Below are 69,285 nucleotides of genomic sequence, written 5' to 3'. Positions count from 1 at the left end.
AATAATGAAAGGGTAAAAGATTAATGCAAATATGAGGCAATCAAATGCTTAAAATTTCTTTCCAGAAGTGATAAGATAGAGACAAGTCTTTTAAGGAATCAATGTTCATTTGATGAATCATTACATGCAAATACTAGATTAATTGTGTTTTGAGTAATTATGTAATTATTTGAAAGTAGACAAAATTTCTCTGTAGTCTTTACATGTATATAAAATATGGGTATAGTTTCTTTTGACTTTATTTGAATTCCATATTTCCTAGGAGTGTTTTCTGTAAATTATTAAATTTAGAATGTTGTTGTACATTATTATGCAATTCAATAGATATACTTGAATATTCATATGTTATTATGAAAATGTACATTCTTTGTGAAAATCTCTTTGTCTCATCTGACAAAGCAAAATTATTGTTTCAACTTCTTGATAGTAGAAATGACTCAACATGTAGATGTGCAGTCACAGAAATTTTGTTATTTAACATTTAAAAAAAAAAGCATTATGAACTTGTCATGTTTACAATAATATGAAGCTACATTTTGTATACTGAGTTTATATCAAATGGAAGAGGAAAGCAAGAGTTAAATCAGTCGTTTCAATTTTTAATTAATTTGTAAAGTATGTTTTCAAATTTCTCAGCTAAAAGTTACATTAAGGAAAAATAGAAATTGATGTATCTCATGGTGTTGTGTTTAGGGTAAATAGGTTTTTCAAAGATTTGTATCTGTATCAGTTACATGTATATTTTTTCTTAAAGTTCATTGTTTAAGCACAGCAACTTGTTTTAATGCACTTTATACTTCAATATCTACAAACAACAGAACTGTGTTTTATTTATTGTTTAAATGAATACTGTAAAACGAGAAAATTTGGGGTATACATATTTTAGCGCAAACGCAAGTGGGAATGCTTTGGCGCAGATAAATATTAGTGCTTGCACTTGTCATTAAAATATATAAATGAGATATTTTGTTTTTTTATATCCTCACCCGTATTTGACTTCTTGGTTTTTCAAGCATGGAAGTGCACTTCCGTATTTCAGTAAACATTTGTCAACTTTACCGTTGTATTGCAATCTCATGGACGTGGCACAATGTTAAAATTCATTTTATTTTTATTTTAAATTTAAAAAATGGAGTATTTACGCATTTTATTCATATCAAAACAATGCATACATTGAAAGAATGTTACTTGGATAAACGGTAATCATAATCAGGTATTGTTTGCAAGCTCTATCGCCATGCTTGATTGCATTGTTTACCTCGAGGAGATAGATGATTGACACGCCGAGAAGCCAAACTTTGAAGGTGCTAATGATCAGAATCGGGTAACAACTACCAGGGTAACAATAGTTTAATTGAATTATAATTTGGCAGATCAATCCTACCAAATTGAGTGTGCAGTGCTAGTGTATATAAAATTCAATGACCCTTCGAAAGTACGTAATTGCGCGTTCCGGTTTACATGTACTTATATGTAAAAGCTTTGAACACACACAAAAAATAATATTTAGAAATCTGTTAGCGCACAATAGATTTTAGCGTTCAGAGGATCTTGCGCCAAAGGCGCTAAAATTAGTAGTGCTCCAAATATTCTCGTTTTACAGTATTTTATATGGGAAAGTTTACATCACCATGTATTGAAGTGATGCATAAATTTAATAATACACTGTACTGTGATTAGATTACTTTATTATGTGGCTATTGCATGAGAAGGTATGAAATAGAAAATTTCATACATAGTGAACATTGTGTCTCTCTGTATATAAATACAAAATAACTATTGTTGCAAAAATTTTATTTTCTCTATGAGTTTGTTATAAATGTTTCTTTATTAATCAGTGCATTTATTATTTGTGTTCTTAAGCTTGTATTATATAACTTATATAAGTGATACAAATAATGTCTTGCTGATATATCAGTTATGAGGTGATATGGCACAGCTGATATATTTATGAACAGTTACTGTATGTTTTAGTAATATATATTGATATTGTTGTTAGAATCATATTATAAGAATTTTTGCTCTATTTGTGATAAACCAAGCTAAATAAAACTACATATGGATAGTTTTCTAAAATTGCTTTATTTCTTATTATACACCATGTTATACATGTAGAACAGAGGTTTTTACAAATCATTTGAAATTATGAACATACTGTGAAATCACAGTGACAAATTGTTGTGGGATTAACAATTCTTTTGTTGGCATGGAGAGATGAACGAATTCATGACCACCACGAAATTTAAAATGCATTTCTACATTCTTCAGTCATGAAATCAAAATCAAACTTTTCCTCAAACCTCGAAAATTTGATCTCGCAAAAATATGTGATTTTACAGAGCTAACTTTGAGAAAAAACAGTATCAAATGGAGAATATTGGATGCACAACTATCTTATTCATTGTTTTGTACAATCATTCTGAACAAGAACACAACGTGACACTATACCAAGTTACATGCAGTGTTGATTCAATGATGGCTCAAAATGGTTATAATGAAAATGTAATTTCAGGGAAATTGCAAAAAAAAAAAAAATTCTATAGAAAACGAAAAGCTTGATTGCACAGAGTGCCTTCCCTTAAAATGTAACTGGAGTTGACAGAGAAATAGATTCTTTATAGTTTGATCAAAATTTGGGAAGGGGTGTACATGTATCTGAAGATGTGTACATTATGTACACATTTCAGGTGCTTTTTTATATTGTTTAGCAAAATTATGGTACCTTTGTGGACTTCCTTTGTCTGTGGACCCAAAGATAGACCTGATTTTTTTTTTGGGGGGGATCTCTTTATTTTCCATATTAATACATGAATGTACATTGTATAGTTATATTTATATGTACGGAAGCATATAAGTGCCACACAATATTTTTTCTAAAGTTGGTAATTCCAACTTTGAAGTTGGTAATTCCAACTTAATCTTGGCTTTTCCAACTTTAATCTTGGTAATTCCAACTTTAATCTTGACTTTTCCAACTTTAATCTTGGTAATTCCAACTTTAAAGTTGGTAATTCCAATTTTAAAGTTGGTAATTCCAACTTGAATCTTGGCTTTTCCAACTTTAAAGTTGGTAATTCCAACTTTAATCTGGACTTTTCCAACTTTAATCTTGGTAATTCCAACTTTAAAGTTGGTAATTCCAACTTAATCTTGGCTTTTCCAACTTTAATCTTGGTAATTCCAACTTTAATCTTGGCTTTTCCAACTTTTTTCGGCTTTATGTAGTATATTGTCTGAGATACTTTTTAGCTTAAATCGTGTTACGTTTTATACATGTAATTGAAATGGAAAGATACAATTTTATAATGAAATGATGATTATAGAAGGAATTATTTTATTATAGTGCATGGCCGTAGGGGATGCATGGGGGCGTGCCGACCCCACCCCCTCCCCCACCAATAATACAATAAATTGCAGACATATAATATTTGTAGTTGGTTGTTGACAGCTAGTGCCCCAAACTGAGAATATTATGTTCCATATACAGAATTGACATGGTCTCTTTTTTTTAAAATGTCTGAGGTTGAAATCCTGTCATGTACGGAGTTGACTGAAAGTCTCTTTATACGAGGGTTATGTACTTTTTTTACCTGCAACAGCTGCGCCATTAATTCCCGTACTATCAACCAAAGAAAGCATTTTATCATTTAATATAACATAAGAAATTGATATTAACATAAAATAGGATCATAGCTACGGTAGCCTTACATACATTTATTTTTAATTAATAAAAATAAAAACACTGAACAAATAAACTGACACAGACAAAAAGTGCTGACCAATTTATTTCAATGTACTTGTATATATTAACTTTATTAAGCATAATTCAAGTTTTATACCATAACTCCCTATGGGCCCGTCCGCCCTTCTAAAAGAGCCTCTCTTCTGTAACCCCCCCCCCCCCCTTCATCTATGTTGCGAAAATCTATTGTTAACCAGTCTATTCCAGTGTATTACATTTACATTAATAAAGTTGATAATGGTTTAAAATAAAGGGAAAACTAAAATAAAAAGGGGGAGATCAAAAGTTGGAAAAGCCAAGACTAAAGTTGGAATTTCCAACTTTAAAGTTGGAAAAGCCAAGAATAAAGTTGGAATTACCAACTTTAAAGTTGGAATTACCAACTTTAAAGTTGGAATTACCAAGATTAAAGTTGGAATTACCAACTTTAAAGTTGGAATTACCATTTTTAACGTTGGAATTATCAACTTTAAAGTTGATAAAGCCAAGATTAAAGTTGGAATTACCAACTTTAAAGTTGGAAAAGCCAAGATTAAAGTTGGAATTTCGATCCAACTTTAAAGTTGAAATTACCAACTTTTAAAAAAATATTGCGTGGCACTAATACGCTTCCGTATATATGATATAAGTACTAAGCAATAGATTAAGTATATCATTTATTGAGCTGTGGAGTTGAAAAGGAACTCTTAGGACCACGATTTATTTTTTTTTTCCAACCTCACAGCTTAATAATTTCAGACTAATCTCGTAATGTAGGCTATAAAGCATTTCAAGAAAGTGTCTTCCCTAAAATTCTTCTTGGAAGGTCCTCATTTAAATAAAAAAAAATGTGCTAAAAATATGCATGTTTTTAAAAAAAAATGTATTCTGTATAACTGAACTGAAAAGAGATAAAATATGCCCTATATGAAAAGTTGCGCCCCCCTATGTATAATTTATAAAGTCGGGTTCGGAATTCCAATGCAAAATTCAAGCATGGCGGACGATGTGGACGAAATTGAGAAGAAAGACGAAGAACAGGCAGAGAAGGAACATTTCATCAGAATTCTCAACGCCTTCAAGTTTTACAGGTAACACGGTTTTTCTGTTCTCCAAAAACACGCTATCATCTTTTCTGTTTTTAACTGAATTTTTGAAATATCTAAGATTATCTTTCCTTTTGTACAGAAGCCACTCAATGCGGCGAGTTTACACGGCAGAAAAGTCTTTCAACGGTCTTCCCCAGCATCACCAGGAATTTATCCCACAATTCCTGGACAATCTAAAAACTATACAAACGTGCATCACCCATAATTATGAAATAATTCGCCTGATTATTAAAGATGCCGAATGTATGTTTGAGAACAAAACACATGAAGCTGATGACAAGGTTTGTAATTTTAAGATGAAATCAAGATTGCTTTCAAGATTGTAGCAACTAACATAAACATTGTTTTCTTGTACCTTTTAAAACTGATACTTATAATATGTTTTATGGCAGTGTAGTGGTCCTGGAGGTGCAGAGCACAGATTGCCCTGCTACCTCTGATCACATGGTATATATGCTGTGAGGTGTACCTATCCTTGCTCTCTTTTGTTGTTACCCACTGCAGAGTACAGACATGTCTCTGTCAGCTACGTTATTCTTGTATGTCATATGTTGTAATTGCGGGCACTAATACACAGCAGATCATTTTATCATATTGTTGTCTCTATTACCCCATCACCGCACTTGGGTATTATAGTCAATATAGGGAGAAATTCTAGAGTGCTACTATTGGGGTGACTGCAGTCATATACCATATGAAACCTTTATATTGCTTATGCTGAAAAATTCAAACTTCAAACTGCTTGATTAGTTGATACATTCTAGACTGCATCTTTCCAAGTCAAGAGTTTCTGATCCGCTCCGCTCCACATAAACCCTTGACCAAAAAGGCTAAGTTTGACGGGGTTAGAAATGCGTTCTCTGAGTGGCTTCATGCAAGTTTGCATGAACCAATGAAAATCATTGTTTTATTTAAACTGAAACTAAATTGTAAACATAAAAACACGTCAGTTTTAGTCCCAAGGATAACGTCTTTATCATTAAATAGCCCAGTTAAAGGTTTGTCTCAGCTTTTTAGTTGAGTTATATTGAATTTATTACCGACTACCAATATTATCTCGAATTCTTTGTTGAATTCGTTTACTCTGATTGGCTAAAAGCAGAGGTCAGTAAAGTTCAAAATGTGTAATCTCACTAGATGGCGTGACAGTAAACCCCGTCAAACTTAGCCTATTCGGTCAAGGGTTTATGTGGAGCGGAGCAGATCAGAAACTCTTGACTTGGGAAAATGTCTAGACTGTGACATCATAGAAGTCTAGATACAGGTAGACCAATTTTATAATGAAAGGCATTTAAAAAAGATGCAGTTATATTTTGTTTTAATTAAGCTCTCTACAAGAATAAAATCTTACTGCATGATAACTTGGGGACTGTATCTTGACTATTATTGCATGGAATCCTGGTAAAGAAAAAATTTTGGAAAGGTTTCACAAAATAAAAATACAGACGCTGTTCTTAGATTTAAGTCTATTGAGCTCGCTTTGTTTGCAGCTTGAAACTGAGCATGTAAATAATAAGTGTTATTCTTATTACTCAAAATAGCCAGAAGAAAACCTCAAGCAAATGCCCCCCACCAACTTTGACATGGACAAGGTCAAGACGACCTTAAAGCAGATTGTAAGAGACTGGAGCTCAACAGGGGAAGAGGAGAGAAAGATGTGTTATGACCCAGTTATAGCTGAGGTCAAGGACATATTTGCTGACAGGTGTGTATCTATAATTAGATTCAGTAATTTAAATTTTAATGCAATTATTTATTTAGGTAGAAGAGAAAATGAAAACAAGAATGGTTCATTAAAAAAAATCTTTAATTTAAAAAATATTTTATTCACAGATGTTAAGGTGAATAGTATTTGGCAGCAGGCTCAGCCTATTTTAGCCCTCTCCCTTAAAAAAAATAAATCTTTCTTAACATCCACCATTTAATAAGGACAAAACTTCATGTGAAATAATCCAAAATGACTGTAGACACAAGTTTGCTTAAATCATGACCTCTGCAGCTAGGACAGCTTTTACAGATCTTCACAATACTGTTAATCGTTTTCCATTCACAAGATCATTAATTTCCCAAAAAAATGCGAGACAATGTTCTAGTCAGAAATGATAATATCATTCTCATATATAATAGTATCCCTCAAGCTTATGTAGAGTATTATGGTCAACTCGTAAAAAAATTGTCTCGCTGATAATTTAAAGAGTAAATGTTTAGAGTGTCTTCACTTTATGAGGAGTTAAACTATGCATCTTCATATAAATCAAAAAATATGGTATAATTGCAAAAATTTAGTGATCTACAGTATTTTTAAATTTAATACTGATGAAGATTTTGAGGGGCATTTAATGGGGCATTTCTTTCTAATGCAATGACTGATTTTATATTACAGAGATCCTTCGACAGTGGGGATTTTGGTGCCAGGAGCAGGACTTGGGAGACTGGCCTTCGAGTTTGCCAAGAGTGGATATCGGTGTCAGGGAAACGAGTGGAGTCTTTTTATGTTGCTGGCCTCAAACTTTGTTTTAAACAAGTAAGGGTCAAAGAGAAATTGTGAAAGATTGTTGACATAGCAAATGGTATACTTAGTGTCTTCTTAAGCCAATGTCTCTGCAGCATAGATTTTGCTGAATTCTCAAAACTTCCTGTCATAAAGTTATATGAATTCTCCCACATTTCAATATTTCATCTAAGGAGTTAAAGAATCACTCACATTTTTAAAACAATGCTGTTGAATTTACACACTTTTGTATGTACCAAATCTTTTTTTATTGCTAAAGTGCCCCAAAATAGAAAATATCATAATTTATTGATATCTTCCAAAATTTTTTTTTGGGGGGGGGGGGGCTTGAATAAATTTATCTCAGAATTTTTATTAAGATCATTGTGGAATGTGAAGACAGGTTATGATGAATTTTTCCAATTGAAAGATGTTGTTCATCTTATGAGAATTGTTGTAAAGTTTTTCCATTTTTCTTTGGGAATTCAAACTTTTACAATGAGTATTGAATCTAAATATAATGTAACTTTGTGTAATTCTTCTTCCCTTTAGATGCTCTGAAGTTGACTGTTTTACCTTGTATCCTTGGATACACCAATGGACAAACAACAAAATGTCAGCTGATCAGATCCAGCCAGTCAAATTTCCAGATGTTAACCCTAGTGACCTTCCACCTACCTCTGATTTTTCCATGGCAGCAGGAGACTTTCTAGAGGTGTACCAAACTCCCGGTAATTGACAATCCATGTTTTTAGTTTTGTGTTGCAGTGAATACTGTGAAATCATTAATTTTTATGAGGGTTTAATTTTAGTTGTTTTTGAAAGACTCACAAATTCATGATCACCTCGAAATTTAAATTTTCATATGCATTACTGCTAAACATTTTCCAACCATGAAATCAAATCCTCAGTCCCCACAAACCAATAGTTGTTCCTCAAACTTCCAAAATTTGACCCCACAAGAATATGTGATTTACAGCAGATTTTAAAGTAAGAGAATTAAAATATATTCTTTAAATTCACTTAAAATGAATGAAAATCATATTTTTGAATGCTTTGAATGTTGTTGCATTTTGATAATTTCTTAAAAATATAATTTCACAGTGTTTAGGAAGTGATAGTTTTATTTCTGACCCAATTACAGCCTACTCCGGATATATTGAAATTCAGGGGACCATGCAAATTATTTCAATATATCCGTAATTCAATATAAGCGAAATCGTGAAGCCGCCATTTTTACAAGTTCAATCCCGATCTAAAATAAAGAAGAACAAACCCGAACAAATTAATTTTGTCATCGTTTATCTATATAACAGTGAACAGATTACATAGAATATGAGTCCTTGCAAGTTTAGATTTTTTTTTTTATTTCTGTTTCATTGAAACTATAGACAATCTTCAACCTCATTATTATTCTCCGATCGCATTTATTTACGTTTTGGAAAAAATTCACTGGACTTAAGAGGTAGTCCGCCGAAAAACCAGGCAGGGTTGTATTATTAGGCGGCACATCGAATGTGACGAATATTTGATATTTTATTGAAAACAATATCAATGTAGTCCAAATGGAATCATGTAATCGAAAATTTGTTTTAAAATTGCTTATTTAGTAAAATATCCTTTTGTTTCGTGTTTTTGAATTCCCCTATATAAACCATTGAATTTAGGTCAGAAACAACGAAGTGTAATTTCCAATACTTATTTAACAGGACTATAATTCATGCTGAACTAAATCTAGAAATATTTCGTCTTTCAGTTTCAAAAATAAAATTGGTGGGCAAAACACTTTTGATAGTAGTTTTGTGTCAAAATACAGAGACGTTTTTATGAAATTTTGCGATGTAAGAGTTATCTCCCGTGGCATCGGTAAATCTGCTAAACACCTTACTATCGAAATCCTAGTGAAATATTTAGAATATATACACAAAATAAATTTATTTAACAAAAAATTACTACTTTATTTTCAAAATAGAATTCATTTTCGCCTCCAAACGTAATATTTAGATTAAGATTGGCAGTATTATTCAGGTTGAATCCACGTTTCCATTGATGTATCAGTGACGTCATATACCTAACTAATATTGCGTCACAATTAAATAGTTACAAGTTTTCCAAAGAAGTTTGTATTCTTTGCATAAAAGCGCAAATAAAACGATTAAAAATAAATAATTTCTCTTTTTCTGTTCAATTACTTTTAAGAGTGCATCATCCTACTTGTTAAATAATCATATATTTTTATATAAAATGTATTTTTTTCACGGGCGACGTCTCAGCTAGAAGTCCCTTTTGAAAAGTAATTTTGTACATGTCCGAGAACAAATTTTTAAAACTGATTTACTAGGCTATGCGTACAAATAATTAATTGTTTATATTGAATATTTCTTATAAAATTGGGATGTGAAGAGATTTTATTTTCTTCTGATTATCAAGGAAAGATGAATATTTTAGATTTACGCAACATTTAATTCAAGTCAACGGAGTTGAGATGTTTATTTCATGATATTTGTACACACACACACGCACACAAAAAAACAAACAAACAAAAAAAAAACAAAAAAAAAAAAACTTTTGATTATATTTATCTATGCAGTCAAACCAAAGTAAACGATCCGCGGTACGATTAAAAATATTTTATTAAAAAAGTGAAAAATAAGATTTAAAAAATATTTATTGAGGAAAATTACTGTTGAACTCCCCACTTCAATTTGCCGCTAAAACGGAAGATTTTGTGGGCGTATTTTTTGTTTTGTATTGTTTTTGTTTGTTTGTTTGTTTTTTTTTTGTTTTTTTTTTTTGGTTAAATTTGGTGATTGAAACAATCACATACTCACATTCGATATGAAGTTAAAAAATGTGACCATGTTGGCCAATTCTAAAATGTTTTCCCATTGATGAAAGTTTTTTTTTAATATGCCGCTTTGCCCCCCCCCCACCCCGTCCCGGCTTTTTGCTTGCGATTTCTAGGCTCTTAAATAATGATACTATATATATGAAATAACTTATTTTCTTATTAATATAAAATTAAATTTTATAAGATGAAAATATAGGGGAAACGGCTTTTATAGTTGACAGGTTTAAAAAAAAATTGGATAAAGCCGAGACTGTGCACATTTAAATATTTTCTGCATTTAGGTACGTGCAAGTATATTTTCGCCAATGATAGAATTGAACTCTTTAATTCACAAGAGAATTAAAAAAACTTTAGTTGGAAATAAGATATTTAATAAAGATAAGCTGTTTACTCTCAGTTGTTGCATAATGCATGCACAAATACTTGTTTTTTTAATACCGAGTATCAAGAAATCAAACAGATGTTATACATGATTGTAATCTTCATGTACGTAAAAGACATTAGTATTTTAAATAAATTGTATAAAAATTTGAATCCATGGATAAAATAATTTTAAAACAGTTGACTAACTGAACAGAAATAAAAGACAAGCATATTTTTTCTGATACATTAAATGCAGAATATTTCTAGTTTTACGGTAAAAACCGATCCCGATTGAAATAAAACCGATCCCGATTGAAAATAATGCAAAATGTGTAAAGTTATAAAACTAAAGACAACTGCCACCCATAAGACATGTACAAAAATAAATCAAGTAATTTTTTGGCCATATTACAACAAAAGAGCCAAATTTAACATTACAATTATAGTATTTCCTTCTTTATATAATTCCGGTCGGGATCGGTTTAATTGTGAAAAATTGTAAAACATAGGTAAATTTGACTCCTTTTAATTCTCTCAATATAAGGGTGCCCACTGATTTTATTGAGTGACTCAATAGTTTGTACTTTGTATTCATAATAACATGAGAAAAAAAATCTGTCATTGAAATGTATTGGTTTTTATAACGTAATGAAAATTGGGTAATGAATTCAAAAGTTACTTCCTAAACTCAATTTTGGACCACATATTTTTTTCTAAAGAAATATAAATTGGAGTCTTATTCATTACTAAAATTAAAGATAAGAGTCTATGGTATAAATAATATTGATAGACACATCCAGGTTTTGCGTATCTGGTACATATAAAACAAAATAAAAACGTAGTAATTTTTTTTACCCCCATGTTGACCTTTTTGCACTTAAAATTGAACAATTAACAAAAATAGGACTAGTGGAGCACTAAAATTTTTTTTGATGTTGTCATGTGTAAACACTTGCTTTAATAAGTCTACATGCAAAAAATAATAAAAATCCATGACATGCGATGTGCCACCCATTGCCTGATTTTCAGTGGACTACCTCTTAAACGGTTGAGTACTGCTGAACGCTGCTTGTATTTCATCGTAAGTGTACTCGGGTTAATCTCGTAGTAATTTCGAATTTAGGCATATCAATAGTCATTAAAATAACGTATTTCATTTCCAAGTTATGTTTTTTTTTCTAGATCTATGGGGGTTACTATATTACGTTTAGCTGTTTAGCTTCAATATGTCTGTATTATATACGTGGACGCAAAGAATTTAACAGTGAAAAATTTTATTTCGTAAGAGCATGCAGTATAAAAACACATAAGGTGAAAACTTAATTATTCACACCTTTGTATATCAACTGGTCAATCAGGCATAATTACTGTCACCAACCGTAACGACAGCCGCCAGGAAGTGCTTCAATATAACCGTATTGAAAACAACTCATTATCACCTGTGGGGACCGATCAGTGGCTTCAATATAAGCAAAATTTCAACATGTTCAATATATCCGATTTCAATATAACCGTTATTTTAATGCAAAGAATATGAAAGGCAAAAACTGGGGATTTATTTCTATTTCAAAATAAGCGGAATTTCAAAATTAGCGAGTTCAATATAAGTGGAGTAAGCTGTAGTTAGTTTTGAAATTTTGTTATGTCAAGATGTTTTGAGACAGAAATAGATGAAGCAGAATTTGACATGAATGGCAAATAAACTTTGTTTAAAATTATATCTTATTTTTGCTTTCAGATGCATATGACTGTGTGGCCACAGTATTTTTCTTGGACACAGCACATAATGTTATAGCCTACATAGAGACGATATATGATATACTCAAACCTGGAGGCTACTGGGTCAATCTAGGTAATATTACAAAATTTCACAAGATCTAATTAATGTATATAAATGTTGTAGGATCTAGGTAAATGTAATAAAATCTAGGATCTAGATATTGTAATAATATGTCATACGATCTAAGTAAATGTAATAATATCTAGGATCTAGGGGTATTATGATATTTCTTAGGATCTTGGTAAACGTAATAAAATCTAGGATCTAGGTATTGTAATAATATGTCATAGGATCTAAGTAAATGTAATAAAACCTAGGATCTAGGCATCGTAATAATATATCATAGGATCTAGGTAATATAATAAGTCAGATTAATTAAAAAATTAGGTAGTGATAAAGTGTGCCACTGAATGATATTAAATCAGCATTTAATAAATTTTTGTAGGTCCCTTGCTTTATCACTATGCTGATATTGAAAATGAGACGTCCATTGAACTGAGCTTTGAGGAAGTGAAGAAAGTTATCAAAAAGATTGGATTTGTTATTCAGGTAAGTGTCCGCAGTCTTCTATGAAAAGAAAAACCAGATACTTTTAAATTGCTTGACCTTAGAGTTTGCATGGACTTATGGTTCAACTATTTGCCTGCCATACATGAATGTTAACATGCCCCATCCCTTATTTCTAAAATCAGAGGGACATTTTTTATTTGAGATTGTATAAATATAATGTTTGTGCAAAAGAAATTCAGCGTTCCCAAAAATTTATTGCAGAACTGTAGTATTGAGATTTTATAATTTAATCTTTGACCATATCTATATGGTCGAAAACTAAAATAATGTTTCAGTTACCCAAGAAAAACTGCCTCTCCTTTGCAAAAAGAGGTTTTTAAACTTTATTTTCAAATAACTGAGAAATATGTGACAAGTCCATTATTAAAACCAATGACCTTTTATTCCCATTGTCATTTTTTCTGATATTTTTACAGAAAGAAGAAACGGACATCTCCACAACATACACACAGAACCCTGCCTCCATGCTTCAGTACAGATATAGCAGTGTCATGTTTGTTTGTCAAAAACCAAAGGAACCAAAAACGACCTGACATTCCATCTCCTTTAGTATTATCCATGGTTACAAACAAACATCTCCATGGTTACAGCAAGCTATCTCCATGGATACACACTTCTCCATGGTGACAGCAAAATATCTCCATAGTTATAAATAGACTTTTCCATAGTAATAGCAACCTATCTCCATGGTAACAAACAGATACCCCCATGATTACAGCAAGGTATTTCCATGGTTACAGACAGACTGAATTATGGGATTTTGTTTGACTTTGGAGTGTCTTTGAATTGCAGTCAAATGTATTAACTGGAGTGAAAGGGAGATAATTTTGTATGAATATCAATATTGTGTTTTTTTTCTTAAAAATTTTTGTAGATGAAGCTAGGATATACTAATACTTCCCACATGTTGAAAAGCTAGATTTTTCCTTGAACAGGGAAGAAAACTTGTGAAATGGCATTCTTTAAAATCAATATATTTAAATAAATTCCTTACATGAATTTAGAATATTATATTGACTTTTGATGTATTTTACCAATGATTTTGCAAGTAAATAATTTAAAGATTTTTATTGTTCTTCTTCTTACAGGTATGATGAAACATACTTTATCATTATAATGTGGTTTTCCTAATAAGAAACTAAATTGTTTGTACAATATGATAAATATTTATAGCAAGTTAAAATGAAAGAGCAATCTGACTGAATTTCAGATCCTATGATCTACTCACTTAAAGCGCTACACAAGGATCTGAAGAAAACTTGTAAATGTACTGTTCAATCTGATTAAGCCAAACATTTGTCTACATAAAATGTCACATCCTCGTTTTAGAGTGCAGAGATGTTTGCAACTTTTCTTTCCATTTCTCCAACAAGCATTTAAGCTATAATAGGTCAACAAAATATACATACAGTTGAACTTGTATAGCTTGAATGCTGATATTTCAAATGTCATGGATTTATCAATTTGAAAGTGATTTGAAATTCATCACTTTTTAAAAAAGAAATTATACCCCTGATGCCAAAAATACACTGCATTTAAATGCAGTGTAACGGAGAGAAAACCCGTGGGTTCCGACGATGTTTTAAAACTGAAAAAAAAAATCCTTAGGAAATAAAATATTAAAAAATTTGATATCAAATATTACAGATATTTTGCTTCTATATATGCTCTTCTTGTTTTTGATTGTAATAAATTACAAACATGATAGATATCGTTTTTTTGTTTGAATTATTGATTTAATTGATCTTCAATCTTAGCAATGACAATTTGGTATATATATTACACAACACTTGTCATATGCTTTATATAAATAATATAATCATACACAATAAATTACTTTTTTTTCAAGTTCAAGTTCTTTAAATATCATTACCAAACAGTCACATATCAATTTCCATGTGAAGTCATAGTGCTATTGTTCACATTATTTTTTAATGGTTGGCTTTGGGGGCTTGAAAATTCCGACCTTCCGAAGCTTGCGAACGATAATGGGGGCGCAGGTCAAAGTGATCCCAATACGTGGAACAGCAAACATCTTGTGCACTGCATAAGCAATAACAAACGTACTGGCCCCTGCTGCAAGGGCCGATTCCAAAATCTCCTCAGAGACACCCAATTTTCTGAGAATTCCTACGACATCAACGCCGACAGACACCAAGGAATAGAAGAATCCCAGGGACATCAACGCAATGCATATGTGGAAAATGATGACCACTGGGCCATATTCTTTCACCGCCCTCTTAAGTTTCTGTCGTTGTGTAAGTTGAGCTTCGACATTTTCAGAGTTCGTGCCGGTCTCCTGGTTTGAGACATCTTCTTTAGTTAAGTTCTCTGAACTCTTCTCTTCGGTTAATTTTTTCTCAGACAACAAGAGCACTGAAGTTGTAAATTGTCTTCTGTTAATGTTGACAGTATGGGTATTTATTCTATCCAAGAATGATGAAAATGGATTGTTGCAGGCAACAGTGTCTTGGGATGTGTAAGCACCATTTATGACATGTAAACATCTTACACTATGAAGTGTGCAAGGTCTAATGTTTAGAATGGGACTTTGATTAAATAGTCGAGATGCACAGCCCTTCAACGATGCACTGGCGGTACTTGTCCCAAAATTTGACCCACATACCCGCGCAGTCATTTGTATTTTCTGACTGAAAATGTCATGGTGACTCCCTTTTCTCAAGACAGTATTTAAAAGGCAGATATTTCTCCTAAACTGTTGCATATTTATTGATTTTCACCAACTTCTCTGAAGCTTCTGTTTCCATATGTCTTAATTTTTTCATCATGGTTAATAAAGCTCAACAAACCTTATAGAGTTTTTCTCGTATCCTTAAGCGTTTGAAGGATCCAAATATTTATATAAAATTTTCTGAACCGTATGATAGGACAGGATAAATCCGATTTACAATCTACTGTGTGGAACATTTCAGTGAAGGAAATAAACTGCTAAATAAAATGAGATGAGAGATATGTAAGGGATAGCACTTTCAATTTTACAAGATAAAATTTGTGTGAAAATCTCTATACTAAATTTTCATGCTTCTTAAATTAATGGTTTTTTTTTTCACAAATTATATTTATTACACTTATAAAATTCATCATGTGTACAATATGTAAAAAAATCGTCAAAACCCAAAAAAATAGCTCCACAAAAAATACCCCACCATACAAATATAAGAAAGACCTGGTAATCTACTGAATGAAATTTCTTTGTCACATACACGATAGTGCCATTGTGCACCTCCTACATGTATCTTATTTAGGGTCTCTCATAGCAAAACTTGAACTTTGCCGTTATAATACAGTGGAGTCGCCAATTCCGGGTCGTCTCCTTTTCCGGGTCACTCGCGTGTATTTTATGCCTAGTGTTAAAATTTAAGCGCAAAAAACTTAATAAATACGCTGGTCATGAAGAACTGGTCTTTCTGTATGTAATTAATAACAAAATTTTGAATATCAACTTTAAGAGAGCATCTGCGACAATCGAAATTCTGAAACTTGGATGTTTCTGCTGCGGTGACGGGCTACTTTCGTTTTTGTTTTTGTTCGTTTTTGTTCGCTGCAGAAAAACTGATATAAAAGTTCTAGTTAAATAATAAGAGCTCGAAAGTATGGCAAATGCATTTAGTTTTAACTCAGAAATCAATCATAATGATTACTGCTCAAATAAAATTATAATGATTATTAAATCAAACTGTAGTAGTTTCTCCAATTACGGGTCACGCAATCTCGTGGCACGAACATCTCAAAATTTTATGTACAAAACCAATCGACAACCATGTATTTACCTTGATTATCAAAAGTATTCTAATTAGAATTTTTTTTTCTAAAAATTAAAATCGAGTTAACCCTTCAAATGCATCTTTTAAATAAATGAATTTAAATATATTATTTTAAATCCTAATACATTTTTTACATTCTGCATACTGCAATTTGTTTTGTTGTAAAAATAATTTAAACATATTTCTGTGATTGTTTTACTTTTTTTCCAAGCTGCATGAATTGTTTTATGTTTCAACATCATAAACATCGTGTTCCGAAACGTTCCATGAATATTACACGACCGTGAAGTCACATGACCCGGAAATGGAGAAAATGATTCGTAACTGGGGAAGCTAGGCCTTGCTGAAATACCCCTGTAAATATTGTTCCCGTGTAGCTACTTTGAAAACGAAAAGGTGTTTGGATGACTCACTATTTGTTCTTTCAATACATATATTGCATAAAATATAAATTGAAGAGCTTTGCAAAATATCAACGAAACACCCTGACGTGACCCGGAATTGTCGACTTCACCGTATCGGGGAGGCGGCCGGGGTATCATCTGGAAGCTCAGTGCTCATAGTACCTCTAGATATAGCTAAAATATTTTATTCCGATTGCTATAGTAACGTCTTACGTACAGTTCATATGTTAGTCGCGGCAGAGTTAACATGGGAGGTGGGAGTTGTTCTCTGCCGATTAGGCCTGACCAGTAGAATGGCACCCCCCAAAAAAAGGTCATTGGCAGGAAAGGCATCCTGCCATGCAGATAAAGAAGAAAAGGGACAGAAAGAGCTGGTAACCTACTCCATATACATGACTTGTGTGTGTGCAATGATTATTCACCATTGTGGACCCATCCTTCCCACCTGTGTACCGAATAAACAGACAAGATTTAAGACAATCTTTTGCCATACTATAGTATACGATTAACTGTATTTAATTTTACACCGTATTGAGAAAATAACTTTTAGACTATTTCATAAAAGATTCTTTTTTGGCATTGCTTATAAATATTGAATATATTACATATACAGATCGACTGTGGATGGTGTACGTGGTGGCACTTCTACAAAACTAGACTCATCAAGTGACAAACGCTTGGTTAGATTAGTTCTAACATATTTGTGGAATTCCTGGTTTGAGACAGCAATGAGAACATTTTATGCTGGGACATCCAGAACTGCATCTACGTACATGTACAACATGTACAATGCAATATTTCAGACCACACTATAAGCAGCAGTCTTCTTAGAGAATTAAGAACAGAAAACAACTTCAATTCAATATTAACATTTTTTAATCATAAAATCTTGAACACTAAAACATTATCTGGAGTATTTATGAACAGTTGTTTTGTTTTTGAGTTATGAGTCACATAATCAGGGCTCCAAATCTCGTCCTCATCTGTCAAAATAACTCGAGACTCTCGTCCATCGGAACTCACTTGCAGTATCAGATGCTTCCGAAAGTCAGCAACGAGAAGGTAACTACAGAAGGAAATTAATGCCTTTGGTTCATCTCCGATCTCATGATGCCAGAGAGCCTGACCGTCAAATGTAAAACTTACAATGCGGCCATTTTCAGCGTCAGAAATATAAACAACATCCAATGAAGGATCAATTTGCACGAATTTGGACATTTTTATGAGTGCTCCGAACACTCTGCAGCTCTTGATGACGTAGCGCTGTTTCCCTCGCTCATTTAGAATTCTAACATTTCCGCTGGTTTTATGAATATCACAAGTTACAGCGTAGTTCTTATGAGCGAAACAGATTCCAAATCCCTGACCATTGAGCTTAAAACATCGCTGTTGTAACACAAATCTAGTTTTATCCACGAAATAAAAGTGAACCTCATTTCCACATGTGATAGCCACCTCATTACTGTAAACGGAACTGATTCCGATACATTCCTCAGAAACGGATTTCGAGCAAACAAATTCCTGGTTTTCGTCAAATAACTTTAGCGCATTATTGTTCAGGTCTAAAATTAGCACACATCCGTCAGACAGTGTTGTAATTCCGTGGATCCAGCAAGGTATGACGTCATCTGGTGATGACGCCGACCAATGCTTTTCAAATAGGACTGTAACTTGTGGGAGTGTTGATTTCTCTTCCTCGGCACGGTTTCCATTTTGATCTATAAAAGCAATGTCTGTCATTGTGGCTTGTTTTTCCAGTTTAATTATACTGTCACTTCTTTCTATTTCCGGTGTAATTGCGTCATGATGTACATGAACGTCATCTTCTGGAGACGTTGATCTCGTCATGGCGTCATGATCACTGTTCTTACGATATTTTTGGCTTACACGGTCTATACCTGGCGTTATTGCATGACTTGGTGTCACGGAAAGTAAACGTATCTCTTTAGCAACGCTTTCACACCTTGACTCGAAATCTTTACGCACAAACTCCGTTCTGGAAGCGGAAGTGAAATTATCTGACATATCAACACCAGAATCATCCAAGTTGTTGACTTGCTCCTCGGGAATTTTTTCCATAACGCGTGATTTAGACCTATCCGGCTCCTTGATCTCGTTTTCATTTCTATTTGCCTCTTTTTCAGTCTCATTAGAATTTGAGCTGTGTTCGGTGGGGAATTCCTTCACAGCATTTACCTTTATCTGGATAGCTCGAGGGGTTCTTGGTGATGATTTACTGTTTCCCATACTCTACCTCAAAAAAGATGCTTGTTCTGAAAATAACGACTCCTCTTTTTTATTTCAGGTCATCTGATTTAACACAGTCCGAAATTGGAGCCAAAAAATAGGTTCCCAATTTTCCGTGTTGATTCTATAATTTTGAATCACACCGACCTTTAGAACTTTAAACAAATTTCGATTTTATATCCATGAAAATTATGAAAGACTGAAAAACGTCACTTCCACAAAATTATGCACAGTTCAGAAGAAAAAGCTGCATGTTAACGGCAACAAATAATTAAATGCAGTTGAAATGTTAACTAGATTGCATTGTGCAACGTGTTTCAGTAATGATTTCTTGTTCTAATTGGACAACAGCCACCGCAGATTAACACACTGATTAATACGTTTGGATTTTAAACTTTTGATCCACTCTCCCGACTTGACTTTATGAATCACATATGTACATATATTTGTACGTAATCCCTTGGTCTTTAAATAATACATGTATATTAAATTGCCAAGTGTGTCTTAATTTTAGGAAGAAAATCATAATTGTGACACGATTATAAAGCTTTTGTTATGAAACTGAATACTTATAAATTTTTGATCTTTTTGTCCCAAGCTGAAGGTGGGGTATTAATTTCGGCCTGTCTGCCCGTCCGTCTGTACGTCTAGCAGTCTGCCCGTCCGTCAGTCTGTACGTCTAGCTATCTGCCCGTCCGTCAGTCTGTACGTCTAGCTATCTGTCTGTCCGTCTAGCTGTTCCTCTAGCTATCTGCCCGTCCGTCAGTCTTTACGTCTAGCTTTCTGCCCGTCCGTCAGTCTGTACGTATAGCTGTCTGTCTGTACGTCTAGCTGTCTGTCTGTCCGTCAGTCTCTACGTCTAGCTTTCTGCCCGTCCGTCAGTCTGTACGTCTAGCTGTCTGTCTGTCCGTCTAGCTGTACTCTAGCTATCTGCCCGTCCGTCAGTCTGTACGTCTAGCTATCTGTCTGTCCGTCTAGCTGTACCTCTAGCTATCTGCCCGTCCGTCAGTCTGTACGTCTAGCTTTCCGTCTGTCCGTCTGTCTGTACGTCTAGCTGTCTGTCTGTCTAGCTGTCTGTACGTCTAGCTGTCTGTCCGTCCGTCTGTCTGTACGTCTAGCTATCTGTCTGTACGTCTGTCTGTACGTCTAGCTATCTGTCTGTCCGTCTAGCTGTACCTCTAGCTGTCTGCCCGTCCGTCTAGCTGTACGTCTAGCTTTCAGGTCTGTCCGTCTGTCTGTACGTCTAGCTGTCTGTCTGTACGTCTGTCTGTACGTCTAGCTGTCTGTCTGTACGTCTAGCTGTCTGTCCGTCCGTCTGTCTGTACGTCTAGCTATCTGTCCGTCCGTCATTCTGTACGTCTAGCTGTCTGTCTGTCCGTGTTTACGAGAGTGCATTTATTGGGTATTTTTCATGCCAAGATTGTACTTATTGGGTACTTTTTGCTTATTGGGTATACCCAATAAGAAGTGTCGCTGAATATGTTTAGAACACCCTAATTGGGTATTTGCAGGTTAGTACCCAACAAAACTTGGACACGACGATTTGTCCAAAAAAGTGTCCAAAAAAGTTGCTTTCACGGACGCACCGTGTTTTGTTGCTTCAGTTTTACATTCGGAACTCTAAATTCTCGAGAGTTCCGAAAATCAACTTCCGTTGATCCTGATCATAACAACGTTTGTTTTCATGAAAAAAAAATATGGCGACCAAGAAACACTTAATGTCAACAAGATTTTCTGATTGGCAAGAGAAAAGGTAAGTTTATTCGATTAATATTTATCCATTGCTGGTTTCTTGTTTAAGGAAAATAGATTTTAATGTAATTTTGAAAACAATTGTGCACAAAATTAAAATAGTGTAGTATCTGTGCGACTGTCCCGTGGTACGACCTACTGACAAGGTGACGTCAGATGGCGGGACAGTCGCACGGGCCTCTTTCTCCACGACGATGGCCGAGAGACCAGACGTGAGAAGTTGGTGAGTCTATCCCCCGGGCCAGGACCCACTCAACAGAGAGTTGTATATTGTAGTATATATATATAATAAACCGTTGTTACATTACCTTTGGGGTTTACTTTACTGGCGCCCAATTCGCGGGGCCCGGTGCTTTAGATTCCCGTACTTCTGTCAAAGTTAGGGTTTTTTTTGGGCCATCACCCCAGCCGCCATTTTTGTTGCAGAATGCGCGGGTGATTTTTGTGTATTTTTTTTTGCAACCGAATTTTGATTTGAATCAACTGAAATTAATTTGTATCTGTTTTTATAGCAAGTGATTATTATTGCTGTGATTTATTTGACATTTATTTTGTGCATTTTCACATTGTATGGATATGTCTTTGGAGGAAGCCGCGTCGGCCTTGGGTCTGGGAAGTATCCCGGCGGTCACGCGGGCAAATGTCATTCCTCACACCCCGGGTAGGGTGGGGGGATACCCCGGGGAAGGGGGTTATTCACCTTATGTATATAGCGGGAGCTTTCCATCCCGTCACACATCTCCATTTGCTCAGTCAATGTCAGGCCGTGTGGGAGGGGGGTTACCCTGGGGGGGTCCCTCTGTACTTACGCCCGGTCTGAACTCGGGCATTCCCAGGGGGGAGGAGAGTGTGTTACGGAAAGAGGTACGGTTTTCCCAGCCCCAATTTAGCTCACCAGGGATGATGTCCACTGATTCTCTGGAGTCCTCTTTAGGTAGCCTGTGTAGGTGCAGCTCACCTGGCAGCACTGTGGGTAGTACCCCACCTAAGTACGAATGCAGTGAGGTTCCCCGGACTTCCGGCATTGAACCGTATTCTTTAGGTTATGTGCGGCCGGCTAGTAGCCAGCCTGTCCTTGTAGGAGACACAGCTAACCTGAGGGGTCCTGCCACTAGGGGATTCCAACCAAGCCGCTTAAGTGGGGGTGTATACCCCACTCCTGACCCCGCCCTTCCACCCTACACACCTTTTGAGGATCGACAGCCTGAGAGGCCCATGTGGCCTGAACCGCTCACCTACAAATGCGATTGGACGACAGAGAGGCCTATGAGGCCTACACCACTTACCTCCAAACTCGACCAACAGTCTCAGAGGCCTATGAGGCCTGAACAGCTCATTTCTGAATTTGACCCTGTTCGTGCTACAGAGCTCACCTGGAACCCTACGCCTGTACAGACTCAGCCTAAACTCGCAGACTTCAGTGTGCCCTTTTTCCCCGGGGATGATTTGCAACCCCGGACCTCCATGTCTCACACTATGCCTGCTCCAGTCCCTATAAATGCGGGAGTGTCCCCTGTATTGATGCAGTCGGAATCGCCAAGCAACCTAGCCTCGTGGCCTTTTGATACTGGCATGACTGCTGCCAGACCCCAGCCTGCACCAGTGTATGCAACCTCTACAAGCACACCTTACCACGCGCCACCATCTACTTATGTCAACCATGGGGGTGGGCATGCCCAACCCCCAATCCTGGATACACCCCAGTCTGTGCTGTACCGTGGTGAGAATACCCCGGCCACACCCCAGAGTATGCCTTTGCCCAGTGCCTTGCATCACCAGGGTATCCCTGCATCTATGACATGTAGCCCCGCCCATACTGATGCCCCACCCTGCCATTTTGGAAGGGAGGGGGAGAGGATAGCGCATGTGCAGCCAAACATGTACGCTGCAGCCCGGCCGGGATACTCAGTCAATCAGACAGTCCCGGCAAACCCAGCCCGTAACTTAAGTGCACTTATGCAGTATGGCTCACCTGGATACCACAGTACCACGCCATACACAGGAAGGACAGCCTTGGGAAGCAAGCCTAGGTACAAGGACCTCCGGTATGATGGCAAAACTAGTTGGAAGGCATTTTTGCACAAGTTTATCAGGTTGTCTCGCAGTCAGCTGTGGACTGAGGAGGAGCAACATGACCAGTTCTGTTTTTCCCTTGAAGGGGTGGCAAGTGAATACTACACCTTGCTGCTAGAAACAACTACACTGCTCCCTCTAAGCGAGATTCTGCAGAGGTTTGAGAAGCGTTTTGGCTCCTCTGCTCCTGATTTGACGCACCAACTCAACTTCCAGTCAGCGAGCCAGAATCCTGGGGAGGCCCTTCGACAGTGGGCAGACCGGGTGCTGACCTTGGCAACCCGGGCCTTCCCAAGCGTGCCCGACGTGCACACTCACGCTATCCCCAAGTTGTGTTATGGAACCGAGGACAGGGACGCAGGCCTTTATGCCCTCGATGGGCACCCTCGGACTGTAGAGGAAGCTGTAGAGAGGATGCAATATTTCCAGCACTCCCGGTTACATAGGCCTAAGACCAAGAAAGAGGTGCGGAAATTGATCTCAGGTGATGTCCCTGAACAGGACAATCAGGAAAAAGTGAGTGTTGCTACTGCGGGGGAGGAGCTGGAAGCCCTCCGCAGCAGGATGGAAAAGTTGGAGCAAGCTGTTAAGCAGAAAGGATCTGCCCCCCTCCCCAGGCCGGAGAGGACTGGTACCCCGCCACCCCGATCGGCAGAGCGTGACCAGAAACCCCCGGTTTGTTTTAAGTGCGGAGAGGTGGGGCATTTCCGTAGGAATTGCCCCACCCTGGCTGCAGGGAAGTCAGTAGCCATTGATGGGCAGCGGGGTGGCGATCAGAAGAAGGGACTCATGAGTGAGAGATCTCAGAGGTCCGAGTCTAAGGATAGGGGACAAAGGAGTGGAAAGCCCGGATCACAGGGAGCGGCTTCCCAGGCAGTCCGATTGGTGACCCCGGAGCAGTCCCCGGAGAGGGCAGACTCGGAACAGCAGGAGCAGGGGGCCAGTTTACCGCCCTCGTGTGTTCGACGTGGACGCAAGCGACGCAAGTTGAGGGTCAGCTTTGAGTTGCCGCCCTCACCGGAGCTGTTCTCGGCTGAGGAGGAAGAGGTCGAGGAAGTGGGGATACATGTGACCCCCCACTCAACGTCGGAGCCTCTTGAACCAGCCCAGGAGAGGACAGGAAAGTTAAAGGGTTTTGGGCGAACTAACCCAGGTAATCTTAAGTTGGAGACGCCATTGGATGAGGGGGTCGAGCCGACGGTGCCCATAGGACAGTTGCGCCCATCTACAGGCTTTTCAGTCAGTCTATATGTGCAAGGCTTGCGGGTAAATGCTGTGGTGGATACGGGGGCAGAGGTTAGTGTCCTGTCGACGAAGGTGTACGACCGCTTGGATCCAAAGCCCCCCATCCGGAGACATGTAACTATGACGCAGGCCGGTGAAGATACCAAGCTCAAGGGTTTCATAGTGGGGCCCGTGGCCTTGAGTTTGGGGAGTCGAACTCACGGGGTTGACCTTTGCGTAGCCCCCTTGCAAGACCCTATGTTGCTGGGCATGGAGTTCCTTCATGCCAGGAAAGCCCGTCTAGATTTAGAGCATGGGACCTTGACCTTGGGAGGGGAGGCCATTAAGATGAATTTTGGCAGAGCTGAGGAGATTCCGGAGGCGGGGGTGACCTTGGCCCGGAAGGTACGGGTCCCGGCTGGCTCTGTTGTTTTATGCCCCAGTCATCTGGACCGGAAGCTGAAGGATTTTGTGGTGGTCCCTGGCATTGATATGCAGTCGGATGTGCTCCTTATGCCCCATACATATCACGAGGGAGGGGACAGTGCAATAGTTTGCATAGTGAATGCTTCAGATCGAGGAGTGACATTGACTGAGGGCAGTTACATAGGTATGGCAGTGGAAGCTGATCCACACCAGCCAGTGCCATACCTGGTTAGGACCGTGGGCAGCGAAGATGTAGGGGACCTGGGGGCGTCTGCCCCAACCCAAGAGGTGCCAGAATTCCTACAGGACTTGCTGGAGCGCTCCTCTGTAGAGCTCAGCCCAGAGGAGAGGGCTGTGTTGGCCGGTCTGCTGACAGAGTTTCGGGATGTCTTTGCTCGCAGTGAGTTTGATTTTGGGAACTTCACCGCACTAGAACACGAGATAGACACTGGAGACGCACCCCCAGTGAAGGAGCGGATGAGACGCACCCCTGTGTTCTTTGCTGGTGAGGAGGAATCCCACCTTAAGAAAATGCTGGAGGCCGGAGTGATACAGCCCTCCATGTCGGAGTGGGCCTCTGCCCCCGTCCTGATCCGGAAAAAAGATGGCCGGGTGGGGTGGTGCCTGGACTGCCGCCGCCTAAGCAGGGTGACCCGGAGGGATGTTTTCCCCTTGCCCCTGGTGGACGGGTGCCTGGACACCCTCGCGGGGAATGTTTGGTTTTCCGGGCTCGACGCCAGTTCCGCCTTTCACCAGATTAAGATCCGCCCCCAGGACGGGAAAAAGACTGCCTTTTTGACTAAGTATGGTCTGTTTGAGTTTGTGCGCATGGGGTTTGGTCTATGTAATGCCCCAGCTACCTTCTCCAGGGCGATGAACCTTGTACTCAGAGGCCTTACTTGGAGTATTGTTCTGGCCTTCTTAGATGATGCCCTGGTTTTAGGCCGAGATTTCCAGGATCACCTTGAGAACTTGCGTGCTGTGTTCATGCGCTTCCGGGAGTTTGACTTGAAGTTTAAGCCAAAAAAGTGTGAGCTTTTCCAGACCAAGGTGGAATTCCTGGGGCGCCTTGTGAGCAAGGAGGGCATTGAGATGGGGGATGACTACATCGCCGCAGTCCGGAACTGGGCTGTTCCTAGAAACACTAAGGAGGTGGAGAGGTTCCTAGGGTTCTCTAACTATCATCGAGGGTTCATTGCGGGTTATGCGGAGTGGGCACTGCCCCTCTATAAGATAACAGGCAAGAAACCATTCATATGGGGTCCAGATCAACAGTCTGCTTTCGATGGTTTAAAGAGGGCCCTCACATCTCCACCAGTCTTGGCCCTGCCGATTCCCGATGGAGAGTTCATACTTGACACTGACGCTTCCAATGAGGCCATAGGGGCAGAGCTCTCACAGATACAGGATGGTCAGGAGAGACCCATATCTTATGGAAGCCTCAGTCTATCCCCAGAGCAGCGCAAATACTGCACGACCCGGAAGGAGCTGTTAGCAGTTATCCGTTTCACTCGACTGTTCCGCCATTACTTGCTGGGGAGGAGATTTATTGTCAGGACTGACCATCATAGCCTTATTTGGTTGTTGAACTTTAGGAACCCGCAGGACCAGCTCGCCAGATGGATGGAGGAACTTAGTCAGTACGACATGGAGATACAGCACCGCCCTGGGCGACGCCATGTTAATGCAGACGCCTTGTCTAGGTTACCTCCTCAGGCCCTCTGTGCCGGATCAGATGTCACCATACATCCTAGTGACCTGCCTTGTGGAGGATGCCCAAAATGTGTTAAGGCCCACCAATCTTGGAACGCCTTTGCCGAGGAAGTTGACAATGTTGCACCCTTAGCTAGTCCCGGAAGTTGGACGTATACCCCCAGTTCGGGAGTGGAAACTGTAGAGGAGTCAGTTTTAGACCCAGAGGGCAACACCAGTGATTTGCCCTCTCCCCTAGGACTAGCACAGCCTTCGGTTAGTGAGGTGGCCTTCGGTTATGTTTCTGGGGGACTGCTAGGACGTATTGGTCACTTTGTTCCCCCAGAAGTGGACTTCGATGATGATGAGTCAGTGGATGGCCCCCTCCGGACCCAGGTTCGTCTCACAAAACATCCCCACTTTGTGGCAGTGGTGGGGGTATCCCCCGAGGATTCAGGTGGTTCTTTGTCGTTAGTGGGTCTAACACCAGAGGAAATGAGCTTATGCCAGTTAAGGGACTCGGAGATCAGTCAGTTTCTTGATTGGGTAGAGGGTGATGCAGGTCCAGAGGAGGGAGTGATCTTCCTCGCCAGCCCAGCAGTGAAGAACTATTGGTTGAATAGGGCGGCCTTCACCTTAGACCAGGACAAAGTCCTTTGGAAGGAGGTGGGGGAGGGGAATGTAAAGAACAGACTATTGGTTGTCCCCGAGGAGCTGAGGAAAGAAGTGCTACGCCTGTGCCATGATGTCCCAGCAGCTGGCCACCAGGGCATTGATAGAACCAAGGCTCGCTTGCGGGATAGATATTTCTGGTATGGGATGATGAGGGAGGCTGAACAGTTCGTTAGCACTTGCGGTCAATGCAGTAGAAACAAGCACCCCCAGCGCCATGCAAGAGCAGAGATGATCAAGTACCATGCAGGTTCCCCTATGGAGAGAGTCCATCTTGATTTTCTGGGGCCCTTGCCCCGGACCAAACAGGGTAACGAGTATGTCCTTGTCATGGTGGACCAGTTCACCAAATGGGTGGAATGTATCCCCCTGCCAACCCAGACTGCGGAGGTCACTGCTACCGCAGCGGTTGACGGATTCTTCGCTCGCTTTGGCTGCCCCTTCCAGATCTTCACAGACCAGGGTAGGAACTTTGAGAGTAAGCTCTTCACCGCAGTGTGCGACCTGTTGCAGATCCACAAGGCCCGTACAACCCCTTATCGTCCCTCGGCTAATGGCCAGGTAGAAAGGTATAACAGAACCTTGATGGATGCTGTGCGCTGTTACATAGACAAGGCTCAGAACTGCTGGGATGAACATCTTGCCCAGATAGCAGGTGCTTTGCGCTCAGCTGTTAACAGGAACACTGGATTTACGGCCAACAAGCTTATGTTGGGCAGGGAGGTGAATATCCCTGCTGACCTGATGTTTGCCCCACCCCAGAAGGATCCAGCTGTTGACCTTGAGGGCTACGTGGTCAATCTTGAGAAATCTATCCAATCCGCCCACGAGACAGCCAGACGTCGCCTCCAGACCTCTGAGGAGCGTATGAAGAGAGATTATGACCTCAGGGTTTCCGCTCGCTCTTATAACGAGGGAGACCTGGTTTATGTCCTTGACACAGCCACGGTAAAGGGGAAGTGCAGAAAGTTGAGCCCCTCATGGAAGGGACCAGGTATAATCTTAAAGAAGTTAAGCTCCCACCTCTACCGAGTTAAGACCAAGCTCACTGTGATGGTTGTCAACCACGATCGCCTGAAGAAGTGTGTGGACCGGGATATACCCTTGTGGTTGTCCCGGTATCAAGAAAAGTTCAGAGCCCAGTCCCAGGAAGGTGGTGATGTGAGTGGTGCCCCATCGTTAGAGGGGGATGCTTCCTTGAGTGAGGCCCCTGGGCCTTCCTACCCGAGTTCGTCCTCTGACAGCCCTCCTCGTGCACCAAGGAAACGGGGGCGCCCGCGCAAGGTACGGTCGCCCTCCTCCGAGTCCGCCAAGTCCTCAGATGGGGAGCTAACTGACTCAGAACTGTACTGTTTCTGTCGTAAACCAGATGATGGGGGACTCATGATCCAGTGTGATCAGTGTGACAGTTGGTTTCATGGGGTTTGTGTGGGGGTTACTTCCCAGGAGGCTTCCTCCCTGGATCAGTATATATGCCCAGATTGTATGGGGGGGCCCAGGGTAGCTAATGTGGGGTCTGCTTTCTTTTGCAGTTCACCTGTGGAAGGTCAGTTTTCTGACCTTTCATCTGACGAAGAAGAGTCGCCTGTGAGAGGCTGGAGGAGGGAGCGTTCGCCCTCCCAGTACATCCAAAGGGTCCCAGAATGGGAGATGAGGCCCCCAGAGTCGTCCCCTGAGAGGAGGGTACCTTCACCCCCAGAGCGCCAGGAGAGTCCTAGAGACACCCCTTGGCCCACATCGCCACCACCATCCGGAGGGACTGATGGATCCAACTGGGCCCCGGACAGGATTCCCGGACCCCAACCTACTTCCCGTAGGAGCAGATCTAGAGGAGCTAGGAGGGAGCATCCTCCCTCTCCCTGCCCCCTTCTGTGTGGGGCAATGACTAGAAAACTTAGAGACCACATGTTGCGGCACCACCTCCCCGCTGTATTCCGACGCGGGGTGCCCCCTACCCCGGAAGTCTCTGCCCTGCGTATGGAAGCCCTTGGATGGTTAGCCCGCCAGGTCCTGGGCGAGGATGGGGACGTACAAACTCTGGCGGATGGTATTCGGGGGGAGGCCGTTTTTCCGGACCGGAACAGCCTTGTTACCCAGGACTTGGTGCAGGCCATGGATGCGCTATGTCATCATGTTGGGGAATCCCCCCCGGCTGTGTACCACATGACAGGGCCGTTACATCCCGCCTTGCTCCTTCACTGGAGGGTCCACGCCTACGTCTTACAGCGCCTGTCCCCCCGGCTCCGATGGGCCTATCTTACTGCCTTCAACGGACGTAGGATTGGTAGCCGGCGGGTGACGAGTTTTAGCATGAGTCTGCCCCCCGGTGTTCCTGGAGGACCATCAGACAGATGCGTGTGGCGTCAGCCCACCCCCTCAGGAGCCCTCGTCCCGGTCCGCCGTCTTGAGGACACCGGCAGCGAGGAGACCTCTTCCGTTGAAGATATTCCCCGTCCCGAGGAAGACTCTGCCCCCGGCCGACCTCCACCTGGAACCATCACTGGGGGCATTATCACCGCGGAGTTGCCGTGGCCTGGAGCTAGGAGGGTGACTCTCGCCGTGGTGCAGGAGTGGTGAGCAGGTCAGAGGCCTGGACTCACCCCTGTATTCAGTGTTCTCAGTATCCGGGAATTATCCCGGACTTAGGGCTTTGAGTGTAACTGGGAGCAATCCCGGACCCCCTTTACTCAGGGATCTTCCTGAGTTTCCATTATCTGGGGCTTGCCCCGGCCTTATTGTTCCTGGGCAGCCTGCCCGGGCGGGCGTTAATAGCGCCCCATCGCTGGAGATGGTACCGGACCCTCCCCCCAGTGAGGACCTACGCCCATTAGAGAAAACGGGGGGGAGTGTAGTATCTGTGCGACTGTCCCGTGGTACGACCTACTGACAAGGTGACGTCAGATGGCGGGACAGTCGCACGGGCCTCTTTCTCCACGACGATGGCCGAGAGACCAGACGTGAGAAGTTGGTGAGTCTATCCCCCGGGCCAGGACCCACTCAACAGAGAGTTGTATATTGTAGTATATATATATAATAAACCGTTGTCACATTACCATGGGGTTTACTTTAATAGATATATCGGAACAATTAATCCTAAGTTGCACTTGTTTGTATTTTGAATTTTCTCTGTCTTTTTAACTCTTTTGAGGGCGAGAAGTATTAGTAAATGATCGTATATTGTTAGATAATCTTTAATAAATCGAAAGTGTTTATCATTTAATTTTATATCATAACCAACTAAGTATGTTCTGACAATGTATATTGGAAAGGGAAATGAAAATTTTAACAATCGTGTGTTCATAAATCAGCTGTGAATTATCGGTTCATGTAGACAGTATTACAATCGCAAAGTGAGCTGAGATGATGATAAATTGGATAATTGACAACAACTAAATAATTGTATGTAAGTTTATCTCATCTGATATGTAACTTAAGAGATTCATTGTATTACTGAAAAACTTTCAGTAAAAAAAGTGCTTCTTTCTGTATTTGATTTTGTCTCAAAATCAAATTAATAAATATGCCCAGTTTAGGCAATATTCCTTTGCTGTTCTGTTTATTCAGTGCATGCTGATAATCCCTTTGTTTAAACAACGACAGGAAATCACTTCACGCTTGAATGCACGCACACAGCTACCTGGCTAATTAACATGCCTCAGGCTGTCAGGGTAGAGGGTTTAACTTGAGAAACTGTCATTTGATTGCATTGATTGTGGAAGAATTAGCCCAAGACCAAAGATAAATAAACTTGTAAATTATTAACTAATAAAAATCAGGATCGTTTATTTATAAACCGAAAGTAGAATAAAACACATAATTCAACTTGAAGAAAAAACGGATATTTTAACTGAATAAAATACAGTGTACCAAAAAAAACTGAATGTAATGTGATAAAAAGGCTTAAAAACAACAAACTAAGTTAGTTTCTTTGATTGAACTGATAGATTTGACAAGCTGAGGGTCAATGTTTCTAATTAAAGCCAGAGTTTTTTTTTTAAACAAATTTATACATGGCATTATTTTTTTGGGAGTAAGACCACTTTTCACTTGATCCTGTTGGTAGAATATTTTCCAAGTAAAGAGAATGGTCTCTACATGTATTTTTCAAAATGCCCATCCCCCCTTCCCTGAAAAAAAGTATTTTCCTTTAATGTTTAAATTGACTGTACTTGTAAACAAATAACAGTCCAAGCAGGTAAAAAAACAATCATACCTCCAAACTTTAATAATTTTTGCACCTGTTTCAGCTAGATTAATACCATTACTTTCTCAAGTTTAACCTTACTACTTTTTTTATTGAAGAAATTGGATGTAAATGCCTTTTTTATATTCTTTTTGTTTCTGAATCAATAATTAAAACATTGTTTAAAAAAAAGAATGGAATACAGATATATGAATTTATCTTTAAATTACCTTTTTTTTAAATAAAGATTTCAATATGAAAGAATATTAAAAGTAATTAAACATGTTAAAGTATGTAAAAATTAAAAATGTTAAATATAATTTCAATGACATTAATATTTGTTTTAAAAGTGCCCTCGTGAGATCCTGTCGCGACACAAAGTGCCCTTTTGATTCCTGGATTACCATGCCCTTTTTATGGTCTAGATTTAACACTATTGAGTGTCTGCTTTATTTTGATTTTTTTTTTAATTATTGTTTTTTTGTCATTTGTTTTAATTAATTTAAAACAATACTGAAATTGATATAGGGCTACTATAACTATTTCACATGATGGGTGTGTAATCAGCATCGCGCTACACCCGGGGATTCCGTTTTTGAGGATGGGGCTAGTGGTTTTCTGCACTGAGGAATCCCCTTGGGCTATTAGCAATTTTAAAATACACATGTAATACATGAAAAGCACCACCGGTATTTTCACTCTTTTTTGCTATTAAATTCCCTAATATGGAAATATTCCAGACAGCATGCTCATATTAATTATTATCCATAAATCTCCACAACTGCATCCATTTTGCAGTACTACAAGACTGATTTACTTAAAAACGATCTTTTATTTCCTAATTTGAATTCCCCCCTTTCCTTTGTTTAATATAGCAATATTTGCATGTACATATATGCCTCACAGATATCTCATTTATTAAATTATATACATTCACTCAATCAGCTCAATGATAAGTGTCATGCAATTATGTAGCATTTTTTAAAGCCATATATGGCGTAACTGACCAAAAAATATACTTATGAAAAATACAAAATTAAGTAAAGAAATATAATTAATACCTTTAAATTAAAGCTCTTTATACAATTCGGAGCACGGAGAACACCTCGTTTTATCTAATAATACGATTTTATCTTCTCTGTAATGTGTTATTTAAATCTTTTGTATTTTCTTCCAAGTCGGAGAAAATTCCGAGAATCCAAATTAAATTTTGATATCTTTATAACGCAATTGACTTAGATTTTGTAATTTACGAAACATTTCTATCTTTATCATGTTTATATAAAGTAATGATATAAATAATAAGTTTTTATAATTTTAGTCTAATAATTTTCATTGTACATACGCCATGTATGGCTTTAAATGATTCAAGATGAAAACAAAATGATTTTTGCTTCGTTTTAATTAGACGAACTAGTGAATGACCAGAAGAGGAATATTTAAAATCTTTTTTTCATTTTTTTAAATCATTGATTTATATATGATTAAATTTTACTAGCAAAAATTGAATTAAACTTTAATTTTAAAAAGAATCATCTGTAGTTAATACCCTGACTTTTTTCACGATGAACTTTTTTTCAATGTTACTTTTTAATTTTTGCCTCTATATTTGGGCTTGTCACTTTTTACTCGGGGATAGTAACTTTATTGCCACAAAGCTGTGGATTAGTACTTGATTTCCTTTATTGCACAGCGATGACTATGATTTAATAGCACAAAAAGCTAATGGGTTTACGTATGTGAATTTATATGATTAATGCTTACTTGTGATTTTAAGATAACTGGAGATAATGATTCCTTTTTTCCATTGATATTACATAAATATTTTCCTAAGTATTATGTTACAATAAATTGGTTTAGTTTTTTTTTTTATAAAGGTAATCAATAATTACAATGGAAATTAAAACCATAATCATGTTCATTGAGGATTTTCAATATGTAACAGGTCAAACAGGAACTTCAATTGTGAACATTGCAGAGAACACACTCATCAGAAGATGACCCTCAGAAATAGGACAATTGTAAGTAATCAGTAAAATGAACAGGAATACTTCATGCCAACCATAAGATTTTTAGAGACATTTTCGCTTCTTAAATTAGAAGAGATAGAGGGAAAAACTTGTACATACTACATAAATACTAGGCAACCAACCTTTAACTGCAGGAAAGCTTTTGGTATGTGCAATACAGCTACATAAAACTTCTTTAGTATTCATGTTAAGTTTGATAAAGTACCTTAGTATTTTTTCTAGTGTTTTCCAACATTTTCATGCACGCTGTGTGCTTGTTTGTACTATCATTTTATTTTAAATTCTTCAGATGCCCTTTACCTTTGCCAGTTTAGAATCATTTGTTTTAAGGGCATCTGAGGGTTGGTTCCAGAACTGAACTAATTGTAAAGTAAATACTGGGGTACTATACGGTCATAGGTTATGTTAATACATGTATAACATTTTGTTCTGATAGAGGTGGCATACAGGAAAAGAAACAATACTAGATATCACTTCAAAGGAATAAAACAGCTTCATCTTGTAGGTGTATTTTATATAAGGATCACTACTTCATGTCTGATGTACTGAAAGTTATTCATAATCTGTTTGACTGTAATTTTTCATATTTTCAACTTCTATCCAGCTTAGTCAATTTTAATTAAATTTTGTGCAAAGCATACCCCAGGAAGGGGGGATGGAGTGTCAAATATGTCTCTGTCCCTGTCAATATAATTTCAAAGCAGTTAGTAAGGTTTGGGTCAATTTTAAATCCTCTTTAGCAGAACCATTGGGCTAAAAACAATACTAATGTGAAAGCTTTATCATTAAGTGTAGAGATGTTTTTGAAGATTATGTACCCCTAATGTACTGATAGTGTTACATTAGAAGTCTAAAAATTGCAAGGAATAGGTGTAAAATCTTTTTAAAATCTCCTTCTTAACAATCAGAAACTAACATACTGTCTAATTAATATGCAACATCGTTTTGTGTGTTGAATGATGATTCCATTTTGATAAAAATATGGCGGATGGGGGGTAAGATGAAGATGCAGTTAGACATAGAAGAATAAAAAGAGTTGATAGAATTTAGATTTTCTTCCATTTTATTTATCAATACATATTTCTGAATAACAAATATACTTCTACTTCTTGGTTGGGTTTGATCAACATAAAGGGTGATCTTGCTGTACTCAAGAAAAACATGTTTTATACGGCAAAGAAATGCCTTTATCTAATTGCAGAATGAATAAAATGAACAGAGGCAGAACTGAAGGAGATGCATGAAATGAGGAATATTTCAAAGATTGCCTGAGCATAACCACTGCTACTGGATAAACATATGGCAATATAAAAGAGCAGGGTCATTGGAGGAATCATACAGTATAGGCCATGAGAGACCCTGAAGAAGAAAGTATTGAACAGAAACAAAAATAAAACCATTTTGACATTTATTGAAATATAGGATCAAAGTCTTACATGTAAAATTTGGGCATGTAATGACTTTTCTCTAGCTCTAAGATTTATAACAGTGATGATTTGATTTAATATCTTTATCCCGATTTGTCGAAAAGATTTGGACATAGTGCATCAATTATTTTAATGTTTTGATACAACGAATTCATTCATTGTACTTGTAACTGAGTTTTCTGGCGCGACACTGTTTTATCGGCTTCAAAACTAAGTTTGTGATTTTCAAACCAGATTAATGAGATCATGTAATATCTTTTAACATCGGTGACTATTTAATCCATTCTTTTACATCTCAGAAGTATTTTTATTATTACAGGGAAAATATGCATTGTACATGTATCTGTAATAAACAGGATTATAGAAATTTTCCATATAATACAAAACAATCTTAGCAACTGAAGGCAAATATTTTATCATGGTTGTGATCTATTTATCAATATGGTTTTCAGCATCTTGCTCTACCTGTAATGACTTGCTCCAAGTTCCAATATTGAAATTTAAATTTTGCAAACATGGTTATAAAGTTCTTTAAAAGCCAAATAGTTTAGGCACAAAATGCTTATATATTTCCTGTCATTTGTAAAGTGTACACTGAATGAGATGTGGAATGTTAGAATTAAAGTATTAAATATGTTTTGGACTTATGTATGCTTATGCAGATAAATTTGAATTCAACTAGGGAAGGTAAATGTCATACTTATTGGGTTTGCAATCTAATGCAAGAGTATAAATATCAAAGACAAATTTGACAATTTTAATGAAGGGTATAAGTAACCCAAGAAGAATTGGACAGGTAAACATCACCTGTTGGGTTTTATTCCAATGTTGGGATGTAATATCCACGAAGAGTTGAACCAATGTCAAATACCTACTGGGTTTTCTTTCCTATGAAAAAAAAATTGAGTAACCCAAGAAGAATGTCCAATACCTTTTAGTTTATATACTATTGAAGGGATGAAGATATCCAAGAGGAATTGGACAGGTGTCCATTACATGTTGGGTAGTATTCTGATGAGGGGATTCTCAAGAAACCTAAGAATTAGACAATTCCCATTGCCTGTAGGGTGGGATGTTGATATCCAAGTGGAGTTGGACGGATGTCCATTACCTGTTGGATGGTATTCTGATGAAACAATTCAAGAAACCCAAGAAGAATTGAACAAGTGTCCATTACCTGTTGGGTGGGATGTAGATATCCAAGAGGAGTTGGACAGGTGTCCATTACCTGTTAGGTGGTATTCTGATGAAACAATTCAAGAAACCCAAGAAGAATTGGACAAGTGTCCATTACCTGTTGGGTGAGATGTAGATATCCAAGAGGAGTTGGACAGGTGTCCATTACCTGTTGGGTGGTATTCTGATGAAACAATTCAAGAAACCCAAGAAGAATTGGACAAGTGTCCATTACCTGTTGGGTGGGATGTAGATATCCAAGAGGAGTTGGACAGATGTCCATTACCTGTTGGGTAGTATTCTGATGAAACAATTCAAGAAACCCAAGAAGAATTGAACAAGTGTCCGTTACCTGTTGGGTGGGATGAAGATATCCAAGGAGTTGGACAGGTGTCCATTACCTGTTGGGTTGTATTTTGATGAGGAGATTCAAGAAACCCAAGAATTAGACAAGTGTCCATTGCCTGTTGGATTAGATGTAGATATCCAAGAGGAGTTGGACAGATATCATTACCAGTTGGCTGGTATTCTTATGAAACAATTTCAGAAACCCAAGAAGAATTGGACAAGTGTCCATTACCTGTTGGGTGGGATGTAGATATCCAAGAGGAGTTGGACAGGTGTCCATTACCTGTTGGGTAGTATTTTATGAGGAGATTCAAGAAACCCAAGAATTAGACAAGTGTCCATTGCCTGTTGGGTGGGATGTTGATATCCAAGAAGAGTTGAACGGATGTCCATTACCTGTTGGGTGGTATTCTGATGAAACAATTCAAGAAACCCAAGAAGTGTCCATTACTTGTTTGGTGAGATGTAGATATCCAAGAGGAGTTGGACAGGTGTCCATTACCTGTTGGCCGTGTTGGGTGGTATTTTGATGATGCAATTCAAGAAACCCAAGAATTAGACAAGTGTCCATTGCCTATGGGGTGGGATGTAGATATCCAAGAGGAGTTGGACAGATGTCCACGAGCATTACCTGTTGGGTGGTATTCTGATGAAACAGTTCAAGAAACCCAAGAAGAATTGGACAAGTGTCCATTACCTGTTGGGTGGGATGTAGATACCGGTATCCAAGAGGTGTTGGACAGGTGTCCATTACCTGTTGGGTTGTATTTTGATGAGGAGATTCAAGAAACCCAAATAGAATTGGACAATGTACACATGTTCAATTGTTCTTGGGTAGTTTAATCCCTTCGTCAAAATACAACCCAACAGGTATTGGACACCTGTCCAATGCCTGTTGGATACCTTCATTCTGTCTAACATGTAATGGGCATTTGCTTATTATTAATTGGTCATGACTCAAAAAGGTTTTTCCTTAAATGCTTAATTTTGTTATTCAAGAAAGGTTGAACGGAGTCTGAGATGTGTTGAGTTGTGTTTTCACAATTCAGTTTTTTTTTGCACTTAGGTATTCAAATATTTTAATATTAGATATTTTGAAATATACAGGTGTACATGTATATCCTTATTGCTAAGCACAAATTAGTTAGGTGTTACAATAAAAGAGCTATATCACAGAAATTGACAAAAATATGAGTTTAAAACCAAAGGTTTTCAGTCTTGTCTGAATTTACCAGCAAATATTAAATATATAATAAATTTGAAATGAATAATAAACAATAAGAAAAAAACCCAATAAAATACGGACATGAGGATTAATATCCAATAAGATTTGAACAGTAACTACCCAAATAATGCTCTCTCGTGTGTACACTTTTTTTGTATCCAATAAGCAGTATCCAATAGGACTTGGACTTGATGTACCCAATATATAACCAAATGTGTGTCCGTCCGTCTAGCTGTACCTCTAGCTATCTGCCCGTCCGTCAGTCTCTACGTCTAGCTTTCCGTCTGTCCGTCTGTTTGTACGTCTAGCTGTCTGTCTGTCTAGCTGTCTGTACGTCTAGCTAGCTGCCCGTCCGTCAGTCTGTACGTCTAGCTGTCTGCCCGTCCGTCTGTCTGTACGTCTAGCTGTCTGTAACACTGTCGTTTCCACTCGATATCTCGAGAAGCCTTTGAGCTTTTGCAATTAAATTATACACAGTTACTCACAGAGCAAAGCATGGACTTTGGCATAATAATCATATGGGAGACCAGGGTATCATTTAGGTAGCCCAGCGCTCACGGTACCTCTAGTTTCAATATTCATCAAATATACTTTATAATATTAATATTAGGTACTCGTACGAAGAATTGACATATTCAGGACGAAGGAATCAAAGATTCACATAATTAGATGTTGGTCAACTACCTCATGCGTATAAGAATATTATTGCATGTGGCAAAAGTCTGTTTCATCGAGATACAAATTTGATGATTTATTTGCCTACAGAACGTTTTATTTTATATTTAGAGTTCGAAGAAATAAAGTTTCCAAAACTTCTAATTTTTTTTAGTATTTTACAATACTGATAAGCTACATAATATTTATTTCATCGCACTAGTCCACAAATTTTTGTGATAAGCACTAGTAAATGTGTCACATAAAATTTAGAACTGTTACCTATTGCGTAATTCGAATACTGGAACACTTGAGAAATGAACAGGTAACTTTGAATAGATAAATGACAAAATGTAAGTATTTGAAAATATAACTATTTTTTCTATCTTATTAATGTTAAAAATTATCTAGCTACTTATAGCTTACAAGTCACCATGAAAAAATTCCAATCTTCTTTATATGCATTCAGAATAAAAAAAATAATGCATCAATGAATACCAATATCAGCCTCACGTAGAAGTTCAAACAACATTTTTTCAATATTTTTTTTAGTAGCAGAATGGCAAAAATCCATTTTTTCATAGTTTTAAAACTGATGTTTGTTCTACAAACGTCGTCCAAAGATTGCACAGCTCAATCGTGCTTAACAAGTCTGTACAATTCCAAAGTTATCTTTGCTGATTACTACGTAAGGTAAGTAAATTTCAATAACATAATGTTTCTTTGTAGTTTTTTAATGGATTTAAAATTTCCCTTTAATTATGTCTTAAAGCCACATAATACACGTACAGAGACAAATTACTTCATACTTTCATTTGAAAATAATTTTTTGAGGGCCATTGTCTTGCAATGATTCTAATACGTGTTTGAGAAGAAGACGTGTCTACAGTTCTTATTTCATCAGGGTTTCATTCGGCATCAATGTAAAAATAGAAATATTAGAACCTGCAAATGCAACATCACAAAAACTGAGAGGGAAGTTTCGTAATAATGTGAATTGGCGAGTCCATTGAAAATTCCGCGATAGACTTCTTGCGACATTCCTGCAAACCTTCAATTTGTAAAATTTTTCCTGCGAATTTGCTGCGAGGAACAGATTGTCATGTTTGCTTCTTGCAATGCTCCTGCGAAGGTTTTAAGTTCCTGCAAATTTGCAGCAATTGCTTGTCGTTACTAAGATCGCAGCTAGAAGCAATCATCTGTGAACAAGAATTCCAATTTTTAGCAAACTTACTGTAGGTCTGCATCAAAGATATCAATTTGGTAAGAGAAGTTTTGTGGAAAGCACAAATCAGGATGATATGAAATAAATTTTTCACATCATTACGCATGTTTGTATATCTTTATTATTTCATTCAGACCATTAGGTGTATCCGGAAGTTCGGGCAGTTTGGGAATATCTAGTGGAGGGGGCGGATCGATTTTGGGGAGGCACGCGGGAATTGTCGTTACCCTGGAAAACTGGGAACGATGGTTGATACACAAGGGGTCTAATTACGGCGATGCTTCCGACACAGTCATTACAGATGCTGATTACATGAGTTCAAGGTTAATATTTCAAGTGAAATCTTTAAAATAGGTGTCTTTGTATATAAAAGACTTAATTCATTTGCTTAGAAAAGAAATGCATTCATGTACTGTGGAATACTAGTAATTTCATTCGTGGGAGTCAACATGGTCAATGGTAAATAAAAATTATCCTGGTTTGCGAGGATTTATAATTTTGTGGGTAGCTCCAATATATAAAATGGACCTATATCTAAACGATTGAATCATGCTCGTGGGAATGTTTCTTATTGGGTGTGGATGATCCCAGGAATACACTAATATTTGGGTTTCCTAAACAACATGTTGAAAATTTTGATTTCTGAATTTTTATTGTCAGTAAAAACAAATTTTACAACATACATGTAACACAATAATACTTTGACGTTTCACATAAAAAAAAATTGCTCTTTATTATTAGGCCCTCAATTCTTTAAGATGTCGTAAATAATTGTGCAATGTTTTAGTTTGAGGTTCATCATTGCTGTCTAATAAACTAAGAGTAAGGCAAGAAAATTCAGTCTGTTACTAATAATTGTACTCTTTTAACAGTTGGAATATGATCAAGTATTCACAGTGGCTTGACTGTGATTATACTGTGAATACGTTCATGCAGAATGCCCTTGTAACGGAACCCTACAAACTGATTGGGGCCAACTGTCAGACAGCAGCTAACAGAATATGGGAGCTTGTGGAAAGCTGTCAGCGCAGAAATGGTATATAAAAGTGGAGGCACTTTTACCTTTAATGTACTTAAAACTTATATTAAAAGATATATATTGATAAAGTCTGAATTAAAAATTTACGTCGAGCTTTTTCGATTCTATTGATTGACTGCTTGTATGTTGTTCCACGTACCATTCGAGAATTTTTCTCTCATATAGAGACGTCTCCTTATAGCACCAAAGGGCTTCGAATTTTGACCTTTATTTAAAACTCAAGGTCATTGAGCAGTGAGGAATCTTTATGCCTGTCGTAACACGAGGCCTCGGTTTTTAAGGTCTTATCCGAAGGATACACAATTTTCACTCCAAAGTGCCGAGCGCTTGGCAAAGGAACAGTTCCTCCCCATTTTTATCGACTTAGGTCATTCGCGGCCGAGATAAAAAAAAACGCACGACCTTCCGTACTTTCTATGGAAGAAATACTAGTAATTCAAAGTTTGAGAATGTTATGTACAGATCTGTTAAAAGTATTATTGATAGTTTCATTATCCTTTTTTGAACCTGTGTGCCTACACATAATTATGTATTTGATGGAAGTTACATTTGTGAGAATACAATATGACTTAAAAACAATAAATCAAGGACGGTCGTGTTAGATGTTTATTTTTTTTATTTAAACTGAATCTCTGATAAAAAGAAAAAGGAAGAAAAAAAGCAGAATAGATGTTTATTCTTTTCCTAAAACCAATGAAGCAGGTGAAATATGACCAAGTCACGCCACAGCGACCCCTTATGTTGTCCAGCACAATAAAAAATAGCATTTCAATGAATCTACACTCACTGCTTTATATTTACAGCCACAGGCGTAGACACAGTTTCAGCTGAAAAATTTCAAATTTATTTTTCCATTTACAAATATTTAACTAAGGTCTGTCTAATGATAATAAGAAATTTGAACTTCAGTTTTCGAGATACAAGACAGATTTGGAGCTCCAAACCTTAATTATGTAAACAGGGTCCGATTCATGTTTTGTTTACATAGATAAATGTACTAATATATTTTCGTTTTAAGTAGATGTTCAATAAAGAAATTAATTCTAAATACAATCAAAAAAGGTTCTAGTGATTTCTGAATTTCAGTTTGGTACAAATATGATATTTTCTATATGTAAACAAAACAATGCACTAGCCTTGTTTACATTTTGAAGAGCGTTAAGTTCTGTATCTCGTTTGTTAATCAATAAATGATGCTCAAATTTTTGCTGATCATTAGATGATACCTTAGTTAGGAATTGTAAGCATTAAAATTGGTTTAAAAATTCAGTTGAAACTGTGTCCATATCTCTTTAACTATTCCGGAATCTTATGAAACACCAATTACTAGTACCTAAGTTTTAGCACAATTAAACTTACTTCTAAGTTACTATACAATACCTCTAGGTTACAACATAATCAAACGCTGCAAATACCAGACACTTATTTTGTAAATACATTGACCCCTACCTATTGTTACCACAATGTACCTATACTAGTGTCAAATCGGACGATTTTTAACATAACCTCCCGGGTACTCGTTTACTTTTCACTTTTCCGATCGAGTAATCGTTTACTCGGATGTTTTTTTTTTTCGCAATGCACCACTTTTTGCAGAAAATATACTCAGAAAAATATATTTTGCTGGTCTTCTTTTATGTTTCTGCACTTTCTGAAGTGATCTATTCGATTTTCCCCTCTTTAAACTTTTATTAAAAGTTTTGGACTTTTCAACTCTTTAAACAATCATTCCTCTTGATATGTAAAACCAGGTTTTTGACGTCGTTGTCAGTTTTTTTAAGAATAAAAATGGAATTTGCAAAATAATTTACTTACCTTATCAATGGTCATTTTCAAAATTATTTTTTAAAATTTAACATTTTGATTGTACATACAAGTACATACATGTACAAGTAATTCGACGTTAATATATAAAACGATACTTAAGTTTCTATATGACAATATCTATGTAGTTTTTAGAGCTCAAGTCTTCCAAAATTCTGTCGGAATTCCCATAGGTAATAATTGCGCCCCGTTATTAGCAGATCTATTTTTGTTTTCATAAGAAGCAAAATTTATTCAAAAATTTTTAAATGAAAAGAAGTCTCTTGCTTTGCCTTCAATTTACCATTAGTATATAGACGACTATTTATCAATTAACAATTTTCATTTTCATTCCAACGTTGATTCGATATATCCCTTTAATCTCGGAATAAAATATACCATAGAGTCTGATCTGATATGCAAGAGGGTACTCAACGGACGAACAATTTCTTTAAAGAAGAAAGCTACTGAAAAATAAATTGATGAAACAAGGATATCAAGAGTTTCATTTAAAGTCATTATTTCGCAAACCCTATGGTCGATACAACAAATACAATCTATCGCTAAATCGAATGTTGAATGACTGTTTTTATATAAATTTTAGGCCATTATTTTTACACTGAAGTATTTGCGAATTTTTTTCCATTTAGCCTATCATGACAAGGAGCAAACTGCGAGTGTGACGGGTTGATAGAGGATTGTATTTTTCTTTCAGAAATTCTTTCATTCAGTTGAAAAGTTTTGTTTTAAGGTTGAAAATGAATTGCTTAATTTCAGAATCTTTTTTCTCCTTGTGCATCTGCCAAAAAATAAAATAATGCAATACAATATCGGAAATTCCAACATTAAGGGATGATTCATAAATAAGAGTATGAATGAGGTAAAGCACTTGAATCAAATGTTAGTGACATCGAGTAAGGAATTCAAAAAAACCCCTCAACACTCATGATCATTACTCATTAAATATAACTCGAGCTCGTCACATGAATTCATTTTCCTCTTAAGGTAGAACCTATGTCGGAAAAATCTTTGTCACAATATTTTAACACTTTTCGAAATAAAAAATAAGCACTCGCTTATCAATCAGTTAAAAGCACATGACATGTTTCCTTGTTAGTAAATATAGTACAGTCCGTGAAACTTGGAATGGTAATTCCATACTGCGACGTTACGTTATAAGTCATTTTTAGGGGCACTTGTCATAAAGAGAATATGAAAAAAACCTTCTTTAAACATCGTCGTTTTAGACTTTATTATAACAGAACAGTATTATACAATATTTCTCAAGAATAATTTTTTTTTTCAATTGACATAAAATAGTAAAAATTAAGCCCATATATAAAAAAAAATGGTAGGCAAATGAACTCTATTTTTTTTAGTCAATTTTCCATCCTAAATTTGTAAATGTTTTTCAGAAGTCTTTGTCACAAATTTTTTAATCTTTAATATGCTGAAGAACAAGCTGACATAATAACAAAAAAGTGATTAAAATGTATACCTTTCAACACAAATTAACGAGAGACAGGTTATATAAGAATTCTACTTTTCTTGATCTTTTTGCACTTACAATGGGTTTATTTATTAAATGACTGTTTTGGGTTACTTTCAGATTTCCGATGCAGATATTTAATTTAATTAAAAATTGTATTTTTCTTAAAAAGATCATATTTGATAAAAAAAAATGTAATCAAACAACAACAATGAAAAATATACATGAATATATAAGGTAGAATTCTTCTCTGGTTTCTGACTAGATGAAACATTAAAAGTATATTTGCTTTTATTGCATTTTTACCCGTAAAATACTGTAATTTATTCATTGAATAAAAATGATATCCTGCCACAGTGTGATGAATATCAGAAGTGCGGTAGAACTCTCTATTTCCCTTCCCATAACGAAGATTGCTGTAAAAAATCTTCCTTGACCTAATATAAGATAGATGGAAATAAATAAACCATTCTGACAGCGAATAAAACTGTCAAAATTACCAAAAATATGTTGCTAAATCCATGTTTACAGTGTTTTCACCTCACATAGCTATGACGTCTCAACCGCTCAACTATGACGTCATGAGCCTATGACTGTATTACAAAAAGACAGAGGCAAAGGAAAAATCAAGGATTTTTTTTTTAAATGTAATAAACATAAAATTCAATGTTTTGTAGTTGAATATGGAATTTATTTCACTCGTGAGACAGGATTTTTTGATATTTTCACTCATGCTTCGCACTCGTGAAAATATAAAAAATCCTGTCCCACTGGATTCAATATTCCATATTCAACTACAAAACATTGAATATCCTCTATATATGTCTAATATATTGAGGTGTAAGGAATTTAAAAGACCATATTTTTCTTTCCTCATCACAATTGTACAACTTTAAATAGAAATGGTAAACTGCGTTTGAAAACTAGCAGGGACTATATTTTTGGCGGAATGGTGGCGTATGAAAATATCTTCTTTTCTGCCTTTCAAAATTATAATAAAACAATGAATTTAGTTATAATTTTTACACAGTCGAAGACTTGGAGAAATTTTCAAATGTAAGTTATATTAATAATATAAACACAACTTATTGTGATAATGTATATGGTATGCAACTATTTCGAGGGAATGCAAAAATCCTTAGAAATCTTCAGTTCACAACTAAAATAGAAAAGTAATATCGTGATGAAATGTATCTGAGTCAAAGATGTGTTGAAGATTGTGTGTAAATTTTGTTATGTTTGTTATGAAGTGATGTGCATTCTTATTCGTAATTATTTGTTAAAGCAATATGAGCTGCAACCTTGATGTCGGAATTTTTGTTGCAAAATTGTGAATAACTATTTAAATGACAGAAAAAAAATAACGTTAATAAGCTTGTTTTGTTCATATTTGCGATGGAAGAACTATTTATAAGCGTCGATTGAATCAAAATTACATTATTGTCGTACTGTACAATAATGCTTTCTTATATAAAACTGTATATTGGATTTGTATATAGAAGTCTTTATTCTGCTTTATTTTAGTCTATTTGATCATAAGGTGTAAGTTACACACAAATTTATTATGATAACACATTTTAACAGCAAAATAAAATTTTCAAAAATGCAGCTCATATTGCATTATAGCAATATGAGCTGCATTTTTGAAAATTTTATTTATTTTATTATTTTACAATAATGTAATTTTGATTCAATTATTGAAATACTGTAATTTATTCATTGAATAAAAATGATAATGATAATGATAATGTTAATTCATTACATGAAATATAGTCTTAAATTTTTCCAGACAAAGTCAAGGTCTAGTAAATGAAAGATGCCTACAAGTTTCTCTTATTTCAGGAATGTCATTTAGCTTTACAACCAAAAATATATAAATAGAAGATATACATATTAAGAGAATTTTGGCATGATTTTAAAATTGTATTCCATAGACGTAGGTTCTACTTTAAACCTCTTTTAATATAACTTGTTTTTAATTTCAAATCCTAAACACTATTCTAAGTTGGTTTGTATTCCTCTTACTAGTATATGGAAATAAATAAAGTTGACTAAATTATAAAAAAGATCGCTTACAATTTTTTTTATTTAACATATTGACATCCCAATAAAAGTTCCATCCTGGTTATTTTTATAGCCAGAATTTAGTACATTATCATTACAGAAAATTGTCGCTCCATTCATGGAAAGCTCGACAACAGTCAATCTGGGTTTTTGCACTAGCTCCGCAAATTTCTTGAAACCACAGTTTGAACTCAGCTTCATTCTTTTGCAAATACTTTCCATAAACTTGGGGAGCCTGCAAAACATTATTTTTACAAGTTCAAGTTCAAGTTGGTTCTGTCTAGCTATTCAAATCTGGCATTGACGAATTCGTACGCATTTTGAAGGATATGGGGATAACGAACTGTAATCGATACCAAAGTCCATGAAACAATACAAAATAGGAGCAAGACAAAAACGGACCTCTAAAATATCAGAGGTGGGATCAAGTGCCATATATTTTTTTTTATCTCACAAAGAAAAAGATATCAGAACTGTACTATGATACAGACCAAACTAAAGCCTTTCTCAGCCAATCTTCTACCATATACCGGTCCTACTCCGGGTATTGCAGTTACTGGCTTGAATGCCATCGACTCGTTGATGAAGATGATATATTTCTTGCTTGTTGAATTCACACTTTTATGAATATTGTACGCAATACATCTTTTAAAGATGTTCTGCTTCATTGTAATATTATTTAGTTGTTGGATATTTTATACATGAGACTCCAATACGACTTAAAAAAACACACGAAAAGTTTGATAAAATACTTCTTTTTTTTTTTTTACCGGATTCGTGTTTATCACATGCGCATTATTAAACATTGATTTGTTTTTTTAATATTAGCAGCTTGTCATATTGCTTATTAAGTATATGTGTAAGGATTTCAAGGAAGTCAAAATTCGTCAAAAATAGTTTATCTTTAGCCTTGTTTGTGTAATCTGATTTATCGTCCTCCAAATTTATGAGACAAATATTGAAACACCTTTCCAGGATTATATATTGAAAATTTAATATTTACATTTACATGTACAATGCCTTTGTCCGATATAAAATTACAAATTGTAAATGTACTTTATTTCCCCATCATTGTATTGGTGTGGTTCCAAAAAAAAAAACCACGTGCAGGGCGGGACAAACAGCTAGTCAGAAGCAGGGCTTGGAGCACCTGGATTGGCGGAATCAAAGCATGTAAATATAAAGAATTGTCAGATTTTAAAAAAATGTGGATTTAAGAAAAGGTGTCATTTTATTATGAAAAGAGAAGTATATGCTCCAAACATGTTTTATTATTAGTTTTCGTGTATTTAGAGAGATTCATTAGAATATGTACATAAATCAAAAGGAAGGACTACCAATGGAAATTTTTATGTTCGAATTGCACCAAGTAAAGTTAAGCAGATTTCTTGCAAGGGTAGACCAAATATCTGTGACATTGGGATTTTTCCTGTGCCTAACGACGCAGTTGCATATAAGCTTAGGGAAATAAATTATATTTTGAAGACAATAAACTGAATAGAACTTTTCCATAGGTCATATTAGATAGATCTAAGACATGTGAGATATTTTTATTCCCCAAAACACATGAAAACAATCAAAGGAAGATTGTACAATGTCAAATATATCATGGGAAATGAGATTTGTCAGTGCCTTTGGGGCATTCCTAAAGATGAGTATGCTGAGGTTTTCTTTCATGGATACAAAGACATAATACATGTGTAAAGGGTAACAGGGAATGCCTTGAAGGATTGAAACTCAAAAGAATATGTATTATGTACTTTTTCATATTTTTAGATGACATGATGCATTAATTATTAAACGATCCTCGTAAAAGATCAGCGACTAGGATGCGCTATGTCTTTCTATGACGTCCCATTTTTTTTGGTGAAGTTTTTGATCAGATTTTTTCAGATAAATCGTTTCTTCGCTGATTGTCCCGTCCCCCGTCCGATACAGGGTCTCTGTCACTCAAATACAGAGACTTGTATTTATATGATACCGCCGTGATTTCTAAATTACTAAAGGTTGCGGTTTATCAAGAATTACAATGTAACTGTATCCATATGTACATTAAAAACATAATTCTTCAATTTTAAAGTTATACAGACAACAGGTCAGGCATCAAAACTACTCATTCATTTAGTCTTCACTCTTTTCTTATGTACTTTTATTTTCAAATTACTAGTAACCCTGTTCGGGTGGTTATAGTGTGAGGCATATTTAGCGAATGTTTATTTTAAATAATATTAGTAAAATTTTATTTTAATTTTGGTGCAAATTTAATTGTTATGCCCAATAATGTAATTCTTTGAAAGAAATAATGGAAAATATTGTGCTTTATTTGTTGCTAACGTATTTGAAATTGACCAAAAGAACAGTCTTTTGTAGTACCAGTGATAATAAAAGGCTTTACATTTGTTCTACAATTAAAAAAAGCGTTAACACGTGTAAAAAAAAAAACTACAACAATTACGACGAGATAGAAAAGGGAGACAGAGTGAGACCTATTCAACAAAGCGAACGTTCGAGAGCGCTCGCCAAATTTCCTTCTACAAGATTTCCGACAGAAATATTCGATGGCACTCTGTTGAACATGCCTCCAGTGTGTCGTGAGAAGTCCAAAATCTGGGACAATGATATACAAAGTACATCTAATTAACATTTATAATGTAAAGTAGACACTCGTATGAAGAGAAGTCGATCATTCATTTTAGCTATTTAAATTTAAATCAATTTAAAGATAACAAAACATAATAAGATGAGTACGCCAATTACGTTAAGTACTTACAAAAGAATTATAGAAATCGTATTTTCTATAAGCAATTGCTAGATTGGTTACAAGTGTTACAAATTGGTATGGTTAATTCCTATGTACATGTATATAGAATGCTTGTTTTAAACGAGAACTAACGACTCGGTGCTTAATTTGTCTAGCAGTGATGAGTACGAATGCATTTATAAAGTACCATTATTTACACATCAAATATGGATGTTTTTCTATGTTTTCCCGACTATGACAAGGAGCTCGAGCACACGACGAGTTCGACCGTTTGGCATGGGATGCTCCTCAAAGCTGACTCCAAAGCACCTGAGCCCATCTCTGATATTTTGCCCGTCCCTGATTTGTTATGTTGAGCTTGAATCCTGTTCGTTATCTTTATTCATGTATATTGTAGCTGTTGTTTGAACAAATGAGATATAAATTCTGTATGAGCAATTTTTAAAAGACATTTTAGATGCAAAAATATACTTGTTCTGAGAAATATAAATCAAATGCGTTACTTTTTTCCAGACATATTATGAATAGATACTTGGCTATTTGATATTAAGAAGCATTTGTTTAACATGTTTAAGGTTTCTATTCACGTTTTGGCAAGTTACGAGGATCTAAATTCTTTTTCCTGTTGAATCATAGCCCTTGAGCTTACTGTGAATCTTCTTGTAGAAAGTCGCCCATTTGAAAATCTCTGCATCAACACTCTTATTCTACATACTGTAAGTTGTTTTAATTCCCGGTTTTAAAATTTCACGATTTCTCCAAAAGTACCAATTGCGATGGTTTTAATTTCATGCTTCAAACAACTGATTCAAAATTTAGTATAAGCATTTAGATTTTTTAAAAAATTAATAATTACGAGGGTTGATCCAAAAGTAATGTCACAGTGTCCATATCTTTATAGTTGGCGTCATATTATCAAATATAATATACCAAAAGATGCACAAAGATAAATCGAATTAAACTTGAATTTTTCATTCAATAATGTTTAACTGAATTTATTTTATAGATGCTTAAAACATAGAACACATGGGGGGTCGCCGCGTCACAACCAAACGTCACAAATTAAAGTGTACTTTTTTTTAATTAAAAAGACAAACACATTAAAAAAAACATCTATTAAAAGCGCCTTATCACAAAATATTTGAAAAGACAAAAATTTACATCATTTTCTAGCCTTAAGTTGCAAAAGTATATGACATAATTGCTAATTTTTATTTAAAAAACATCGTTGTTTTACTCCGGTGCATTGCATTGAAAAAAGGGAAATGTCGAAATGAGCAAAGACAGCCAGAACAAACTGTAATGCATTTTAGCTTCAAAATGGAGAAATCATCAGAAGAGACGGTAACGTTGATTCACCAGTCTCACAGAGGGAAAATGTAAATATAAGAGACTTGTTTAGATAGTTTCAACGATTTTGGATGGGTGATGGGTCATTGAATGCTCAGCAGATGACAAGAAGACCGAAAGATGGGAGGACTGACGGAAGCGTTCAATGGTGTGTGGCGTTGTCAAAAAAGACAGACGGTTAGAGCGATATGTGAAATTTTAAGTTGGTCTTATACTACTGTTCAAATAATTTTGACAGAAGAATTAATTATGAAAAGAGTGAGTGTACGATGGTTAGCAAGTTTTCTTTGAGGAAGTGAAATTTGTGAACGTGTTTGTGGATCTCTCATATTTTTTAATGAAACGAAGGGAAGCGTTTAAATGTACGACGTCGCGTATCCGTCATATGGCGTTACCTACATGTAGGTGCGGCGACTACCATAATCACAATTTGTATATAATCCGATATTTTGAAAAGTATAAATCATGCTGAATTGAAATTTTCAGGTCTACTTTGAAATAAATGTAGCTTTCATCATTAATAATTCTGTTATTTTACGTCCACGGGTAGCGATTTTGTCGAAGTTGTGAGATTACTTTTGGATCAACCCTCGTACATTCTTAATGGCTTTAATTTTGCGGAAAAATGATAAATCATGAACACAGCGAAATTAAAACCATTATGATTATTTGCCAATCTACAGTATACAATGAATCACAATACTGATACTTGTGCTGTAAATTTGAAAAAAAAATTCCCTATCGTAAGGACAGATAATACATTTTTTTTTCTTTGGGGAGACCTTATATCATGTCACAATATGAAAAAATCAGCAATATCACATAGGCTGATTTTTACAATTTTGCTTTTCCTAATTTATTTCATCTGACTTGGTATATTTTTCTAAAGTTTATATTACACTTTCAGCACGAAGGTAACATATTCTGATTTTTTCTATCTGTGTACCTTTACTGAGTGTGTTTTGTCCATATTTGTAATTATATTGAATTATTACTGATATTTTCCAAGTCTATGTCATTTTCCAGTTCTTATGAGAAAAAATTCTAAGAATTATCCACTTTTCTAAACTTGCGACAAGATATTAAGTCTCCTCCAAAGAAAAAATGTTTATATCATCTGTCCTTAAATACCCGTAGCAGATGATACAAATTAAAGTTACATCTACGTTATGAAGCATTGCATAAAAAGTTAAAATCAATGTTTTTGTTATTTTTTTTTTCATTTTACTTTTTTAAATAAAATGATCGAGAGGTTATTTTCACAATATTTATTGTCCTACTAAAATTGTGTAATAATCAGTAACTGGTATTGCAAACTAGCTTTTCAATTTTTTTTTTTTTTTTTTTATATTTTTTGAATATTTTCCTCCCTAGGAAATTGTATTTTACTGTAGACAGCCAACACACATGATAATTTTTTTTTAAATAAAACATTATCAATTAATTAATGAATTATTAATGGAATTCAAAAACCTTGAACGTTATCCATATGTGACTGATAAAAAAATTACACTGATTTTTTTCAATTTACATAGAGCACACTTCTGATGTGTTAGTGGTCCCATTTGCTGTTCTCCAATTTGTATTTTTTAATGGTAATGGATTTGTTAGGTTAAATACCGTTCGTTGTCTCAAAAGTTCTATATATATTCTTAATTAGAGGAATGTAAAATCATGCATAAAAAATAATTTTCGTTTATGAAAAATACTTAATTATAAATGAAATATGATTTGAATACCGGTAATTGTACAACGATTCACAATAACTACTTGACAATGAAGTAGAAAGAGGAAACACAAAGCCACGAATGAATTGAAAAAAAATATCTACAATTAATCTACTTGAATAAGTAGGAAATTCATTAAACAAAAAATACTAATTAATGAGAATAAGACTCACTGTATTAACGGATCTTTCAATTATTCATTCATTCATTATTTAGTAAAAACAGAACTATGTTACGGATCATCGCTTTATTTGTGACATTTCAGAGGATTATTTTCCAATCAAATGCATACGGTAAATTGTAAATTTATTTAACTTACTGATTTCCTTTTTCGATATGTTTCTTGCCATGAGATTTGTCTCACTGATTTCATTTTCACATATATTTTCAGAAAACATTGCCTTGAATAAACCGTCCTGGCAAAGTAAGCAATACGAATATTATCCAGGTGATCCTAGAACACATGCAAGTAATGGCGTCGACGGATTCAAAAAGGACCTCTCATCTACAGGTGGACAATGCGTCATATCCGGTAATAATCTTCCCACTGCCACCTGGTGGGTAAATCTGACATCAATTCTCAGTATACATCACATCACAATTTACTACAGGACGGAAAATATTAAGTGGGGTAAGTAGAAAAATGGCTTGACCATACCAGTATATTTTTGATAAAAAAAAGTATGATGTCTGATATCGGCCTTTCACATTCAATGCATTGTCTTCTACTTTGTCATTAACTTTAAGCTTTACCCTATTTGGCACATATCCTTAAAACTGAACACGACTCGTGATTAGGCATTTGCCATATGAGATTTTAGAATCTACGATATCGCACGAGGGTATACCCTTTGCATTCATTACACCTGACTACTTTATTGATATGGATACCGGCAGTGGAAATTCCATATTGATTGTAACACTTAATTCAATTATATCGTAAAAATATACAATACGTTCCGAGAGAATAATTTCTAATGCATCTAATTTTGTCTGCAAAGTTTCATTCAAAATATTTATATTAATATTTGAGCAATACACAGTTTTTTAAGGAGTCATTTCTTTTTCAGAAGATTTAAAAAGGTGTGAAAACTGGGTTTTTTCTAATAACATCGAAATTAGATACTGACACTGAATGTATATAAGACTTAGAAAGCAAAATGCAGTAATTCAACCTATCAAATTTTCTAACATACAGACCAAATACAACATTTTGACAAAAAAGCTTGTCTATATGGAATATGATATGTAGATCATTCAATTATGCTAGAAAATGGTTCCAAAAATTTGTCACACAAGTACAATAATAAAATGTCTGTTCTAAAGTGTCTTCTTTTTTACATAATAAGCATTGTGGTGAAGTTTGAATTTTCATTTGAAAAAGTAGTTTATTAAGTGATAAATATCAATAACTTACTTTATACTAAAAAGACTGCAATTATGTTTCATTAGAACACACAAAAGGTAGCATGAATTTTTTTCCCAAGAGGATGGGTGAAAAATTTGCGCTAAATATTTTCTCCCGTTTTTGTACACATGCTGGTACTTCATATAAATTTTCTACTATAAGCAAGTAAAATATTTTCTTGACTTTGAGATTGAATATTGTTCGTTATCTCCACATCCTTCTTTACAAGAGATTTATGACAATGGATTTATTTTATCATTGAATCTTAAGATCAAAGAAATTCTACTGAATGAAACTTTTTGTATTGTCTTATATATTTTCGCCAGTGATATGAAATCGCATTTCTTAAACAAAAATATTCAAAAATTTCTTAAAAATAAAACACCAAAATCTGATATATTAACAATTCAAGTGATATCTAAAAGGACTAAATTCGAAATAACATTCTTTCGTATCTTGCATAGACTTGGTCCAATTTTTGGTAAAAGAAAGTTTTATTTTTGAATAGATGTCTACTTACTAATATATTTAAAACAATATCATGCTTAGAAATGACAAGTATAAGAGTATATGAAAATCCAATCCAAGAATAAAACATTCACTTTTTAATGCATGGTTTTAAAATTTTCTCTCAGCTTAAAACTGCATCTGCATTTTGTGTTTTTGTTTGTTGGCTAAAACTTTCCCGTTAAAAATGGCTCACATTAATCTATGCATGAATTAAGATTTAAAATATTTATATTTCAGGTCCTAGTAATGGATTTACAGCACGATTTCTAGGATTTTACTTATACGTATCGAACACAACCTACAGAAATCTACAAAAAACAACAAACAAACTAACAAACAAACAAACAAACAAAAACAAAAATCCCAAAATAATAAAGCAAATGAACAAATCAGTGAGAAGAAAATGCATACGTAAGAATAATAATAATAATAATAATTAACTTCTAATGATTGTTCGATCGTATACTTTAGTAACAGGGTGAAATCAATAATACAAGAGGAATATAAGTGTGTACTAAAGTGTGGCTTAATTTGTGTCAGCATTGGATATAATTAAACATAAGTGTCGCAAATAATGGATTGGGAGGTGAAAAACTAGAACTCGTAGGCAAGATCTTGGTCACTTGGATATTGCATGAGAAAACTTTTTGAGAAATTAGAATCTTCACAACGTCAGTAAAATAAATGAAGTAAGCTGAATTCGTAATTAAGTTCGTGTTTTTACGGGTATATACATCTTCATCCTTAAATAAAAGTATAATTACAGCAAATGTCTAATTAGGTCTTTCCACCTTTCCGTGGAAAGACCTATTGGTATTCTTCTGTTTCTTATTCTTCTTATTTTTCCGCCGTGTGATTTTGAGTTTCAAGATATATCAAAGAGATTTATAGTCCATAAGAATGTACTCCATTAAATATTTTTGCAGTTGACCCTGCGTAAATGAACCTTCAGCTTTTCCGAAGTTATTGCCCCTTTTGCAAGAAATGCCTGTTATCACTAATCCTTCGAAACCATAAACCGTAGAGGTATGAAACCTTCACCAATGTCTTCGACTAATTAATGAGACTCTTCAATCTATTCATTGCAAAGGCATTCGGTGACCCCTTCAATGAGTAATTGCCCCTGAAACTTTTTAAATTTTACAATTAATTTAATTTTTTTAAAACGACAAGTTATAGAGATATGGGACCAACTGCAAAAGATTCATTGACCTTAAAATTCATATAGAGGTCAAAGGTCAAGGTCATTCAAAAAATGAGAAATTAAGCATTTTTTATATCTCTTTTGTCTTTTAACATATACTAAATGTCTATGTATCATTAATATGTATTTTTAAAACTGTTTCACAGATTTCATTCTTGTCCCCTAACATGAACACATTTAAAAGTTATTGCCCCTTGTGCGAAAAACCTTGTTATCGCTACTCCTCCCGAAACCGTAGACAGTAGAGGCACCAAATCTTTACTATCGTCTTAAGGGTCTTTAGGCCTAACTTCACTGTGTAAGTGAGAAATGATCTGATGACCCCTTATATGAGTTATTGCCCTTTAACTTCTTTGTACATACTATTAAACCTTATAACTTAAAAACTATAAGTCATAGAAGCATGAGGTCAATTGCATTGTGACCCTTGACCATTGACCTTGAATATTTTTTCAAGGTCAAAGGTCAAGGTCATTCTCTTATTTTTTATTTTTATTTTTTCTATGCTTTAAGACAGTTTTGGTTTCTTTTTCATGGAATTTAATTTTTTGGAGTCAGATATAAAACAAATTTGAAATTCAAAGAAGGTGGAAAGACCTCTTATTGTTCTGTGAACAATAAGTCTCCTAGTTTTCTTTACATTTTGTGTTTGAAAGTGTTGTTATCACTTGTATATAAAAATATTTTTAAAAGCAGTTACTACATACATTTAATAGAGAAAAGCAATATTCGAAGTGTCTTATCATATCTGACGTAAAAGGGGAAGCTTTTTTATAAAGTGTTTGCTTGTCAGGTTGTCCAACGTCTGGATATTTTGGTCCTGATTGTTCCCTTAGATGTCATACAAACTGCCAGGAATACTGTAACATCGAGACTGGGGTTTGTTTAGGATGCAAACCAGGCTATGTTGGTCAATATTGTGACAAAGGTATTAAATGAAGAGTTTGTTATGCAATTATTGTCTTAATAAATTACAAACATGCATTATATTTTGCAGTTCTCTAGTGCAAATCTATTCAAACTGTCAAGGTTTCGGAAAATGGGACCACCGAAATATACTGAGACTTGATAACGAATTGATTTCTTATTGAAATATCTTTTCAGAATGCAGTGGAAGACGTTTCGGACAGAATTGTGAAGATTTTTGTGGAGACTGTCTAGACTTTGAACAGTGCCATCACGTTAATGGGAAGTGTCAAAACGGATGTGAACGAGGTTATCAGGGAACCAGATGTACTGAAAGTAAACATACCATTAGATTTATTTTTGCTGTAAACATAAAAGTAGTTTTATTTTTGGTGATGATCAGGCATTTGTATTGTAATAGCCCATGATTTTGCAGTGTTACTCTCTGATAAATCTTTTGCCTACGTTTTAGTGTGTCCAATTGGATTCTATGACAAAAGCTGTGAGAAGAAATGTAGCCCGAATTGCCTCTACTCCAACAGATGTGACTCGAAATCCGGTGTATGTCAGGGGGGCTGCAAAACGGGTTGGGAAGGTGTCCTTTGTGACAAAGGTAAATACACAGAGCATGGTGTTAGAAATCCTGTTTCAGGGAAGAAAGATTTTGAATATTGGTTCCTTGTGTCTATGAGCATAAATTATTTTGACAAATAAGTCCCAGGAATAAAATAGATTTCTTCTACAGTCCATGAAACGTTCTACTTTCCCACTTGAACGTTGAACAAACGCCGAACGAACGCTGAACGAACTCTGAACGAACGCAGAGCGAAAGGTGAGTGAACGATATGTGAACTGTGAACGCAAGTTAGTGAACGATGTGTGAATAGTAAACGAACGCAGGACGCGAACGGAGCGCAAACGCGAGCGCAAAGTTAACGGTGAACTAATAGTGAACTCAAGATAAACGATTTATTTGGAACTCCTCTGATCTTTTTCTTGCATTGAAACTATTCTATTGTATTCTAATGTCAGGTGCTAAAATATAAATAAACAATTCATAGATAAATTAATAGATAAATAATAAAATAAAATAAATTTTACAAAATTTTCCTCAGAAAATTGATATATGCATATTAAGTAAAAAAAAAAATACTGTTAGTTTCTTACGATATTTTCTACACATATATGTAATTAATCAAGAAATAAATTAGATGCTTGTTTCCTTATATCTTTATAAATGTCATCGTAACCTAAGATTGTCTTTGATTGTTTTTCCCATTTAAAATACTTACTTTATTTTTTAAAATTAAACATACATATTGATAACTTATACAAAATAATTACTTATACAAACAAAAAAACTTTAGGGAACATCGATTCAATTGCTAAGATTTTTTTACGCATCCCAAAAATTGGTTGATTTTCATATATATCGATAATCGTATCCCATTATCAAAGTATCGTAGTGCGTTTCGTTTATGCTTCCTTACTAAACTTAATGACTTAAGAAACTAATGACTCAACACTAGGACAATATCTCGATAATTTATAATCATGATCTATTTTGTTCATCTTTTACAATACAGTGGATCTTGTTTTTCTTATATACTTTTATTTCTTTTTCTTTGAGTAAATAAATACATGTTAATATGGTGTGCATTTTTAAAGTATAATTTGAATTTAAGTTTATGCACAAATCGGAAAAAATCATTGATTCTACTTGTTACAGACTGCAACAAGAAGAATGGAACGAACTGTAACATACGATGTGGACACTGCCGAGGAGGAGCCGTGTGTAATCAGATTAATGGAGTCTGTCCCAATGGATGTGCTGCGGGATACATGGGAGAAAGTTGTACAAGAGGTAGCAACCTAATGATAGAAATATCAACGAGCGTTGTAATGCGATGTTTCTTGATATGAATTATTGCATTTTATAGTTGACATATTCTCAACCGCCAATGCTTAATACCCGCTCAATAAAAAAATTATATGAGTGTCAATAACGAGAATATTATCTTTTAAGGCAATAAATTATTACAAGAATATCTCATGTTTACTAATATCTCTCATTGGATATTTTTTGATATCCTACAGTTGTGACGTCACAATGTTTTTTTGTGGGAAAATGGCGAAGTAAAATAAAGTTCATTTCTGTATATATTATTGAGTGTTTTTATCCCCTCACCATGCTTAGGTATAAGGACACAAAAATCATATCCAAACACAAATCATGAAAATCCTATATGTACACAAAATGAGAAAAAAGTATCATTTTTCTTGGCAGAATGCGACAGTGGTTGGTATGGTTTGAATTGTAAGCAGAAATGTAGTGCATATTGTAACGATACTGGAGTTTGTGATCACGTGACTGGGTCCTGTAAAGATGGTTGTAAAAGTGGATGGCAAGGAGTGAATTGTTTTGAAGGCATGATTTCATTTTATTTCTATATGTCAATTTATTTTTTCTGTTTAATCTATATTTTATCAGATTTCTTGCAATTTCATTCGCAACGCCAAAAAATGTTTATCATACATGTATGTGGACTAGATCATTCAGAAATAATTTCATAACACTTTGATAACTTGTGGATAAAATGTTAGGCACATATTTGTTTTAGTACAGTTAAACTTCAAAATCTAGAAAAGAACTCAATTATCAAAATATTCGACAAATTGACTGTTTGATAAATCAAATTTCAGCTTTTGTAATAAGAAAGACAAAACAGTCAATAGTGCCTTTGAGATATAGATAATTTTCTGTATTTTTGTAAGAGAGTTCTGGGAAAAAAATATATGAGAACAAAAAGCAACTTATGTATGAAATATTTTGTCATTTTGTTTTGGTCATATCCGTGTTTCCTTGAATTATATATTTAATTTACCTTGACAGTAGAAGCAAACATTACTGGTAAAATCGAATACGTTAATTCAGTCAGCACCTGTGATTCACCCCACGTGCTTATATCTCTGTTCTCTGTCAGTATTTTGGGCAGTTTTCTGTTGGCTGGGTATATTATCTATCTAAGGTATGTATCAGTTATTTTAGTCCTCGAAATGGAGGTACAGTCACTTGATATAAAGATGTTAAGTATACACTGAAAGATGTTGACTCCTTAAGAAAAAAATGACTGGATATAACGTTGAAATAAACATGATAAACATAAAAATACTCTTTTTATGTCATCTGACTAAACACATTTCATTTCATGCACTGTTCTCTGGCCCCTGTGGTCTGAGGGGAGGGAGCCAAATCCACTAAATTCAATGCAATCTTTAAAATCTTTTTACTTTTGGTTACATGATGCCTATGTAACCTGTAAGGTCCATAGACCTCTTGTTCATATCATATCTTGTATCAGTTCAAAACACCAATATCAGCCAAATTGCTGATACAAGACGTGATACATGTATATGAAAAAGAAATGTATTACTTTCTGATATTCTCTGTTCCATAAAATATTACCCTGAGATCATATTATTGATTCATGTATTGTAGAAGGCTATTTTGCTAAATTTTAAAAGTAATGACATGAAGAAAAGTGACATTTTATCTAATTACAGGCGGAGAATGAGTCAATAACCCATGGTCAGTAATTCACAGGAAGACTGTGAAAAATCCTTAACTGTCGAGAGCGGAAACCAGAAAGAAAAGATGTACGATACCCTTGGTAGCAATACCAGTCGTGCTGACGAGAAAGAGGAAGAAATCGACATGCCTTTGCAAACAGCCTAGTGGATGTATTAACATGATAATACATGATAATTTTCCACGAATGAATCACGCTGTTTTAAAGAGCAGCAAGCATGCTATTTACCAGAAAATCCTTTGATCGCGCTACTGTTGATACATATTTTATGCATGAAGAATGGTAAAATACGAGATACGCAGGCTTACAGAAACATTTCTTGAATAATTCGATGTATGACGAAGTGTTCTTATGTAAATATGCATCTTTTTTACTTTTATAGAGTATTATTTACTGCTGTGACTTTGGATGACCGTTTTAGGAGTCAGTGTAGCAGATAAAGTTATATCAGCCTTTATAAACAACTCATTATGATGTGTTGACTTTTCTATCTAAACATGTAATTTGTATTTATCTCAGATAAGTGCATATAAAAACATCAAGTATGTATTTAATAAATTTTATTGTGGCGAAAATTGGGCACGGCTGTTTATCCAGAGACACAAATTATGAAAAGCTATTGGTGTCTCTGGCAACACAACAAAGCAAATATTACATATTAAATATTCAAACTCAGGTTCAAAGTTCAAAGGTCAAAGTTCACAAACACCATAGCAGAAAGTGGTAAAAGCCTTGACCCTGGGAGGTGCAGAGGTCAAGCACTTATTTATGTATATCTAAATCCAAAGTTTACTTTTCAACTTTCATGAGTTACATGACTGCATATAAGGATATTTACTTAGTGCCGCTCGTTTATGCACATCTCAGCTGGAAAGAAACGGACAGCCGTACCGGATACTATAAATTCACATTATTGTTTAATGTTTGCGGTTAGAGGAAAATTATTGGCTCCTGGAAATGATGCATGACTTGCTCTTGGGATGAATCACTTCCATATAAATGGCTGTTCCTCACATCACTTTCGCATTAAATATCTTGAAAGTCCAGAATGCTGTGAGTCCATCGAGATACTTGTGGTTCAATCCCCTTGGCAATGGCTGTTCCCTAAGGTCCTAGTTTCATCCCGTAAGTCCTGTCATGTTGAGCTTGATAATCACTGTAAGTCTTCGTCTGAAAGCATTAAAAAACCAGAAAAGCAATATCTATTCTAAATGGGTGAGGTGGGTGGGTGCTTCATATTAATAATACACAATAACAAGCTGGAAAATTTTTACCGACCCAAGATGATGCTGGAATATTGAAAAAGGAAGTTGCAACCAAAGCGCCCTCAGGTGTTTTTATTAAAAGGGGGAATGATCAACTAAAATATTTTACAAGAACGATAATCACTAGGAATAAGTACTGAGATTTAGGTAAAGCATTTAAATATGCACTTCCTTCGATAAAAGCAGCTAATTCAGAGTGAATTAGCTTTGAATATTATCTCAGATAAGTGCATATAAAAACATCAAGTATGTATTTAATAAATTTTATTGTGGCGAAAATTGGGCACGGCTGTTTATCCAGAGACACAAATTATGAAAAGCTATTGGTGTCTCTGGCAACACAACAAAGCAAATATTACATATTAAATATTCAAACTCAGGTTCAAAGTTCAAAGGTCAAAGTTCACAAACACCATAGCAGAAAGTGGTAAAAGCCTTGACCCTGGGAGGTGCAGAGGTCAAGCACTTATTTATGTATATCTAAATCCAAAGTTTACTTTTCAACTTTCATGAGTTACATGACTGCATATAAGGATATTTACTTAGTGCCGCTCGTTTACGCCACAAGTTCCCAACCACAAGTTATTGTGGTAGGGAACTCCGCCACCATATGGGTGGGGGTAGAGCGGCAGAAGTAGCCATGCCCAAGCCAAAACCTATCATGATTGATGAAATTGATTCCCTGTAAAATTAAACCTAACCCGAATTATACATGGATTCGATGTGATGACCCTAATAAAATAGTATAGATTTTGGCTATGAGTAGATCAAAGAAACATGTACGCATGTCTATCACTACACATGTAGAAACCAGGAATATATAAGCAAAATACATAATTGAGAAACAGATTAAATATTTAAAATCTATTTTATATCTGAATTAAAAGGAAACTGTACTAACCTTATTACTGTAAATTACCTATTTATTGGAATACAGCCGTACATGTATATCAAACTAACCTTATGAGAAAACCGGAGAAAACGAACGTTGTCAATCCAACTCGGATAAGTATACATGAGACCATACAAAGGTGAACATTTTATTGAACTAGTATCCCCTGAATTTCTTTGAGTAGGATCATGTGCTTGAGAGAAAGCATTCCCTAATGCCTGTTGAAATTTGCCTCAAGCCCTATATATTTTGATTGGCGCAATGGGACATTGTATTGAAATTTAGAATAAAAACAAGGGCCTACCAATTGGTACGAAACGTTAAAGTATGACCTACTTATGGGTTAAATCTACTAACACGGTCAGTAAAACGGCAATAAAATTTACAAAATCTAAACTTTAAAGAAGGTTTATCTGTGTTTAACAAACTAAGTTACAATTCTGGTTAAAGCTATACTGATTAGCAAACATGGCACAATACGGTTGATTTAGAAATAATATTTTAATATACCATATAATGGTAGCTAGCTTAGGACACCCTCACCACTAATATTCAGAGTTGGGAAATATGCCACACTTCCAGCAAGAAAGTAAATAATGTTCAAATTAGAATTTGTACGAGAAGTATGTCCAATCAATGACCAGTTGGAGCCATAAAAATTAATACTCAAGCATTTTTGTGATTCTAAGGTTTTGCCAAAAATTAATTCCAATACACAATTGTAGACTTAGTGAACACTAGTGATCTTTTATGCTTCGCTGATAAAATAATATATTCTTGTAGTATATGAAATTAAAAGTAAATATTTGCACAAAGCATAATAAATTGTTAAATTATTTGTTTTCTAAATAAATAAATGATAATCAGCTGCACATCATATTTCGATTGTATGATGTACATGTATGTGATAAGTTTCATTTTCATAAAAATTGAAAAATAATTAGAACATGTAAAAGACTGCAATGAAATAGGTGCAGATCTAGTAATTTTGTAGTGTGTGTACATTTTGAATGTTTAGTGTATGTAAAGGATGGAATGTTTTGTGTTGTGTATGTTTAAATTAGTGTATGTAAATTAAGGGCTGTATGAATTCAAATACACCAAGGGCAATGGGCAGCCAGCAATGAGCATGCCCCAAATCAAATAATCAAACATCAACAACACATATTCATGACATTCAAGATATTGTAGCTAGAGGTGATGATTAACATGATTAACAGTTGATGCATTGTGTATGTTTAGTGTACATGTATGTAAATTAAGGGCTGTATGAATTCAAATACAACAAGGGCAATGGGCAGCCAACAAGAGCATGCCCCAATCAAATATTCAAACAACATCAAACAACACATATTCACAATATTCAACATAATTCATAAGCTACACATCAACAATGTAGCTGGGAGGTCATGATCAGATTTTTTTTTTTTTTTTTTTTTTAGTAAAAATGCATTGTTTATGTTTATTTTATGTAAATTAAGGGCTGTATGAATTCAAATACAAGGGCAATGGGCAGCCAACAACGAGCATGCCCCAATCAAATATACAAACAACACATATTCACAACATTCAACATAATTTATAAGCTACATATACAATAATGTAGCTGGAAGTTCATGATAATTTTTTTTATTTTTTTTTTATTTTAATGCATTGTGTATGTTTAATGTATGTTTATTAAGGGCTGTATTCAAATACAACAAGGGCAATGGGCAGCCAACAACGAGCATGCCCCAATCAAATATTCAAACAATATCAAACAACACATATTCACAATATTCAACATAATTCATAAGCTACACATCAACAGTGTAGCTGGGAGGTCATGATCAATTTTTTTTTTTATGCAGTGTGTATGTTTCCTGAGGCATGATGCAAGATGTAAGTGTAAAATGCTCTGTGTGAGTAGTTGTTTTATAAATTTATATTAATAAGAATTTTTAGATGGACAATGGGCTTTATTTTGGAGGATTAATGTATTCAAAATTGATTTTAGTGTAAAGGCTATTATAATAATACTTGTGCAATGTGCAACCTATAGATGCATGCATGTCTAAAACATTCATGAACGATATTTAAAAATAAACATTGTTGCTAACAAAGGAATCAGCTAAATAGATTGTCATGAATTGAAATTTTCCATTTTGTTAAACTGTTTAGGCCGTCTCTACAGTCTAGCACATCAGAGTTGCATTAAAAGTATGATTCAGTGTTTTCCTTAAAAACCGAATACCAGGCAAATTGACCGCTTCAATTGACAAAAATGTTGCTTTGAAACAAAATTTATTGTTAGGTACTCGACAGATAATTTGTTCATAAACATCAGCTCCTAGCATGTTACAACTGATCTCTAACCCCTTACTCTGAAATAAGGGAAAACACTGTATATGTATGGTGCCTAAACTCGTTAGACACTACCTATAAATTTAAAGAGAGGTTAAAAGGAGATATAGCAGAAATAAAACTGCTTAGTTAGGCAAAACCGTACACCAGGAATTATCATCAGATTCTACATGTATGAGGTGTTCCAGATTTCTACATGAGCACAACAGTCCTGCTGGAAGTGAGTATAAATTTATCTGGCTAGAATTTGATAAAACCATCCAAAATATTTAAGAGAGAAACTTTTAAATTGTATTTAGAATGTACCTTATTTTTATCTGAAATCCTTTTTTTTTAAAAAAATAATTTGTCTTTGAAAATTTTTAAAACAGCAAAAATGTGAATATAGGGCTGATAAGGTACATATTCGATTCCTGACCTATAGGCTGCATGATGAATTGTACCCATTTGCTTGTCACAATTTGCAACCAGTAATTGTTGATGACAGAATTTTAAATATCGATCTGAATTGTAATTTATGAGAAATTTTTAGATTACTCGTCCTGCTGGGCGTCAATACATATAAATTCGTGCATCTCGGGCGGTCAGGAGCACGGTTATTTCAAACACTGTTGAGAAACATGTCAAGTGTCAATTATGGTAATTTAAGTGATAATACCAATATTACCTATTTGTATTTTATAAACTTAACAATAGGTAAATAACAAGTGAATTTAAATTTCCCATGTCAGACTGATTTACAAGAAGTCATGACTATATTAAAACAATTTTATCAATAAATAACTTGCTTTCAGTGCATTAATTATATTTTATTTCCTGAATTTTACCATTAAAAATGGAACCCCTGAATTGTTGTTCTTCGAGAGCAAAACTAGAAGAATAAATCTATGCGCAATTCTAAAATTAAACTAAATTTATAAAGTTTCAATTCTGATATTGACTTAACGGACAGAAGTATCGTTCTTGATCCCACTTACCTTTTATGAAACCGATTCACAAGTAATAAAATACTTAGTCAATTAGTGGACTAAAACTGAAAGACTGAAAGTAAACAATAAAACATTAAGTAGTGTTTTTCTTAACTGGAAGTTGAGTGTTCAAACTAAACTACAAAACCAAATCCGGAAAAAAATCACTTGTCAGATCTCTCAGCAAATGCCCGGATAATTGCGGGGTATAGAAAAATCGTGTTAAAATATTAGTTATTAAATCAATCTAGTAAGTGCAAACGACCCTAGTTTTAATATATCGATCATATATCCGCATCGACATGTAACGTTAATTTTAGAGTTACCCCCAGTCCCGATTATTGAATATTAGGCTTGGTCACGACCCCCCCCCCCACATTTAACTATGTATTTTAAATACATTTTTATCTAACTAGACCCTCTATTTATAACTAAGACCCCATCTTACAAGCTTTACAAAATGGCCACGCTCCCCCCCCCCCCCCAGGAAATCCATTAACATCGGGGACAATTGACTAACTATACCTAATCCTATATTAAAAGCTGAAAATATCACTTTTAAAAATGCCTTCTCCAAATCAGTTAATAATTTCAATGACTGCTTCAAATTAATAATACACAATAACAAGCTGGAAAATTTTTACCGACCCAAGATGATGCTGGAATATTGAAAAAGGAAGTTGCAACCAAAGCGCCCTCAGGTGTTTTTATTAAAAGGGGGAATGATCAACTAAAATATTTTACAAGAACGATAATCACTAGGAATAAGTACTGAGATTTAGGTAAAGCATTTAAATATGCACTTCCTTCGATAAAAGCAGCTAATTCAGAGTGAATTAGCTTTGAATATTATATATGAATAAAAGAAACGTAATATTATTTAAACTAAGTGTGTTGAATTGGCGTTTTCATTTATCGGTGGTCAAAAGGTAATACGAAAAATTCATAGGAACAATGAAAGGATGGGAGATATATAGAAAACGCAATTTTTTTTTTTTACAATTATTTAAAATTCACTGGGTTTTGGAATTTGAAATAGAAATCTAAAAATCGTTTTCTTTTTTTTTTGTATTTGAAAGGGAGTGTGATTTATTCAGTGCCCAGGAAAGACGTAAAGAATGCAGAGAAAAAAAATGATTAGCAATACTATTATATTTTGAGGAATATGAATTAAGAGAAAACAAAATAAGGATTTTTCTACGTACAAGTTAATAAACTAATTAAAAATTAGTTTGGTCCTTTTCATTCACCTAAAAATTTTTAAAACATAATGCATCCCTACTTATTTTTACCACAATGTACCTAAACTAGTGTTGTCAAATCGGACGATTTTTAGTAACCCGTTACACACTTACTTTTCCAATCGGGTAACCAGTTACTCGGATGGTTTTTCTTATGACCTCAATGCATGAGAACCCATTTTTTTTTTTTTTAGAAAATATACTCAGAAATATAAGTTTATATGTAACGTTGTTACCATTTCTTTATCAATATCATCATTTATGAACCGGTTCAATAAAACACATAGAAAAAGTTTGTGAACTTCATTCTTTATTAACAAAACCTGCACAATATTGAATATTTTCTGTTCATTAAATTGAGGTTGCTTTAAATCCCATGTCTACATCAGTTTTAGACACCTCGTTATTTATTAATTTATCAGTCATTGACCCACTCTAACCTAATTAAGTTAACTTCTAAAACTCTCTAATTTTAAATTAAAGCGTTCCAGAAGTTCTTCACCGAATCTCTCTATTGTAAAGTTAAACAGGTTTTAAAATTTTTCTAGGATGCATCAACTTAGAATTATGATTAAAGTTAGTAGAAAACCAGTTTCCTTTGAACTTTTTCTTCGTAAGTCTCTGATTTTTTCCTACACTAAAAGAATAACCGATGAATAATTTTTTTTAGATATTAATTATACACGCACCATTCGGACTTAACTTAATATGATTTAAGTCATGTTATCAAGACAAATAGAGGTATAGCCCAAGAAGAATAACTCTCACTCAAATTCACATTCTTTAACCCACATCTATTGGACATGCGCATTTAGCACTTCCTTTTTCATCCTCCATTGTCCAGTCCAATTCAGCATCCCACCACCCTCCCAATTTACCAGATTTTAATAAATTGTTCCCCTTTTTGACAAGTTTTGCTGCTGTCTTTTATTATCTGATTTCAGGCAGCATCCATACCTTAGACTATCAGCAAACGGACCCATTAGCGTCATGGCTTTACTAAAGACTCCTCCCACTGTTGGCTACATAGACTTCTCATCGACATGGATTTTCAAAGGACCCATTCCAATGCAGCGTATTCGATTGTGGTGTACATGGACTTTTCATTGACATGGCTTTTCTAAGAACTCATTCTAATGCGATATACATGGACGTCTCATAGGCTGATCGAATTTTGCTAGAAACTCGCTGCTGATCCTTTTACCTTCCAGGGTCCATGGCCAATAATTGGGCTTCTCTAATCGTATCATTGTCCTATGATATTTCTACATCATTCACTGTTGTAAAAGTCGATGTAGATCATTGTCCTTCTCATACATTGTTTCCTGCTCATTCCAATTCAGTTATCATTGTTTACCATTGAATATCATTGAATACCATTGAATACCATTGAATATCGTTGAATATCATTGAATATCGTTGAATATCACTGTATATCACTGAATACCATTGAATACCATTGAATATCACTGAATACCATTGAATATCATTGAATATCATTGAATATCGTTGAATATCATTGTATATCTTTGTATATCGTTGAATATCATTGTACCCATTGTGTAGCAATTACTCAATTGTATTGATACCTTGTGTACATCATTGTGTTGATAATTCATTTGATAAATAATTGATAAAGCCACGACAGAAACTGCCTATCATTGTTTGTCTATTTTGTCGACATAACTTTAGAAAATAGGTCCTTTATGAATTTGGACAGAGGAAATTCACAATGTTTGATAAAAAATTGCATTTGTTGATATCATAAAAATATCCATAAGTACATTAAGAAACAGATTTCTTCGATTTTGATGGTTGACTATGTAGACAAAAGCCAGGCATCCAAATTACACACCCAGTTTGTCAACACTCTGTACTTATATACTTTTATTTCCAAATTAAAAGACGGACTAGTAACGTTGTTTGGGTAGTTATAGTGTTGGGTATAGTTAGCGAATTTTGTATTTTGAAAAAGTTGAATAAGACCTTTTTTTTCATTTTAATGGATTTTTAAGAAATGTAATGCTTAATATATCAATTCTCTGAAAAAAAAAATCATGAAAATTATGCTGCTTTATTCTTTTGTCATGTTTTTAAAATTCGCCAAAAGAACAATCTTGTGAAGCACCCGATGATTTGTTTAACAATTTAAAAAAAAATATGAACAAGTCAAATTAATGGAGTCTGTACCAGTCGATGTGCTGCAGGATACATGGGAGAAAGTTGTACAAGAGGTAGGGAAAATCCTGACGTATAGCATCCGCTTATGATAAAACGCGAATTAAGCAATGCAATGCTTATTGATATGAATAATTGCATTTATAGTTGAAATATTCTCAACTGCCAATGCTTAATCCCTGCTTACTGAAAGAATTACATGAATGTCAATATCAAGAAAGCCTTTAATGCAATTGATTAACACTGATATCTCTCACTCGATATGTTTTGATATCCCACAGTTGTGACGTCACAATGGTTTTATGTTGGAGAATGGAGAAGTAAAATAAAGTTCATTTCTATATATTGTTGAGTGCTTTTAATCGGTCGTCATATCTTGAGTATTAGGAAACAAAAATCATATCCAAACACAAATCATGAAAAATTAATTCCTTATGTACACAAGATGAGAAAAAAAGTGTCAATTTTTTTTTATGTCAGAATGTGACAGTGGTTGGTATGGTTTGAATTGTAAGCAGAAATGTAGTGCATATTGTAACGATACTGGAGCTTGTGATCACGTGACGGGGTCCTGTAAAGATGGTTGTAAAAGTGGATGGCAAGGTGTGAATTGTTTTGAAAGTATGGTTTCATTTTATTTCTTTGTTAATTTGTGTTTTTTTCTGTTCAACCTTTATTTTTGTCACATCTCTTGCAATTTCATTTGCAATGCCAAAAGAGTTTATTATGATTATGTGGACTAGACCATTTAGAAATAATTCCATAATGCTTCAAAAACGTTAGGCAGTAGCAATTTTAATTTTGTTTATAAAACAATAGTAAACTTTTTCTAGTTGTTTGAATACAGTTAAACTTCAAAATCTAGAAAAGTACTCGATTACCAAAATGTTTGACAAATTGACTGTTTGATAAATCAAATTAAAGCTGTTGTAATAAGAAATGAAAAATAGTCAATAGTGCTTTTGAGATACAGATAAGATAATTTTTCTTAATTTTTTAAAGAGAATTCTGTTATAAACAAATCATAGAATATAAGAGCCCAATAACCAACGTGTGTAACTATATATTTTTCCTTTTGTTTTGATCATCTCTGTGTTTCTTTGAATCATATACTGTAAA

The 69,285-nt window shown here is 35.3% G+C and overlaps 4 protein-coding genes and 1 long non-coding RNA gene across 5 annotated transcripts; 3 read left to right on the top strand and 2 right to left on the bottom strand.

The window, feature by feature from the left end:
- Positions 1–4,717: 4,717 nt before the first annotated feature.
- Positions 4,718–13,841, top strand: LOC134229142 (carnosine N-methyltransferase-like). The gene is made up of 8 exons (XM_062710853.1): positions 4,718–4,812; positions 4,910–5,111; positions 6,372–6,535; positions 7,214–7,354; positions 7,874–8,052; positions 12,274–12,387; positions 12,761–12,864; positions 13,302–13,841. Exons 1-8 carry the CDS (start codon positions 4,718–4,720, stop codon positions 13,416–13,418), a joined length of 1,116 nt encoding a protein of 371 aa, XP_062566837.1. The 3' UTR covers positions 13,419–13,841.
- Positions 13,842–14,660: 819 nt separating this feature from the next.
- LOC134229141 (uncharacterized) lies at positions 14,661–15,645 on the bottom strand. Its single transcript, XM_062710852.1, has one exon. The coding sequence runs from the start codon at positions 15,608–15,610 to the stop codon at positions 14,810–14,812; it is 801 nt and encodes a 266-aa protein (XP_062566836.1). The 5' UTR covers positions 15,611–15,645; the 3' UTR covers positions 14,661–14,809.
- A 22,854-nt stretch (positions 15,646–38,499) lies between these two features.
- On the top strand, positions 38,500–39,634 carry LOC134229140 (uncharacterized). The gene is made up of 3 exons (XR_009984132.1): positions 38,500–38,556; positions 38,756–38,896; positions 39,563–39,634. It is a non-coding gene; the product is annotated as an uncharacterized LOC134229140 (long non-coding RNA).
- A 6,275-nt stretch (positions 39,635–45,909) lies between these two features.
- LOC134229139 (barrier-to-autointegration factor-like) lies at positions 45,910–46,536 on the bottom strand. The gene is made up of 2 exons (XM_062710851.1): positions 46,315–46,536; positions 45,910–46,058 (listed from the first exon to the last, which is right to left on the bottom strand). Exons 1-2 carry the CDS (start codon positions 46,489–46,491, stop codon positions 45,918–45,920), a joined length of 318 nt encoding a protein of 105 aa, XP_062566835.1. The 5' UTR covers positions 46,492–46,536; the 3' UTR covers positions 45,910–45,917.
- A 1,862-nt stretch (positions 46,537–48,398) lies between these two features.
- LOC134229156 (multiple epidermal growth factor-like domains protein 10) lies at positions 48,399–59,425 on the top strand. The gene is made up of 8 exons (XM_062710860.1): positions 48,399–48,450; positions 52,053–52,292; positions 55,577–55,711; positions 55,888–56,025; positions 56,162–56,302; positions 57,419–57,553; positions 57,977–58,117; positions 59,298–59,425. Exons 1-8 carry the CDS (start codon positions 48,399–48,401, stop codon positions 59,423–59,425), a joined length of 1,110 nt encoding a protein of 369 aa, XP_062566844.1.
- The last annotated feature ends 9,860 nt before the right edge of the window (positions 59,426–69,285 follow it).

The sequence above is a fragment of the Saccostrea cucullata genome, unplaced genomic scaffold (genome assembly GCF_032062105.1).
Source record: "Saccostrea cucullata isolate Sc308-1 unplaced genomic scaffold, CSIRO_AGI_Scuc_v1 ctg572, whole genome shotgun sequence".
Taxonomy (NCBI): domain Eukaryota; kingdom Metazoa; phylum Mollusca; class Bivalvia; order Ostreida; family Ostreidae; genus Saccostrea; species Saccostrea cuccullata.
This window is presented reverse-complemented; position numbering and strand designations above follow the sequence as displayed.

Excerpts from the sequence above, each read along its gene's own strand:
- LOC134229142 (XM_062710853.1), top strand. The coding sequence starts at position 4,718 with ATGGCGGACGATGTGGACGAAATTGAGAAGAAAGACGAAGAACAGGCA. Across the intron at positions 5,112-6,371 it reads CACATGAAGCTGATGACAAG|CCAGAAGAAAACCTCAAGCA; the intron begins GTTTGTAATTTT and ends TACTCAAAATAG. Across the intron at positions 7,355-7,873 it reads TCAAACTTTGTTTTAAACAA|ATGCTCTGAAGTTGACTGTT; the intron begins GTAAGGGTCAAA and ends TCTTCCCTTTAG.
- LOC134229141 (XM_062710852.1), bottom strand. The coding sequence starts at position 15,610 with ATGCAACAGTTTAGGAGAAATATCTGCCTTTTAAATACTGTCTTGAGA.
- LOC134229139 (XM_062710851.1), bottom strand. The coding sequence starts at position 46,491 with ATGAAGCAGAACATCTTTAAAAGATGTATTGCGTACAATATTCATAAA. Across the intron at positions 46,059-46,314 it reads CTGAGAAAGGCTTTAGTTTG|GCTCCCCAAGTTTATGGAAA; the intron begins GTCTGTATCATA and ends AATGTTTTGCAG.
- LOC134229156 (XM_062710860.1), top strand. The coding sequence starts at position 48,399 with ATGCCTCCAGTGTGTCGTGAGAAGTCCAAAATCTGGGACAATGATATA. Across the intron at positions 48,451-52,052 it reads CTGGGACAATGATATACAAA|AAAACATTGCCTTGAATAAA; the intron begins GTACATCTAATT and ends ATATATTTTCAG. Across the intron at positions 56,026-56,161 it reads GGGAACCAGATGTACTGAAA|TGTGTCCAATTGGATTCTAT; the intron begins GTAAACATACCA and ends CCTACGTTTTAG.